This window comes from Oncorhynchus nerka, unplaced genomic scaffold, assembly GCF_034236695.1.
Source record: "Oncorhynchus nerka isolate Pitt River unplaced genomic scaffold, Oner_Uvic_2.0 unplaced_scaffold_1141, whole genome shotgun sequence".
In the NCBI taxonomy this organism is placed as follows: Eukaryota; Metazoa; Chordata; class Actinopteri; order Salmoniformes; family Salmonidae; genus Oncorhynchus; species Oncorhynchus nerka.
Genome location: NW_027040185.1, coordinates 1 through 70,781, shown reverse-complemented (window position 1 = coordinate 70,781; position 70,781 = coordinate 1). Strand labels below are relative to the sequence as shown.

Sequence of the window (70,781 nt, the reverse complement as noted above, 5' to 3'; positions counted from 1 at the left end):
GCATTGTGTCCCGCCACCCACCACCCGCCAACCCCTCTTTTACGCTACTGCTACCCTCTGTTTATCATATATGCATAGTCACTTTAACCATACCTACAAGTACATACTACCTCAATTAGATAGACTAACCGGTGCCTGTATATAGCCTCAATACTGTTATAGCCTCACCACTGTTTTTTTCACTGTCTTTTTACTGTTGTACTTATCTATTGTTCAACTAATACCTATTTTTTTATAAAAAATTGCACTGTTGGTTAGGGCCTGTAAGTAAGCATTTCACTGCAAGGCCTGTTGTATTCAGTGCATGTGACAAATAAACTTTGATTAGATTTGATATTGGCCATATATCTTACCCCCTCAGACCTTATTGCTTAAGTAAGCTGTACCTCAACCAATGACGGGCTCAACACAAAAACAACCCAGATGACGTAAAATACAGTCTGAGCTACAATATATCTGAACATTATTTTTCAAATTATTTACACGTTTGTAGATAACTGACTTTAAAGCTTAAAAAAAGATTGTTTTTATGAAGATTTTTATTTATTTATATAAATCATAAAGCAATTTGACAACCCTGTTTGTAGGCTTTCAAATTTGATCAAACTGAACCGTTAATCTTTTTCAGTGATGAAAACATGTCTCATGGTATGGTGGGGTATGCAAAATGGGTCAACTTTGAGCACCTCTATCTCCTGAATGTGTTGGTATTCAGGTCCAAAAGGTTACTTCCGGACCACTTCCACCATGGACAAACATGTATGGAAGGTTCAAATCAAAAGGGGTGCAGTGAGAAAGTGATTCAAATCATATGGAACCTCTTTATGACCTTTTCCAAAGCCCTGCTGTTCAAACCCCAGCCTCCCGCTATGCGGTAAAATCCCCTCCGAAAGAAATATCAGGTGGGCTGGAGTCTAGGCCTAAAACACTTTGGAACACCTGTCACCGGAGTGTGTGACACGAGTTGGGCGCGCGCCCCGGGAGGCAGTCAACACATAGTGCGCGACCCCGCCGTGTGGCGCCCAGTCCCGGTGTCTGTCTCCGTGGCTATTCAAACACACCTGGACGCGCATCTGGCCACAAGCACCTGCGTGCCGATAAGACGTCAACCTCGATTCCGCTGTTTGCACACCGGTGTCGGTTGAATGCGCTTCCTCATTGAACAACAACTTTACAATTTATTCTGATGTGCGGTTGGAGGTGAGGTGAATTTGTATTCAGATTTTTTTTTAAATCAAGAGACCTGTAAGCCAAAAAGGTGTTCGCGTTAATCAAAACACGCTCACTCGGGACGAGGGAGAAAAAGACACCGCGCTGATATACGATGCGACCCTTGTCGACTAGGCCTACACCAGCACATCAAACACACAATAATTAACTCGGCTAATAAATAAATCTGTCGATCCGTGGGGGAATTATGCGTGCAGCCTATGCCTTAGTCGGCAACAACTCACAGAGGGAGCGGCGGCTTGGGGATGCCAACTTCCGAATATCCAAAAATAGTGGTTGTAGAAGAGATCATCAACCTTTGCCCAAAGTCTGGAATTGAAATGTCTTAAGTATTTCCCGTAATCAGATCACAAAGTTGAAATTCAAGTCGTTTCCATTTGTTTCCTAAAGTCTCTAATTTCATCAAATATTCCTGCTGTCTTAAAGGTTTTATTAAGAGCAGCCTAGATTCAAGGAATTACAATCCTTGCAAAGAGTACATTTATTTGGAAAATTAGAAGCCATGCCTGTATCCAAAGCTCACTGAAAACGCGCATTTGAGCCATGAATGTAAAATGTTAAATCAAAGAATTGGCGTTATGGGCAATTAGCCTTATTACGTCTTCAGACTTTAAATACGATATTAGTAAGTTGTCATGATTGCCGATACAATCATATTGCTAAAAAAGTGATTTTAAGGCTAGATAATAGGCTAGAATGATTGACGACAAAAATGGATGTAACACCATTGGATACCTTCCTGCATCTTACCTTGTATGAAGATGCTGAGCAGTATTCCGAGGAACAACATCTCCGTTATGGGGCGGGAAGAGGCACGGGGACACGGAAAGGGAGATGGAATTTGGACTTCGTGCGTTTGCTCCGCCACGGCTCTATTCGCCCGCACACGACCCGCGTCACTCCGCTCAACGTTACATCCAGCGGGAGTCACGCTCCACGGTTCTGGGTACGTGTTGCTGGTGTATAGTCCTGTATAACGATTAATTCCTTAGATTACACTGGTTGAGAAAACAGCTAACATAGTTTGACTGTCACCACCGCCAAAGTGCGCAGCGTGTAGCGCGTGCACCGATTGACTGAACACAATTAACCAAGACTCCCAAATACAGCTGTGGAACATCAGGTTACTCTGCATCCATAGATAGTGTCAAAATTAGAGAATATTTTTCTAATGCCATTTCTCTCTCCGCAGTGGCACTAGAGGAGCCCGTCTACATGCTGCCGGACACGTCGGGAGACCATGAGGATGACAGATGCAGTGCAGTTGGGTTATTAACCGGCGGTCCCTCCTCCTCGCGCTCGTCCGTTCACTGTGCGACAGTGGGTTAAATGCCATACACAGCTGCGTCCTGATGATTGGCTCCGAAGAAGAAGTTCTCAGATGCGACGACGGGGGGACATATAGTAAGGGGTGTACCAGGCTATATTAAGTCTGGACATATTCGAGTATCCTCATAGTTTCAAACTAAATAGGATTTCATGGACGTTCGTATTTCATGTAGCCTACCATATTACAACAGCCATGTCTGAATGCAGGTCCCCTTATCCTCGGACTAATGACATGATGCCCTTTGTAAATATTGACCTTCGGACTTTCCTGTCAACACCTCTCACTGTTGTGAAAGATATTGGCTAGTGCACAGGCTATGCTACCATGGCCCCAGATCTGTCTGTGGCTTGCCAACTAAAATGCTTATTGTCAAGCCAAACACTCCCTTTATATTGACTGACAAACTTTTTCATTCGGTATATTCTGTTGCTGCCATGCAATGCCATTCTATCTATTTTACAGTCTATTCTGTTCTGTTGTATTCTATTGAGGGGGTGAGTGTTGAAGTGGATGTGTAGCCTAATGTGCAAGTGGAGAAGAGGCTCAGGGAGGTTTATGGCCGGGCAGCCATAAATAATCATGACAGAAGCGATGAGAGGAGGATCATGAGTCTTTAAATTATTCACGCAATTTCATAATTGGCAAACTCACTGGCTTGAGAACTGTGTAGTTTACGAGCTGGAATCTGCATGCTAATGAAGCCAACCTGTCAGGATGTCACTGATTATAAGACAATGGAACAAGAAAACAATTGGGGTGCTTATGAAAAACATTAGCCTACTGTGTTAGGCCTACTGGTTTCTTGTACAACGATGTTCAGAATATTCAACTTTAGACCGATGAGAGAGAGAGAGAAACACACCCTATATGACTTCTGCTGTTGCTGGTATTCGCAATCCGGTATTCACTGCTTGTTTGCTATTTTCAACATCAAATTGCCAACAGCAATCATCGGTGGGGTCATTTTAATGATGACACACACAGACATCCACATGTTATGGTCTTGTCCGGTCAAATAAATGACAGGCCTTTGTGTTGTCACCCCAGAGGTCGTATAACCCTACAGCCTGCTGGGTAATCACCAGGACCAATCCATTCAGCTAATCAGGGAAGAGATCCTGGACAATACTATGACAACACTGTGACAACACAATGTAACAGCTTCACCACCATCTGGCTGGAACTACTGTTCCACCTTCCTTCTCTCTCTCTTCTCAACTACCTCTCTCCCTCTCTCTATTCTCTCTTCGACCACCCTTACCAAGGTTTCCAAACAGCTTCTCCCAAACGCAACCTTCTCTGTCTTCCCCGGTTCTCTCTCACACTAGTCCTGCTAAAACTGCTGTCTACTACAATAATATCATACTGTACACTAATACCATTATCCTAAATCAGACCAGATTTATAGACTTATCTTTTCATTCATGTGTACTATGCCTGTGCATCAACATCCATTTGAAAAGGGGGAGAGACATGACCCACTGGGACAAACGTCAATTCAACGTCTATTCCATGTTGGTTCAATGTAATTTCGTTGAAATGACGTGGAAACAACGTTGATTCAACCAGTTTGTGCCCAGTGGGGAGGAGAGTAGGGTGAATATCCACACAGGCATATAATACCCAGATATTGTTACAAAATCTCACAAACAATTTCACACGCAATTTCTCTCACTCTCTCTCCCGTTTTATATTATTTTTAGTTCCACTTGATATGGCAAATGACAAAACAATCAAAGGCAGTGAGACGGTAGTTTAACAGCTCACAGCACCAGGAAGACAAAACAAACAAGACATTCAGTGAAATCTACACGATACAGGGGGAAGTGGATACTGAAGGCATTCATCTGAAATGTGTCTTCCTCTCTGTGATTGATTGATACATTGTATTTGACCGTTTAAAACGTGACAGGGATCCTATAGACTTATTTCCATTGTGGTCCCCAAATTCCACGGTGCAAAAAAAAGTGAAACTTACATAGATGCAGACACATTACAGAGATGCAGACACATTACAGAGACGCAGACACATTACAGAGATGCAGACACATTACAGAGATGCAGACACATTACAGAGATGCAGACACATTACAGAGATGCAGACACATTACAGAGATGCAGACACATTACAGAGACGCAGACACATTACAGAGATACATTACAGAGACACATTACAGAGACGCAGACACATTACAGAGACACATTACAGAGACGCAGACACATTACAGCGACACATTACAGAGACACATTACAGAGACGCATTACAGAGACGCATTACAGAGACGCATTACAGAGACGCATTACAGAGACACATTACAGAGACACATTACAGAGACGCATTACAGAGACGCATTACAGAGACACATTACAGAGACACATTACAGAGACACATTACAGAGACACATTACAGAGACACATTACAGAGACGCAGACACATTACAGAGATGCAGACACATTACAGAGATAAAGACACATTACAGAGACACATTACAGAGACACATTACAGAGATGCAGACACATTACAGAGATGCAGACACATTACAGAGATGCAGACACATTACAGAGACACATTACAGAGACGCAGACACATTACAGAGACACATTACAGAGATGCAGACACATTACAGAGACACATTACAGAGATGCAGACACATTACAGAGATGCAGACACATTACAGAGACGCAGACATATTACAGAGATGCAGACACATTACAGAGATGCAGACACATTACAGAGACGCAGACACATTACAGAGATGCAGACACATTACAGAGACACATTACAGAGATGCAGACACATTACAGAGATGCAGACACATTACAGAGATGCAGACACATTACAGAGACACATTACAGAGACACATTACAGAGACGCAGACACATTACAGAGATGCAGACACATTACAGAGATGCAGACACATTACAGAGACACATTACAGAGATGCAGACACATTACAGAGACACATTACAGAAATGCAGACACATTACAGAGATGCAGACACATTACAGAGACACATTACAGAGATGCAGACACATTACAGAGACACATTACAGAGATGCAGACACATTACAGAGATGCAGACACATTACAGAGACACATTACAGAGATACAGACACATTACAGAGACACATTACAGAGATGCAGACTCATTACAGAGACACATTACAGAGACACATTACAGAGATGCAGACACATTACAGAGACGCAGACACATTACAGAGATGCAGACACATTACAGAGATGCAGACACGTTACATAGATACAGACGTAGATTACATAGATTTCTATTGCTCGATCATTAGCCAGCTATTTACATTCATGAGGTTATTGTCGGCATGGCTTTGAGTTGCTGTGGTAGTTTGTTCCATTCAACTTCGCCGGTGTACACTGAGTATACCAAACATTTGGAACACCTTTCTGATATTGCCCTCAGAACAGCCTCAATTTGTTGGAGCATGGACTCCACAAAGTGTCGAAAGCGTTCCATTGGGATGCTGGCCCATGTTGACTCCAATGCTTCCCATAGTTGTACACTGAGTATACAAAACATTAAGGACACCTGCTCTTTCCATGACATAGACTGACCAGGTGAATCCAGGTGAAAGCTACGATCCCTTATTGATGTCACTTGTTAAATCCACTTCAATCAGTGTAGATGGAGGGGGTAGACTAAAGAAGGATTTTTAAGCCTTGAGACAACTGAGACATGGATTGTGTATGTATGCCAGTCAGAGGGTGAATGGGCAAGACAAAAGATTTAAGTGCCTTTGAATGGGGTATGGTAGTAGGTGCCAGGAGCACTGAAACGCTGCTAGTGTAACAGTTCAACTTTAGACCGTCCCCTCCCCCATACCCGGGCGTGAACCAGGGACCCTCTGCACACATCAACAACAGTCACCCACGAAGCATCGTTACCCATCGCTCCACAAAAGCCGCGGCCCTTGCGAAACAAGGGGAAACAGTACTTCAAGGTCTCAGAGCAAGTGACGTCACCGATTGAAACACTATATAGCGCGCACCACCACTAACTAGCTAGCTGTTTCACATCCGTTACACTAGGGTTTTCATGCGTAACTATTCCTATGCGTATCAAGAATGGTCCACTACCCACTTGACATAACTGTGGGAAGCATTGGAGTCAACATAGGCCAGCATCTCTGTGGAATGCTTTCAACACCTTGTCGAGTCCATGCCCCAACGAATTGAGGCTGTTCTGAAGGCAAAAAAATCATTAACCTGTCTCCTCACCCTTCACCCTTCATTGAAGTGGATTTAACAGGTGATATTAATATGGGATCATAGCTTCCACCTGGATTCACCTGGTCAGTCTATGTAATGGAAAAAGCAGGTGTTCCTAATGTTTTTTACACTCAGTGTATAAAAAGGTGTTCTTACCAGATAGACTCTTAACTTTAAAATGTACAATTTCAGAGTCTCTGGTTCTGGTGTTGTATCAGTGGACATCTCTAAATAAAATAAATAAATAAAAGTAAATAATTCAATAGGTACCTTGGGGCTGAGTCAATAATAATGGACCAAACCAAGTTGAATTAACTTACCCTTTTCTCTGCAGAATTTGCGACCTCCAGATGAGTACGAGGGGAGAGTTTCTCACCAGCTTGTTTTGGCTGGTTTGCAGCCTATTCTTTCAATGTTTGGGGCTGCTGGTAAACCATGATGTGCACACATAATCAAAGTTACACTGAACTAGCGCACCTGTCATTCTTTAGGGTCCGCATAGAGCAGGCCGATTTCATATTGTCAATGTACATTTTAGTCATTTAGCTGACACTTATCCAGAGTGACTTACAGTTAGTGCATTCATCTTAAGATAGCTAAGAGGGACAACCACATATCACAGTCGTAGTAAGTAAGTATTTTTCCTCAAAAAAGTATATATTTTTTGGTGTGTGTGGGGGGGGGGGTGAGAAGGGTTGCGAGGGGAGGTGTTGTGGGATTATTTAAGATACTCGTTGAAGACGTTGGGTTTCAGGTGTTTTCGGAAGATGGTTGTTTATAGCTCTATCACTTTCTACGTGCCGAAGAAAATGAAACAAAATGAATGAAAGCATAAACAAAACAAAATATAGTTATATCACCTTAATCATCTAATTGGACTGTATTCTATCTACGTCCATGGTCTTGGCAAAATGACCCTATCATGGCATTGTCTAATGTCCTATCTAGGGCTTTCCTAATTTGCGGGTGTTGCTTAGGGCACTATCCTAAATTGATAACTACATGATAAGTCTACAGCTGTACTGCATTAGTTTTGGGCAGTCTACAGGGATGACCTATGGACTTCTGAGAAGAAAACTAGTGAGTGCTGTAGCTGTAGAGTTAAAGGCCTCAAAATAAATGTTAAACTTCACTAAGGCTGATATTTTGCTCGGACCCTTAAGTGATACTAGCAAAAATCCTAATTGGATGTTCCGTTGCGCATGTGCGTTTATGCTTACGCAAGCGCACATGTCAAGGGAAGGAAACCAAATGTCCTGGCAGATTAATGAGTCTGACGTAGTCAGGTAATTTGCAGGTCAATGCCTGGAGGTCAGTCAGAATCGGTGTCGAGGGAGTCTGTAGTGGTTTTACTACTAGTCACTGTCTTCCACTATTGTAGTGGCGGTAGGTATGAAGAAGTCTACTTCATAGCCATGTTATCCACGGAGGAGCTAACCTCATTACGGAAGTACTCTTAAGTATTAGACCAGTCATACGTGGTGTGATCATGGTTCATGACTTCTAATAACTTTTCTCCTGAACGGAGGGTTCTATTTATTAGTGGCATGTGTTAACCATTGGAAGAGTGCAATGGAGATTCCCTTCCCCGTGTTGCACTCTGAGTGACTCCTATGTCACTATTATCAATAGCAATTAACTTGTGAGGTTACTATAATCCTCTTACTGAGTGTTGCTGGACTGACTGTGGTATTGGTACTGGTACTCAAGGGGTCCAGTTGTCCTACCGATTTATTCTGAAATGTTATCCTACAGGAATACACGATGAGAGCATTTGACTAGTTGTCTTGTAGTGACTACAACACATGGCAAGGAATGATTATTGTTGCCATTTGCTTTGGAGGTGGACTTCCTTTACGACCAGTGTGGTACACCTCAGTACTATCTTAGATGTGTTCTAAGATAATCCCCGTCTGGGGGCCTGTCTGCTCCTCACTGTTCTCAAAGGGGATTTTACGACTAGATTTGATTTATGCTCTGGTGGCCTCGTACGGTGTTGTCCATAGTCTCAACCCCCCCACCGGCCTCGATAAGGCTCATCATGGGTCTGGGCTACTATTCCCCCCCTTTGTGTCTCGGGACCCCCCCCACCAGCGGGTGGTGTTGGTATCCGAGGCGCAAACGAAAAGTTCGGACCCTATGTACGAGTTGTCAGTGGCCACATTATTATGAGAATGGCTGTAACCTTTCAACCAAATCTCCTGGTGTTTGTGCTTCAACACCCTCAGTGGCTGTCGAGGTCTGTCAGTCACCACCTCGTCCGCGTGTGGCAACCTCTTCAGTACCTGCAAACTGAGACGAGGATATCGGTCTGTGATATCGCAAAGTGTTTCACCAGTGGGAGTCATCGAGTCAGTTGCTGGACTGACGCCATTAGTGTCATTGTAAGGGTTGACAGTCCCCCACAAAGCAGATGGTGTATCATCGGAAGCGGAGTATACTCTGCGCATCAATGTTTTTCTTGCTGAGACGGCCGCAGTGCCTGCGGAGGTGTACGAAGGGCAAGAGAAGTTCATCTCAACTACCGTATTGCACGACTGCAAGGAGGAGGGAAGTTGCTCATTCACAGAGATAGCTGGCTCGAAATCATGACAAGAATGGTCAATCAGATTGGCTGATGGAATGTGTCGAGATATCGTAATATCTCCTTGGATCGGATTCTGCACCAAGAGGTTTCTAAACGTCTTTCTCCCAAGGGTTGCTTTCGACAGATACCCCTCGTGAATGACTGCATTGCAGCTAGCATTAGAGGAAGATAGTGTGGTCAGTGGAGAAGGCACTGTGGCCTGTGACCATACCTGGTTGGTTTTCCAATGGGAGTAACCGATCCATCAAGTCTGCTCCAAGTAGCAGGGGTACAGTTGAGGCTGGTAACATACACAGGGTGGACGAGCGATACGTCCTTGAAGTGTAGTTTCAGCATGACTCTCAATGTGAGAGGCAAGGTAGTCTGAGTGACCCCTCAAAGTGTAGTGTCGCATCGTTCCACTTTTAACCAACGTTTAGTTGGCTTCAAAGCTCTTTAGAGATCATTGAACAATGTTTGAGAGATGAGTGATATTGTCGCACCCTAATCAATTAGCACATGACAAGTTAAGCAGTCCTCCAGGACTGCCGGTATGGTCGTTTCAATTCGTGTTTAGTGGACATATTCTCCACAAAGTGGAGTGATCGTTCGCAATGACAGTAGGGGCGGCAGGGTAGCCTAGTGGTTAGAGCGTTGGACTAGTAACCGAAAGGTTGCAAGTTCGAATCCCCGAGCTGACAAGGCACAAATCTGTCGTTCTGCCCCTGAACAGGCAGTTTTTAAAAATATTTTTTTTTATTTCACCTTTATTTAACCAGGTAGGCTAGTTGAGAACAGGTTCTCATTTGCAACTGCGGCCTGGCCAAGATAAAGCATAGCAGTGTGAACAGACAACACAGAGTTACACATGGAGTAAACAATTAACAAGTCAATAACACAGTAGAGAAAAAAGGGGGAGTCTATATACAATGTGTGCAAAAGGCATGAGGAGGTAGGCGAATAATTACAATATTGCAGATTAACACTGGAGTGATAAATGATCAGATGATCATGTACAGGTAGAGATATTGGTGTGCAAAAGAGCAGAAAAGTAAATAAATAAAAACTGTGGGGATGAGGTAGGTGAAAATGGGTGGGCTATTTACCAATAGATTATGTACAGCTGCAGCGATCGGTTAGCTGCTCAGATAGCTGATGTTTGAAGTTGGTGAGGGAGATGAAAGTCTCCAACTTCAGCGATTTTTGCAATTCGTTCCAGTCACAGGCAGCAGAGTACTGGAACGAAAGGCGGCCGAATGAGGTGTTGGCTTTAGGGATGATCAATGAGATACACCTGCTGGAGCGCGTGCTACGGATGGGTGTTGCCATCGTGACCAGTGAGCTGAGATAAGGCGGAGCTTTGCCTAGCATGGCCTTGTAGACGACCTGGAGCCAGTGGATCTGGCGTCGAATATGTAGCGAGGGCCAGCCGACTAGAGCATACAAGTCGCAGTGGTGGGTAGTATAAGGTGCTTTAGTGACAAAACGGATGGCACTGTGATAAACTGCATCCAGTTTGCTGAGAAGAGTGTTGGAAGCAATTTTGTTGATGACATCGCCGAAGTCGAGGATCGGTAGGATAGTCAGTTTTACTAGGGTAAGCTTGGCAGCGTGAGTGAAGGAGGCTTTGTTGCGGAATAGAAAGCCGACTCTTGATTTGATTTTCGATTGGAGATGTTTGATATGGGTCTGGAAGGAGAGTTTGCAGTCTAGCCAGACACCTAGGTACTTATAGGTGTCCACATATTCAAGGTCGGAACCATCCAGTGTGGTGATGCTAGTCGGGCAAGCGGGTGCAGGCAGTTAACCCACTGTTCCTAGGCCGTCATTGAAAATAAGAATTTGTTCTTACTGACTTGCCTAGTAAAATAAAGGTAAAAAAAAAAAAAGGACGTGATGTGTCATTTCTGTTCAGCAGATCGACTTTTCAGATTTTGAGTGGGCTTGGCTTTAACGAAGCAAATGACCTTTTTCTTCGCAACCTTCGTATCAGAGTCTATAGACAAAGCCTGTGGGCTTGTGTCTTGATCAACAAGCGGGCCCTGGATAGGGTCTCGAGTGAGAGCGGGAGAGATTTTAATTTTAACGTCCTTGCTATGGGTGTTAATTCCTGCAGACCTGGTGTCCGGTAATTCCTTGTCTAGTCCTTGTGACTTATCTTTTACCCTTTTCTCAAATGTTTCTCGCTTTAGTTCTTCACGTAGTGGAACTTCTGGAGAACATTGGTCTACGTTTTGATCATCCTTCAACCCTTTCTTACCCTTGTGCTCTGACACTTTGTGTGGGTTGGATGCAGGAACGTAGCGAACAGGTCGATTGTAGCGGTAGTCGTTTTTATGGCGACGTACTTTTATTAAGTTATTTCGACCATGGTGGTTATTGGATTTGTGGTTTTGTGGTAGAAACTGTTGTTATGCGTCATCTCTCAACGCTCCAATACCTGATAATGCACCCTCTAACTGGAGTGAGTGCTCCTGGTCAAACTTCAAAACCGAGTGGTAGGACACTTAGCGTTGCAAGCTTTTGATGCCTCAAAAGCTGTGCTTGCAAGCTCTCTGAGTTGTAAGATAGGCAAGCCAACGTGGGCTGCAGGGCCCAAGTAGGTAATGAGGGTGGGATACATGTTTGACAGAAACATTTGTTTAAATGGTAACCGGTCTTCCATTCTTGTTTCAGTGAGTAGGCCAAAGTAAGCTGAACGAAGCCTATGATAGTAAGCTTGTGGGTGTTCGTTCCGAGCTTGTTTGACCATGTTAGCCAGTGAGCTACCGTGTTTGCTAGTCGCAGAACCACTGAATTCTAATTTCAAAGCTGTGACAAGTTTAGCGTAGTCATTTAGCACGTGTTGCTGTTGTAGACGAATGAACCTTGTCACGTGTCTATTTGACGTTCGCTTTAACAGGTAAACCCTGTCAGAACCCGTAGCGTTCAGGTAGCCACCCACCGCGTCCTCTATGTCAGCTAGGAACGTCTCAGTATCGTTTGGCTGACCTGGAACGGGGTCAAAGGTGGGGAAATTCTTGATGAGTTTGTCAAGGTATTCCGTGTCAAGCGGACGGAGAGGGTTGGCTTCATCCTGTGGGGAAAGTGGGGCCGAAAGGCCAAGAGGAGAAGCCAAGCTTAGGCTTTGTTGGCCAAGAGGCGCCATATTACTCAGTGTCGAATGGCCAAGAGGAGAAGACTGAGGGACACTTGATGGAGACAATGTCTGAAACCTATTGTCTTCACTCCTTTGAGTACAGGGCTGCGGTTGCTTGGATGGGTAGTCACGCTGAAGAGCGTGACCATTCTGGATTTCCTCCAGATGGTACCTAAGGGTGGTATTCTGCTGCATTGCAGAGTCCACTTGAGCGCTTAGAGTACTGATTTTGGACATGTGAGTGTCGCACTTGCTCCTTTCGGTCTCAAACTTATCTGTCATGGTTTGCAGATAGAGGTCTTGAGTATGGAGCGAGAGATTCTGTGATGAGATTTCTTCCGCTTGCTTAGAAATCAAGATTTCCATCTTTATCACCTGAGTTCTCTCATCATTAATTTGGTCAGCGACTTCAATGAGTTCTGCTGATTTGTCATCCAACTTAGTCATTGTGTTCCCTGATTGATCGTCTTTGGTCTACAGCAGGGGTGTCAAAGTCAAATGGACGGAGGGCCAAATAAAAAAATCAGCTACAAGACGAGGGCCGGACTGTTCGAATGTTCATTGAAAAATTTTTAAATGACGCATATAGTCTAGTGAACCTAATTGAACCTACTGAAAACCTAACAAATATATTACAATATGATCAGATAAATAAAGCAATATTTTCTTATGGCTCTGTCAGTAATCTTTCATTTTCAACAGACACAAAAGACAAATTTCCTTTATATAAATATCCCCATAACATGAACATTAAATGAAAGAAACCGGTATTCAAGGCACCATCAGTAGACTATATTTTCTATTTTAGCAAAAGTGGGCTAAATTTACTTCAAAGAAAAAACAATAATAGCAATTTTCTATCATCCACTCAACTGAAATATTTTTAAAATATAATTGGATTGAAATACAAAAAAATAAAGTGCAAAAATCTATTAATCAAAAACAACACTTTGTTTAAGGAGAAGTAACATGCAGTGAAAACAAATATTAAATTTTAACTTTTAAACTTGAACTGAGTAAAAACTCTAAATATGTGATTGCACAGTAATGTTCACTTGTTTGAGGTTGAGGGTGATACTTGGTGGTGTCCCATCTTTTCCACAAGTTCATCAATGTTCGGGTAAGGCTCTGAGCTGAAGAAATCCTCAGAATTGAGTGGAGGTGTTCAGCAGTAAGTCGACTTCTGTGTGATGTTTTGTTCAGGTTCATCAAAGAAAACAGTTGTTCACACAGGTATGTGCTGCCAAACATAGACAACGTTTGAGCAGCCTGGATGCGCAGCTGGGGCATTGTGCCGGGAGGAAACGGGCGAACTCCGCAGCACCCACTGCCGCATATTTTGCCCTCAGTGCATCATTGCATTGGAGGTCAATCAACTCCATTTGGAGGTTTGGTGGTGAGCTTTCCACGTCAACAGCAAATGGGTTACCGAGCAGTTCCAACCTGCTTTTTGTGCTTCAAAGTCAGCAAATCGGCGTCGAAAGTCAGCGGCAAGCATACCTATTTTATCAGCCAACTGTGTGCTCGGGAACGCACTGGTAGAGAGCTTCTCTTTCATGGTCTGGCAGCTGGGAAAGTGGCTCAAATTTTCTTTCCGCATCTGCGTCTCCCACAGAGTCAGTTTGGTTTTAAATGCCTTCACTGTACTGTACATATCAGAGATGACACGATCCCGACCCTGCAGCTGCAAGTTTATTGCATTCAGATGACTCGTAATGTCACACAGAAAAGCCATTTCACACAGAAACATTTCGTCTCGGAGTTGTGTTGTGTCTTTCCCTTTGCTGTCCAAGAACAGACAAATCTCCTCACGAAGCTCGAAACATCTTTGAAGCACCTTTCCCTGGCTTAGCCATCGCACCTCTGTGTGATAAGGCAAATCACCATGCTCCGTTTCTAACTCCGTCAGAAATGCCTTGAACTGGCGGTGATTCAAACCTTTGGCTCTGATAAAGTTAACTGTGCGCGTGATGATGCTCATTACATGCTCCATTTTCAAGGCTTTACCGCACAACGCTTCCTGGTGTATGATACAATGATAAGCTGTCAGCTCACCTGTCGCGTTTTCCTCTTGCATCTTTTCCCGTATCTTCGCCACCAGTCCGCTCCTGTGTCCACACATCGCAGGTGCTCCGTCGGTTGTCAAACCCACGAGTTTTTCCCAAGGCAGCTCCATCTCATTTACACATCTTGACACCTCTTCATACAAATCATGCCCCGTAGTTGTGCCATGCATAGGACGTAAAGCCAAAAACTCCTCTGTCACGCTTAGGTTGGAGTCCACTCCGCGGATGAAAATTGACAACTGGGCAATGTCAGAAATGTCGGTGCTCTCATCCACAGCCAAGGAATATGCAATAAAATCTTTTCCTTTTTCACAAGCTGCTCTTTTAGATTGATGGACAACTGGTCTACTCTCTCGGCAATGGTGTTTCTGCTCAGACTCACATTTAAAAAGAGTTGCCTTTTTCTGGGCAAACTTCGTCACAAACTTTAATCATGCAGTTTTTGATGAAATCCCCCTCCGTAAATGGCCGGGCTGATTTAGCGATCTCTTCTGCCAAAATAAAACTGGCCTTGACAGCAGCCTGGCCTTGTGATTTGGCTTTTTTGAACAGAGCCTGTCGAGATTTGAGGCCTCGTTTTAATTCCTCTGCCTTTTGTAGCCTTTGTTCCATGTCCATATTCTTGTTTTTGTCCGCGTGTTTCGTTTCATAATGTCGTCTCAGATTATACTCTTTCAGTACCGCCACACTTTCTCCACACAGAAGACACACAGGTTTTCCAGCTACCTTCGTGAACATATACTCCGACTCCCACCTTGTTTGAAACCCCCGGTTCTCAGTATCCACCTTCCGTTTTGCCATTTTTGATGGGTATCTGAAAGTTAATTTTACTGTGATGCTGACGACTGCTGTGCCAATAAATATTGAAATGAAGCAGCCTACTGCTCGGTGCGTCACCTTTGCATTGTGGGAAATGTAGTATTGGTGCGTGTAAAAGATCTGCGGGCTGCCGGCTTGCTGCGGGCCGGTTCTAATAATAAATCAAGATCATCCCAGGGGCCGTAAAAAACCTTCTTGCGGGCCGGATGTGGCCCGCGGGCCTTGACTCTGACATATGTGGTCTACAGGATTTGGAGTCGAACATTGTTACCTTGTGTAAGCGTTCGACAAAACTGCCTGCATGTTATCAAATTGTGCGCTCCTGTTTGTAGATAACTCAAGAGATTTATCTGGTTTGGACTGGACTACATCGTATTTAGTTTTGGCTAAACCGAGTTGTTCCTGGAGACAACGATTTTGTTGGAGAGTTTGTGCTCGTTCATCATCATATGCAATTACTTTTAATTGTTCAGATTTCAAACGCAGTTCCTCGACTAGCAGAATGTTTTCATTTCATGCTTTTGTCAATAGTTGCTCAGTTCTCTCTACCTGTCCCCTCATGTTAGCCATGTCTGGCACATGCTTCAGCTGTGCACTGTGGTATTGGACTGATGCCACATTTTTATGGCGATACATAAGTGCAAAAGTGCGGAGAACCGTCACAAAGCCTGTGTTTGATGGTTGATTTTGGAGAGCGTTCGCAATTTCGCCTGTTTTTTCGCTAATGGCATAATTAGGGTTGGTATCGCTGCTGAGGTCAGAGATCAATCCTTTTATTGGTGGAGGTTCACTAATTAGCGGAGGAGTGGTGACCACCTTTGATAGCTTGCACATTATTAGAAATATTTAGAGGAAAAATGTTCCTATTTCTTTTTCAAAGTTTGGGTTTGTAATTCATTGGGAGCTGCAAAGACAAGTTTAATCTATTAATAGATGTTGAAGAACTATCAGAACCGTACCAGTAATGTGGAAGTTGGACGTGAATTAATTTGCAAAAGCAAATTTAATTTATTAATCAATGCCAATGATTAATCCTATCTGGGTAGGCTATCTGGGTATTACACTTTAATTAACCTGAGATGTTGCTTCACCCAGGTTAATATGAGAAGTTTAAAAGTGTCTCATTTGATTGGAAGAACATTAAGTTATGTTCAACAATTGAACTTATTAAATTGAATGAGACGATAATCCATGCAATCTCCATTGATTGGATCTCATAAGTGTAAAAAGTAGATCAAATGTTGGGAACATTCACCACTATGGTACACTTCACCCGAAGGCCGAAGCCACATGGGATTCCCGCTGGGGCGGGACTTCTGTCCGTACTGGATTACTGAATGGTTTAGCAAAAAATCAGATTTTATTGATTGATCAATTTAATGATAAATCTGACCTGTATAGGCTATTTGGGAATTAAACTTTATTTAACCTGAGAAGTTGCTTCATCTAGGTTAGTTTGGAAAAAGTTTACAATGTCTTATTTAGAAAACTCATCAATTTGGATATTATTTAAAAGATCCATTTAAGAATGTAAATCTGGCAATTTCACTTATTAGTTCAATTGGATAAGACATTGATATCCGTCTGTATATCATAAGTAATGACTTGAGTGTGACCTGAATAATTCTTCATGAAAGAATATACTAGGGCCCACTTCAGCGGTCACAGATTGTACCCGCTGAAATCACAAAAGGGCGGGACTTCCGTTCCGCGAGGCGGAGTAATTTCAATGTGGCACAAGAAACAAAATGGCGAATGTTCCCTTTGTTAGCTTTAGCATCTTGTGCAAGCTAACCCTACTTTGTACCTGCAAAATGCAACAGACAGGATTCCCTTAACAAGGGAAAGGTTTTACTTATAACGTATTATGTTCAAACCCTTTTTGCCGTTATTTGACAATGTTTTAACCGAAACTCGCGGCAAACAATGAAAAGCACCGTGGTCTCCTCCCGTGGAAACGCGACAGAGATAATTATCGCTGGTCAAGCTAATATCTCCTGAATTTCAATCGGCTGGCTCTTTGTCCTTTCTCGAGAAATTAATAATGAGTGAGCCTACACACGTCTGAAATGCGCGAGGCAGAAATAGCCCTGCTTTTGGCCAAACGCTCTATTTCTCAGATTTCTATAATTGGCTTTATCAGCCCTCATACAGAAATGTATTCGCTTACGTTACCCACTGACTACGTCAGAACACAACACGGAGGCATTTCTCCAGAGCACACACACGCACCAATAATTCCTGTCTTTAACTCCCATAATGTGTATGATAAACTTGGTATATTATGTAAACCTTACCCACAGGCCAATGTCATGACACCGGTCTGTAGGTTTGGACGTCAGAGGAGTCGAGTGTTAGTTTCTTGAGGAGGGGAGCACCTAGGGGCCCTTTTGAAGTCAGTGGGATGCGTTGATGAGGGAATTGACGAATGGGAGAAGGTCTCCAGCTGATGGGGTCGAGCGGGCAAGTTGTCGGCGGCTGGACCTCACTAGTCACAGCATTTCAACTGGAGAGAGGGGGAAAAGAGGTCAAGGCATAGGGTAGTTCTGTGTGAAAGGGAGGGTTGAAGAGGCAGAATCAGGAGAAAGGAGGGCGAAGGATATAGCAGAAAAGAGAGATGATAGGATGGAAGAGGATAGAGTAGTAGAAGAGAGAGAGCGAAGATTGCAACGGCGCGTGACCAACTGTGTAGGGGCTGAGTGCTTAAGGTTGGAGGAAGGGGGGACAGAAAAAGAAACAAAGTAGTGATCAGAGACCTGGAGGGGGGTTGAAGTGAGATTATTAGGTGAACATCCTCTAGTAAAGATGAGGTCAAGTGATTTGTAACAGTATTTTTATTGGAATTTCACAATTTTCACCCATATTAAGAGATACAACAACAGAGACAAAGCACACAAAAGAACAGCACTCACTTACACACACATATATATATATATATATACATACATACATACATACATACATACATACATACATACATACATACATACATACATACATACATACATACATACACATACACACACATATGCATATACACATATATACGCGTACGCACACACATACACACACATACATACATACCACACACACCAACACATACGTACACCATTTTCCTCTTCCCGCTCGGTGCTTCTCTCACCCCATCCCCATCATTGCGTCTCTCAATACATACATTTTAAACAAACTTACGAACAGAAATTAAACAAAAAAGCTCAGTTTAAACCAAGAGGTTAGGTTCCACACATGGAACGTACAGTGTAGTTCTGAAATACATAGATCCCCGCCATTCTAAGAGAATCCTTGCAGCATAATAGCTGATACCTCAGGTTCTAGGTAATTTAGATAAGGTTCCCATACTTTGTAGAACTGATCTGTTTTAGAATGCAATGTACATGTCAGATATTCCAGAGGCACCCATTCAAATAGTATTTTATGCCAATCTTTAATAGAAGAAATCTTATCACTAATCCACTGTAAAATGATGTTTTTCCTCACTGTGAAGGTAAGGATGTTGTAAAGCCTCCTTTTACCCACAGAAGTAACATGCCTACTAGGGAGACCTAACAGTAAAGAAACTGGGTCAAATTCTAGATCAACCCCTAGGATCTTTTCAATTTCTTGCAGAACACCAGACCAGTATCTTTGTATTTTGGTACATGACCATAAACAATGTGTTAGGGTGCCTATATCAGTTTTGCATTTAAGACACTGAGGGGAAGAGGAAGTGGGGCTAAAAGCATGTCTGCGATTTGAGGATATATGCAATCTGTGTATTATTCTTCATTTCAAGTGCTTTGTGAGTGGGAGGTGACTGGGAAAGGGTGAGGGCAAAAGAGGCAAGGAGGGGAAAGAGAGTTGCAAAGGAATCGAAGGCAGACGTCGGGAGGTTGAAGTTGCAAAGTACGAAGAGCGGTGAGCCACCGTCAGGAAATGAGCTTATCAATGTGTCAAGTAATTGAGGAACTCTCGAAGGGAACCTGGTGGGAAATAGATGACAATAATGTTACGCTTGAGTGGAGAAGTAAAAGTGAAAGCATGGAATTCAAATGAGGAGATGGACAGGTGCGAGAGGGAGAAAAGAGAACATTTCCACTTAGGAGAAATGAGTAGCCCTGTGCCACCACTGTGACGACCAGATGCTCTCAGACTATGAGAGAAAACATAGTTCGATGAAGAGAGAGCATCTGGAGTTGTAGTACCATGTGTCCATAGAAAGAGAAGTGGGCTAAGAATGCTCCCCTGCGGGACCCCACAGCTAATCCCCTTTGCACAAGAAAGTTTTCCATTAAATCCACCATTTGGTCTCTACCTGTTAAATGGGACTCAACCCAGTTAATTGTCCTGCTGTTAAAACCAAGGGCTTTTTACTTGTAGAGAATCTGCATTCTGCAGATCCAGCATTACCATTCCACAGAAATGTCCCCTTTCTCCTGATGAAGTCCGTTAAAACAATAGACGTGTCAGTGGAAAGTCATGCTATTAGCACATTCATAAAGACCTATAGACGTGTTGGTTGTTTTGCAACAAAACCGACACTTGCGGAAAACAGACGGGGTTGGCTTAGATTGTTGACAACATGTAAACTATATTTAGTCTCCAATGTTGATAAAAAACATAAATAAATGTGTACAATGAGGACTTCTTGTCTCTCAAATAGATCGTTACAGTTGTTGGCTGTTCCACACTCTCCGCAGCCGATGTGAGTAAGACCTTTAAACAGGTCAACATTCACAAGGCCGCAGGGCCAGATGGATTACCAGGACTTGTACTCCGAGCATGCGCTGACCAACTGGCAAGTGTCTTCTCTTCACTGACATTTTCAACCTCTCACTGTTTGATTCTGTAATACCAACATGTTTCAAGCAAGACCACCATAGTCCCTGTGCCCAAGAACACTAAGGTAACCTGCCTAAATGACTACCGAGCCGTAGCACTCACGTCTGTAGCCATGAAGTGCTTTGAAAGGTTGGTCATGGCTCACATCAACACCATTTTCCCAGAAACCCTAAACCCACTCCAATTTGCATACCGCCTCAACAGATCCACAGATGATGCAATCTCTATTGCAGCCACACCTGGACAAAAGGAACACCTATGTGAGAATGCTATTCATTGACTACAGCTCAGCGTTCAACACAATAGTGCCCTCAAAGCTCATCACTAAGCTAAGGACCCTGGGACTAAACACCTCCCTCTGCAACTGGATCCTGGACTTCCTGACGAGCCGCCCCCAGGTGGTAAGGGTAGGTAACACACATCCGCCACGCTGATCCTCAACAAGGGGGCCCCTCAGGGGTGCGTGCTCAGTACCCTCCTGTACTCCCTGTTCACTCATGACTGCACGGCCAGGCATGACTTCAACACCATCATTAAGTTTGCCGATGACACAAAAGTGGTAGGCCTGACCACCAACAATGACAAGACAGCCTATAGGGAGGACAGAAACCTGACCATGTGGTGCAAGGACAACAACCTCTCCCTCAACGCGATGAAGACAAAGCAGATGATTGTGGACTACAGGAAAAGGAGGACCGAGCATGCCCCCCTTTCTCATCGATGAGGCTGTAGTGGAGCAGGTTGAGAGCTTCAAGTTCCTTGGCGTCCAAAATGAACTTTTATTTCCCCTCCTCGGCCGCTAAGACGATGGACGTCGTCATAACGATGTAACCCTAACCCAAATTAACTTGGTCCAAGCACACCAAGACAATAGTGAAGAGAGCATTCCCCCTCAGGAGACTGAAAAGATTTGGCATTGGTCCTCAGAAGGTTCTACAGCTGCACCATCGAGAGCATCCTGACGGGTTGCATCACTACCTGGTATGGCAACTGCTTGGCCTCCGACCGCAAGGCACTACAGAGGGTAGTGCGTACGGCCCAGTACATCACCGGGGCCAAGCTTCCTGCCATCTAGGACCTTTATACCAGGCGGAGGAAGGCCCTAAAAATTGTGAAAGACTCCAGCCACCCTGGTCATAGACTGTTCTCTCTGCTACCGCATGGCAAGCGGTACCGGAGTGCCAAGTCTAGGTCCAAGAGGCTTCTAAACAGCTTCTACCCCCTGGGTAGCTGGGTAGCCATTTGATTAGATGTTCAGGAGTCTTATGTTCAGGAGTCTTACATCTAATCAAATGGCATTCCAGACTATTTGCATTGCCTCCCCCCCTCTACGCTGCTGCTACTCTCTGTTTTTATCTATGCATAGTCACATTAACTCTACCTACATGTACATATTACCTCAATTACCGCAACTAACTGGTGGCCCCGCACATTGACTCTGTACCGTTACCCCCCAGTGATGCCAACTTAGCAATTTTGTTGCTAGATTTAGCAACTTTTCAGACTGCCCTGGCAAAAAAAAATTCCAGACAGCACCTAGCAACAAATTTAGCTACTTTAATTTTTTTATTTTGAACTTTTAGCAACTTTTGAAAAGTGACCTAAACGCTAAAATTCACACATTTTCCCTCTAAAATTATACAAAAACGATGTTCTTTGTCACACACTCAGTCACAACACACGTGCCTGGCTGCAAAAGTGCATTGTGTGTGACGTCAGCAGCAGGCGCTCAGCTCGTGCACAGGCAGCAGCAGGCCAGCAGCAATTTCAGTAAATTGCAAATCATTGTTGGCTGACTGCAGCAGCAGTAGTACGGATTCGACGAGCCAAACCCACTGAATATAGTTGGTCACGAATGTTTGATCTTGAACAAAACTTACAACATCAATCAACATGTCTCAATCAAAATTGTACAGCCAGAAGTACAGAAAGGATTGGGAGTCTGTACCTGAACAAATGTCAAAACATATTTTTTGCTGAGATGGCCAGTCAATTTGAGTAACGTTATTATGTATTCTACGCAATGACGCAGTTTTACGTTATCACGCAATGACATCACAACGTCATTTAGCAACTTTTAGCAACAAATCAACCTGCCTCTAGCAACTTACCCTAACAATTTGTTGGCACCACTGGTACCCCCTGTATATAGCCTCACTATTGTAATTTTACTGATGCTCTTTAATTATTTGTTACTTTTTTGTGTGTTTTCTTAAAACTGCATTGTTGGTTAAGGGCTTGTAAGTAAGCATTTCATTGTACGTTTGTATTCGGCTTGTGACAAATAAGATTTGAGCCATATTAACATTAACATGAAATCAGTCAAAACACATCATCAAAACAAGACATGGTGTCAAGAACAAGATGAAACTAGATGAAATGAGTCACTTACGATTCCCCAGAGGGCAGTTTCATTGTTGGTAGCTATCTAACCATACAGAATCACAACAACTCACAGACTTCTACCCCATTGAAGCCTGCACAGTGTTCTCGTGATGTTGTCAGCAAACCCATACACATTATAGATTCCCTCAAACGTCAATGACACCATATACAGACTTACTCTGAAATAGATTTGTTCTTATCCTCATCCGTCTACACACAATACCCCATAATGACCAGCAAAAACCAGTCTTTAGAAATGTTTTCAACTGTATAAAAACACGGAAATATCACATTTACATAAGTATTCAGACTCTTTACTCAGTACTTTGTTGAAGCACCTTTAGCTGCCATAACAGCCTTGAGTATTTTTGGGTATGACGATACAAGCTTGGCACACCTTTATTTGGTGATTTTCTCCTACCTAGCTTTCCGATTTGGTCCTGCCGTACATACCTACACATACACTACGGTCACAAGACGCAGGCCTCCTTGCTGTCCCTAGAATTTCTAAGTAAACAACTGGAGTCAGGGCTTTCTCCTATAGAGCTCCATTTTTAGGGAATGGTCTGCCTATCCATGTGAGAGACGCAGACTCGGTCTCGACCTTCAAGTCTTAATTGAAGACTCATCTCTTCAGTAGGTCCTATGATTGAGTGTAGTCTGGCCCAGGAGTGTGAATGTAAACGGAAAGGCTCTAGAGCAACGAACCACCCTTGCACTGTCTGCCTGGCCGGTTCCCCTCTCTCCACTGGGATTCTCTGCCTCAAACCCTATTACAGGGTCTGAGTCACTGGCTTTCTGGTGCTCTTCCATGCCATCACTGGCTTTCTGGTGCTCTTCCATGCCATCACTGGCTTCCTGGTGCTCTTCCATGCCATCACTGGCTTTCTGGTGCTCTTCCATGCCAGGGTGCGAGGGGTGCGTCACTTGAGTCACTGATGTGATCTTCCTGTCCGGGTTGGCGACCCCTACTGGGTTCGTGCCGTGGGGGAGATCTTCGTGGGCTATACTCGGCCTTGTCTCAAGATAGTAAGTTGGTGGTTGAAGATATCCCTCTAAAGGTGTGGAGGCTGTGCTTTGGCAAAGTGGCTGGTGTTATATCCTGCCTGTTTGGCCCTGTCTGGGGGTATCGTCGGACGGGTCCACAGTGTCTCCCGACCCCTCCTGTCTCGGTCTCCTGTATTTATGCTGCAATAGTTTGTGTCCGTGGGCTAGGGTCAGTCTGTTATATCTGGAGTATTTCTCCTGTTCTATCCGGTGTCCTGTGTGAATTTAAGTATTCTCTCTCTCCTCTCTCTCTCGGAGGACCTGAACCCTAGGATCATGCCTCAGGACTACCTGGCCTGATGACCCCTCGCTGTTCCCAGTCCACCTGGCCATGCTGCTGCTCCAGTTTCAACTGTTCTGCCTGCGGCTATGGAACCCTGACCTGTTCACCGGACGTGCTACCTTGCCCCAGACCTGCTGTTTTCAACTCTCTAGAGACAGCAGGAGCGGTAGAGATACTCTTAATGATCGGCTATGAAAAGCCAACTGACATTTACTCCTGAGGTGCTGACTTGCTGCACCCTCGACAACTACTGTGATTATTATTATTTGACCATGCTGGTCATCTATGAACATTTGAACATCTTGGCCATGTTCTGTTATAATCTCCACCCGGCACAGCCAGAAGAGGACTGGCCACCCCTCATAGCCTGGTTCCTCGCTAGGTTTCGTCCTAGGTTTCGTCCATTCTAGGGAGTTTTTCCTAGCCACCGTGCTTCTACACGTGCATTGCTTGCTGTTGGAGGTTTTAGGCTGGGTTTCTGTACAGACTTTGTGACATCAGCTGATGTAAGAAGGGCTTTATAAATAGATTTGATTGATTTCTCCCATTATTCTCTACAGATCCTCTCAAGCTCTATCCGTTTGGATGGGAAGCAACGCTGCACAGCTATTTTCAGGTATCTCCAGAGATGTTTGATCGGGTTCAAGTCTGGGATCTGGCTAGGCCACTCAAGAACATTCAGAGACTTGTCCCAAAGCCACTCCTGCATTGTCTTAGCTGTGTGCTTACGGTCATTGAACTGTTGTCCCAGTCTGAGGTCCTGAGTGCTCTTGAGCAGGTTTACATAAAGGATCGCTCTGTACTTTGCTCCGTTCATCTTTCCCTCGATCCCGACTAGTCTTCCAGTCCCTGCTGCTGAAAAACATCCCCACAGCATGATGCTACCACCACCATGCTTCACCGTGGGGATGGTGCCAGGTTTCCTCCAGATGTGACCCTTGGCATTCAGGCCAAATCTTGGTCTTTATCAGACCAGAGAATCTTGTTTCTCATGGTCTGAGAGTCCTTTAGGTGCCTTTTGGCATACTCCAAGCAGGCTGTCATGTGCCTTTTCCTGAGGAGTGGCTTCCATCTGGCCACTCTACCATAAAGGCCTGATTGGTGGAGTGCTGCAGAGACAGTTGTCCTTGTGGATGGTTCTCCCATCTCCACAGAGGAACTCCATCGGGTTCTTGGTCACCTCCCTGACTAAGGCCTTTCTCTCCCAATTGCTCAGTTTGGCCGGGCGGAGAAAGAGTTTTGGTGGTTCCAAACCGCTTTCATTTTTAGAATGATGGAAGCCAATGTGTTCTTGGGGACCTTCAATGCTGCAGACATTTGTTAGTACCCTTCCCCAGATCTGTGCCTCAATACAATCCTGTTTCGAAGCTCTGCAGTACCTTGTATAGACAGGTGTGTGCTTTTCTAAATCATGTCCAATCAATTAAATTTACCACAGGTGAACTCCAATCAAGTTGTAGAAACATCTCAAGGATGATAAATGGAAACAGGATGCACATGAACTCAATTTCGAGTCTCGTACCAAAGGGCCTGAATACTTATGTAAATAAGGTATTTCTGTTTTTTATTTGTAATAAATGTACAAAAATTGCTAAAAACATATTTTCGCTTTGTCATTATGGGGTATTGTGTGTAGATTGATGAGGGAAAAAATTATATAATCCATTTTAGAATAAGGCTGAAACATAACAAAATGTGGAAAAAGTTGGCACTGAAGGCACTGTTCACAACGACACATTCATGTGCACCCACAAACACGCACAGACACAGACACACATCCAATGATGCCAGCAGCATACCACCCTGCATCCCCACTGCTGGCTTGTCCTGGCTAAATTCCCCAATCTGGCCCTCATACCATCATGGTCACCTAATCATCCCCAGCTTCCAATTGGCTCATTCATCCCCCCTCCTCTCCCCATATCCATTTCCCTGGTCGTTGCTGTAAATGAGAATGTGTTCCCAGTCAACTTCCTTGGTGAAATAAATAAACATACAAATGTATGCAAAAAGTTTCCATGTAGGTTTAATTGAAAATCTCCTTTATATTACAGTCACACTGGGATGGTCAGGTCAAATTTAAGCTCAGTTCTACTGCCTCAACACACGCTGCTCCACACACTTCCTTATTAAACATCTGCTGGTGGGCTGTGTTTTAATGTTGTCACAGTACATAGACACGTCTCTCCTGGTGAGTGACTGCTCGGCTCCACGCGTATCACTATCAGGAGCATCAGGGGGCGGGGGTTGGGAGGTATGAGGGAGGGAGAAAAAGGAGAGCAAACACATCCCTTTGAGAAAGAGCCTCCAGAGCTAATATTGACCAACACGCTCAACTACACACAGCAATACAAATTAGCTACAGTACTGACCCCCGCACAAAGGACACATGTTATCACCTGGTTGAATTAGGCCCGTCTGCCACTGATCAGCCGTGCCCAGACACACATCTACTGGGAGGGAGAGAGAGAGAGAGGGAGGGAGACCGAGAGATTTTTCACAACTGGGAAAGATGGAAACCTAGTCAGTTACACAACTGAATGCATTCAACTGAAATGTGTCTTCCGCATTTCACCCAGCCCCACTTAATAAGAGAGGTGCGGGGGTTGCCTTAAATCGACATCCACGTCATCAGAGCCCGGGGAGCAGTTGTTGTCGGGGGTTAATTGCCTTGCACAAGGGCAGAATGGCAGATTTTTCCACCAGGGATTCGAACCAGCAGCGCTTTGCTTACTGGCTCAACTGAGCGACATACACACACGCGCACACACACACACACACACCATAAAAAAACATGACAGAACACAGTAAATCCTACTTTTAAATATAATTGAATCTAGTAATCTGGCTCTATACACAGGTACCATAAAAACAACACATTTTATTGACCAACAAGTGGCTTCTTTTTCACAGTATCTATAGTTATTTTCAAGAAAGACCAACTCCAAAACATACTGCATAAATAAAATGCTGATACATATTCTGAATGCTGCTGAGGTCACCGTTTGAAAAATACATGAACAAAGTCCTGAGTAAGAAAAAGCCCTGCTAGCCCTCAGCAATTCAGAAGCCAACATCAAGGTCCTTCTCATAACCAAGCAAATACACTGAGTGTACAAAATATTAGGAACACATTTCGCTCTCGGAACAGCCTCACTTCGTCAGTGCAAGGACTCTACAAGGTGTTGAAAGCGTTCCACATGGATGCTGACCCATGTTGATTCCAATGCTTCCCACAGTTGTGTCAAGTTGGCTGGATGTCCTTTGGGATGGTAGACCATTCTTGATGGTCGGGAAACTGTTGAGCGTGAAAATACCCAGCCGCGTTGCAGCTCTTGACAAACTCGTGTTCCGGGCTCCTAAGACCATACCCGGTTTAATGCACTTCAATATTTGTTCTTGCTCGTTCACCCTCTGAATGGCACAAACATCCACGTCTCAACTGTCTCAAGGTTTAAAAACCCTTCTTTAAACGGTCTCCTCCCCTTCATCTACACTGATTGAAGTGGATTTAACAAGTGACCTCAATAAGGGATCATAGATTTCAGCTGGATTCACCTGGGCAGTTTATGTCATGGAAAGAGTAGGTGTTGCTAAAGTTTTCTACACAGTGTACGATGCTGATGTCAAAACTCACACACTCAGATTATTAAAGTCTGTTTCAAAGTCTTGAAGACTTGTTGGGAGTTGTGTAACGGCAGATGCAGGGTGAAAGGAAACAGATTGACGCTGCCCAGGGCACGCCCTCAGGTTAGACTGGGGAAAGAGATCACTCCCTGTCCCTGATGTTTAGGTGAGAGAGGCGGGGACACAGCTGTGTGTGTGTGTGTGTGTGTGTGTGTGTGTGTGTGTGTGTGTGTGTGTGTGTGTGTGTGTGTGTGTGTGTGAGAGAGAGCATCCCAAGGCCCTACGGCTCAGAATCTGCTGTCGCTATGCAGCTGACACTTCTTAGCAACAGAGTGACACAGTCTCAGAGACTAATTTGACTCTGACAGGAGTAGATATTCTGGAACCTTCACCTCTACTTCAAATGTACCTCCTAGTTTTTCAAATTAAGAGATACAAAAGCTGAAAATTACCCAAAGGCAGCAGCATAAAATAGCAGAAGCCAACTCAGTTTGAAATATTTTTTTCAATTACGAAGACATTATATTTCTTCACCAACACAGTTGCTCACAACTTCACAGTAATAAAACGGATTTTCAATGGGAAGACTGTCCCCTGTGGCTCCCTGCTACTGTCATGTACCGTATCTGTCTCCTAACCAGGGCCAATATGGCAGGCAGCAGTTATGCTACCAATCATGTAACAACTTGCAGCACGAAATAATCTAGTTGGCTTTGTGTAGACTAATAAACACATTTACGCGTGACACAGTGCCGTGTAACCACTCAGTGGCCCTGTGCTGTTGTGTGTAATGGGGGTGTGTGTTCCTTTGCCGCACGTCAACACTTTATATTGCACAGTCACTCACCCAATCATGGAAAGGCACACAGACACGCACAGGATGGTGTAGAGAGAAGGGAGGAAACCTTCAAACAAGCACACAGGGGGAAACCCATTCATCTATATCCACCTCAGCATCAAGTCCAGAAGCCATGGTCAATAAAAATGTTCAGGACCTTGATGTAAATCTCATTAGCTTGAAGCAGGGCTCTTATCTGGCCAGTCTAGATACAGTAATTCACTTTGTTTCATAGAGACACTTCAGATAAAGCACTCTACTGGGAACAGTCTAAGAGGAAACAGTGTGTCCCTCTCTTTCTCTCCAACTTTCCATCTCTCCTTTTTTTTGGCAGAGGGAAATTAACAAGCTGCTCCGAAAGCCATTATCAGAAATCCATAAAAGTCATCCGAAGGTGCAGTGCACCCCTGCAAAGACATGGCCAAACTACTCCACAGTAGTCTCCAACCACGGTTTATCCACCACCCCCTCTGTGTTGTTTTGGACCCAGACAGACAGCCCCTGCTATCACACATTGGATCACAGAGCAAGCAAGTTCAAAGCCAATTCTTATTCCCCTCAGACTCAAATGAACACATCTAATTACCAACGGTAACACACACACACACACACCAGCACCACAACACAGACCACCCACCCGACCCAACCACCCTCACACGGTTGGTCTTTAAAACATGTTTTACAGGATGTATGTGTTACACACACAGAGAGAGAGATAGAGAGATAGCAGACCTTGATATGCAGATGTGAGGGAGAATGGCTAGCAGCGGGAATGACACACTCCTTTAATGACAGACTCAGACACAGAGACATCTGTAGTGATGCCTGGCTACGTCACACTACAAAGCAAAACATCACCAAACAGTCAAGCAATTCTAACCCTGTGTCCCCATCAAACCACATCCAGCCGCATATACACTACAAAATCCCATACACCCTAACTTCAGGTAACCCCATTACATGCCATACAGGTGAGTACCAACACAACTGTGGGGGGGAAACACCATTGCGCACATGCAACTGGTGTGAAATAGCTAGCTAGTTAGCGTCACTCGCTCTGAGACCTTGGAGTAGTTGTTTCCCTTGCTCTGCAGGGGCGGTGTGTGCAGAGGGACCCTGGGTCGAGGGACGGAAGCAATACTGTTATATTGGTGCCGTGACCTGGTTCACTCAGTTGGGCTCTGCCCAGCAGCTGGGGTTGCTATAGAGATGGTCAAAGGGGGGTGGTGAGTGTAACCGGTGTGAAATGGCTAGCTAGTTAGCGTCACTCGCTCTGAGACCTTGGAGTAGTTGTTTCCCTTGCTTTGCAAAGACCATGACTTCTGTGGAGCGATAGGTACCGATGCTTCATGGGTGACTGTTGTCGATTTGTGTAGAGGGTCCCTGGTTTGAGCCCTGGTTGAGGGATGGATACAATACTGTTACACACAACCCAGAAACACTGGCAGCGCACAGACTATGTGTTTGAGGATGTGCTGAGAAACTCAAGATCCTATTGAGAGTTTGATGATGATGACTAGAAGCCTACTTACAACAGACCTGGTGAGATGCTGACATCTTGTGAGAGAAAAGTGTAGTTGCATCCCTTCAAATAGGGGACCACCGTCATCCTTGTAGAATCCTGTTTCCCTTTATTCATTTTTTCATTCAAAGATTAAAATGATACAGCTCTGAAATAACACAGGCTGAAGGATGCACTTGTTAGAAATTCACATAGGACTGCCTCTCTGGGACCCGGTGCAGTTAAAATACTTGAGGTTTCTTCTCCGGATGATTTTCAACATTTGTCTTGCTGCAAATGGCATTTCCGTCACCACAAATGTATTGTTAGTCGCCCTGGCCTTCAAACGTGAGCAACTTTACAACCTTTTGCCTCCTCCCCCGACAACATCAGCGATGTAATCGCTTTTTACCTGATGGCACGGTATTTCTCCGTTGTACTTCACTAATCAATAGGAAATGGGAATCTGCAATTGAAGGCTAACGTTACTTTTTCGAGAGTTGGGATGATGGAGGACCGCTCAAGTCAGGTAAACTAAAATGACTTATACCGTTATTGTTTTTATGCATTGTTTATTGACATAACATCCACGTGTTTCTGATGCAGTTTCTCACTGGTTTTGCCGGCATTCGCGTAATATGATGCACGCACACACTGGACAATGGTGTGCAATGCCTTTTGCGTGTGACAGTTTCTTTTTTCACCGAAAACAAGTGCACATACACTTCAACATCCTTAACTTACTTATGTGTCAGCATCACCCAAAGTGTCTCTGTTTATATTATGAAGGGCGCAAAATGTTTGAAACTTTTTTTTCTCCGAGGCCTGTTTGCAAAAGCAGCTAATTGGCTGGTGTTTTGGCTAGTCTATTGCAAGACCCATATGTCTGTCATCAAATAGTGATGACATTGTGTTTTTTTTCTCGGTGAGCCGGCAGGACAATTAGGCTCCCAAACCGCTCTTCGTTCAAAACTCTTAAATTGAACTAGAACCATGATTTTTAGAACCAATCTCCAATGATCAGAGTATACACCGCGTTCTGTTATCATCTCGTTTATATTTGAAATGCTCGCACCTCACCGTCAATCATCCCGTCCCCTCTCCCTATTTCTGCAGCCGTTTACGAAGCGCTGGCCATCATTGTGAAGTGGCAGGCCCCTGCGTTCTGCTGGGCTGTGGAGGGGGGGGCGCTCCCATGGTGCACACAGCTCCTGTTTCCCCCATGTCTAAGGTGCCTCCTGTGGACGCAGCAGCTCTGCTCCAGGGTGTGTGTGAGGTGTACGGGCAGGGTAAGCTCCTCAACGACCTGCAGTACCGCCACATGGGGCCTGACGGGTTCCTGAGCTATACAGGAGGCTCGCAGAGCTACAGCCCAGCAGGTCCTCAGCGCAGGGCCGGATATCACCCAGAGCCGCTACTGTACTTCACGTTTTGTTTTAATTGTGAAAATACTTGTCTTGCACTCTTTTAAATGTAGTAAATCGTGAGTAGATGCGTGATTTTACTTTTGCCTGTTTTCTAAATTTGAATAAAAATATTTGTAATAAATGTCAGTTGTTTGGCTGTCTAATATGGAGTTTGGGGTGGTAGGTATTATACATCTGAAATATCCCACATGGATTCCAAAATGTACATTTGAGGCCTTTTCACAAGGACTGGATGTAACCCTTGTAGTATTAGGGAATGCTGGTGGTGGTTGGGAGCATCCTGGAGGCAGCAACAGACTAGGGTTACATCCGTCAACAATGAACACTCAACAGCTCGATAGTTCAGCTGAACAAATGTACATTTAGTAAGCATTTACATACGGCATCTTTTCAGGATGCTGCAAACCACTTAACAGCATTCCCTTTTAGTAAAACACAGGAAGAATTCACAGGGGGTAAATGTCCTATATTGTTTTGGGAATATCCAACACTTGTGGACCATGCAGCATTTATTGCAGGCCAATGTTTTTACTATTGTAATTTGACAGTTTCTCGTAGGTTTTCTAAAACACGACAGACCACATTCAATTGTAACCTGCTGTTGAATACACCGGTTGTAAATCAATCTCTTAAGGTGGAGGTAAATATCAGTTTATTGGTATGCTGATAAGACAGGCATTTTAATGTTTCCTATATAGGCAGATTAACCTTTAGGGCTAAGACTAATACAGTGACTATTGAAATGTTACCCATGTCATACTATTGTCTTATATACATTATCAAAGCTCCTCGTCCTTGAGGGTACGCAGGTGTCTGGGTAGTCTGCATGAAACCACTGCCTTTTGAGACCACTAATATGCAAAGCCTGGACAAATGAAACTATTGGGAAATCTTCTGCAGTTGAGACGTGATGTCTTGGTGGGCATGTTGAGGGCTTTGTGTGGTCAGCGGTGAGACCTGTGGTAAACAACTTCTTGAGCCAATCGGATGATGAGGCGGGGTGTTGTCAGGCAAAACCACGACTTAGACGTCAGAGGTCCTTCTCTTGATTTCCTCCACTAGTTTGGCTCTGGACACGTCAATCTGAGAAAAAAACAAAAACGTGGTGTTTTATTCAAGAGTGTGTGTGTGTTTAACTGACAGAGATGCTGTGTGTGTATGAGAATCTCACCTCCTCTCGGCTGTGGACCGTTCGGAGCTTCACCACCCCGTCCTTGAGCTCCTGCTCACCCAGGATCGCCACCAGGGGGATCCCAGAGTCCTCACAGTGCTGCAGCTGGCTCAGCAGCTTGGGGTTCTTCTTATACATCACCTCTGCCTGACAACACACACAGTTATATAAAGGTTCCTCTTATGAATAGCCACAGCTCACACTCAGCCGTTTCACCAGTGGAAATCAACTCTACACACGCACCATCTCTGACTCACCGTGTCAATCTCAAATCGAACACACACACACACACACACACACACACACCTTGATCCCAGCGTTCCACAGTTCAGCGGTCAGTCGGAGTCTCTCCTCCAGAAGGTTTTTCTGTGCCGAGGCCACCATGACTTGAGTCTCTGTGGTTCGCACCTTCTCCGCCGATGCCTGGGGGAGCCAGACCCCAACATACCAGTCAGCCACACAGAGTTTGTCTCTGACACATTCATGAACAGACCAGCCTGTGGGGAGAGCTGGCTGTTGACAATGCCCCGTCCCCCTTCCTTACCTCAGCCTTCTGCTCCATGATGGAGAAGACCCTCTCGATGCCGATGCTGACCCCCACACACGGCACCTTCCTGCCCTTGGGGTCGAACATGCCCACCAGGCCATCGTAGCGCCCACCGCCCGCCACGCTGCCCACGCTCACACCTTCCTCAGCCTTCTCGCCCTCCCCGTTCTGGGCTGCCGCCACTGGGACCGGGCCGGTCTGGGTCAGAATGGCCTCATAAATCACACCTGTGTAGTAGTCCAACCCACGGGCCAGACTCAGGTCAAACACCACCTGGGAGAGGGGGAAGAGAGAAGGGAGGGAGAGGACAGATTAAAAGGAGACAGTAGGAAGGAACACGAGGCGAGGGATTTGGAAAAAAGGACTGCATCCTCAGACTTATTTCAGCTGATCATATCATGACATTATCTATCTAACCCCTGACCCCCCAAAAAACAATTACTGTTCATTGAGAACTAAATGCCTCTACGGAGTAGGCTGTTGATGGACAGATTTCTATAGACGCATTACCTGTCATATCACCTTGGTCACCAGATAACCTGTCACCTCTGACCCCTCACCTTGTCTGTAACCTGGAAGAGCTGCAGGTAGCTGAAGAGCTGCTTCATGTCTGTGAGGCCGGCACACGCCTGCTTGCTCTGTGACATCTTAGCATCCTGCAGCAGGCGCTCAGCTAGGTCCATCCCCCCTGGAATACACACCAATCACAAACAGGGTCAGACCAGGGGAAAGGTCAAAGGTCAGTCTGTGTGTGTGTGACCTGTCCTCACCCTGCAAGCTGACATACTGTCCGATCTGATCGGCTGCTTCCTCAGACAGACCCTTCTCCTTCACCATTTCACTCCTCACATCCTCCCAAGACATCTGGGGTGTGGGGTGAAGACAGAACACAAAGGTGGGAGAGAAAAGCAGGGAGCAGCATAGAAAAGGTGGAGAGAAAAAATCCTTTATTTACTTGGTTTGCATATTAAACCATTGTTCATGTTTACCATTCCATTTCCTTAACCACATAAGGGTTGGGTGCAGTGGGTTTACCTTGTCCAGTTTGTCCACTGTGGAGCAGATGGTGCGGAACTTGTCATCCGGAACTCCACACACTGCAAACATCCCATCTAGAATACGTCTGTCGTTCACCTGCACAGAGAGGATATTACGGCGGGGAGGGGAGTTAGGACGAGTCTGGCCATACATACAGACCTTCCATGTATTCCTTGCCTCATATCGCGTCACAAGATGTTTTACCACAGGTGCTGTGTGTCTCTGACCTACCTTGATGCGGAAGTCACCCAGCTCCAGCTCACTCAGGATCTCGTGGACGATCTTCAGGCACTCAGCGTCTGGGATCATGGGGTCGTACTGGCCTGCAATGTCAAAATCCTGGGAGGCAGAGAAACACACACTTAGCAAGAAAATGGGTCATGCGTATCCACAAACATCTGGATGTAGCAGAAAGCAAAAATGATTCCAGTGTTATGGCTGATATGAACGGTCGAACCAGGGTTCGCTCTGACGCTTACACACTGATAGAACTCCCTGTAGCGGCCGCGGGTCATGGCGGGGTTGTCACGGCGATAGACCTTGGCAATGTGGTAGCGCTTGATGTTGGTGACCTTGTTCATGGCGAGGTAACGGGCGAAAGGCACCTGGGAGGGGGTGGGGTCAAGGACTAGTAGACACCCGATTGGCTCCTAACCTTGTTCAAATCCACCAGTTGGTTTGCTTTCGAGGCATGACCATGAAAAACATAGGGAATTACCTGACCAGCTTGCAGGCTAGCCCACTTAGCAATGTACGCATCAGGACTAATATAAGGATACAGTGAGATCGTATCTAAGGGACAGCAGCTCTCCTCCTTGGTCCTTCAGGTCGTAGATGAGCTTAGAATCCTCACCATACTTTCCTGTCAACGTTTCCTACAAATGGTCAAATAAGCACAAAATCCAGATTTATTACAAATCCACCGGCTAGTTTACAACGTTCTACTCATTGTCAACAGTGTGTCTCTCTCTCTCTCTCTCTGTCTGTCTGTGCCTCCCACACACCTTCAGCTCAAAGACGGGTGTGTCGATGTTCTCGGCTCCGTGGCGTTTAAAACAGCCGATGATGGTGTTGAAGACTTTCTCTCTGATGGCCATCTGCTTAGGGTTATAGTCCCTGGTTCCCTGAGAGAGATGGAGGGAGAGAAAGAGTGCATAAGCAAGACATCACCTGCTGATTTGGATTTTCAATAAAAGACTAGTAGTAAACATGTTATGCAGCAAGTTCTCTTCATGATCACCCGCTGCCTGTGAGGTGCACTCTCCATGGTGGCAGTATTTACCTTTGCGGTCTTGAGCGTGAATTGGTGTCTGCCTTCATCTCCTCCAAGCTGAACCTTCAGCTCTAGCAGTTTGGCCACTTCCTCATCAATCTAGGAAAGAAAGACACAAACACAGTTCAATGTTCCTCAGAACCTTGGAACAGAGCCTCCCCCATCCCACCCTCCAGAGTCAGGGTCCTACCTGAGACACAGTCATCCCAGAGAGGGTACGTAGAAAGCGGGCACAAAATCCAGACCGACAGCCCACCAACCCCGCATAAAGACGCAGGGACGCCATACCCAGGTTAATCATCCCAGCAGGGGAAAGCAAAACAAAATCAAACGAAAAACAAAAACAACCAAAATGGCCGTTCAGGAGTGCCGCATCAGAGCAGCAATACAGTCCAATGGCAAAGTCCACCAAGCCATGTTGTCCAATAACCACAGTCCGTGAATGCCAGGTGACGGCAGGGTTATCCAATCCAAACGCAGTGTTATCCAGGAATATCCAGTCGGAGTGTTTGGATTCCAAATGGTGACGTGTGAGGTAGAGGAAGTAGATGACGGACGGAGATGAAGGTATGACCCCAGCAGGGTTGTTGGCATCGAGCAGGAAGAACAGGAGAAAAGTGGTGAGCAACCCTATCACTAGGGAGACGGGCGGGCATGACGCATCATCACAACATGGAGGACAAAACATGAGGCAGGGGTCAATCAAACCAACCTATCACAGCCAAGAATCAAACCAACCAAGTAAATGAAAACGCATATAGATCATCTCTATCCTCACCTGTGTAGTTAGTTAAAGGTGGGGAGAGACGGTCGGAGAAGCTCAACATTCAGCCATTAAAAGGAACCATGAATTTACACAATGAATGACCAGCCCATGCACAGTGACAACTATCCTAAGGGGATTGCATCAGTTTGGATTGATAACTAGCTGTATAATTTGAAGCACTATTATTAACTAACGTGCAGAAGAAAAATAGCATTCATGATTTACTTTGTAATAGCCATGAAATTCCACTTCTAATTGAACTGACTAGATAATTAATCTAGTCAGTTAACAGACTGTGACCCGGCAAGGCCCGTATTTTGGCATGAGTAGCCAGCTAACGCTAGCTTCGTTCATAACATATGTAGCACGCGTGTCTGTTCATCCCATCCCAGTCCCGCTGTACGTACAACATTTTGGAACATCGTCGTGCTAGGCGTTGAATTACTGACCTGTTCTTTGCTTGCTTTTTCTGCCTTTAGTTTCCGCACGACTTCTCCTTGTGTTTTAATCGCCTCTTGTATCTGTGCTTTGTCGGCCATGGTGTTGCATCTAATGCCAGAGACTAGACGACTATGCTAACGCTTCCTCAAAGACCGGAAGCCGAGAACCCGAGGAAATACGTCCACGTACCGCACGGTGGTAGTAGATTTACATTGGTAGCAGATTTACATTTAACAGAGCGCCGTGAGATGTACATGCCAGATACAGTGTAATAATCGTGTTTAGCAGCAAGACATGGAATGAACAAAGGTTCCGCACAACAGAAAGTTGCAAGTAGTTTCACACTTCTACACTATCAACTTTATTTTTGACCAAATTTGATATCTCAGTATGTATAGGGTGAATTTATACGTTGATCTCAGTAGGGGATGTAGCTCAGTGGTAGAGCGCATGCTTTGCATGTATGAGGCCCCGGGTTCAATCCCCGGCATCTCCACTCCTTTTGATCAAGATCGGTTTTCTGGCAACTATTTTACAATCAAATAACAATGCCTATCTCATCAACAAAAATAAGAATATGTAGAGAATAAGAAGAGCTTTAGTTTTTTTATGATTTGATGACCACCATGCCCCCAATTTGTTGATGCATTAATTTTGGGGATTTTGTAGAATCATTTCGCTGTATTATTTCTCAGTGACCCAAGTCAAGACAAGAAAAAATATAAATGGCATTGACTTAGCGTAATAACATAATTAATTTATTAAGTGAAAGAGGATTTGTGAATAAATGTCAACAGACATTCTGACGCTGAATAGGCAGCTTTCTGCAGTGCTCACTGAGAATGCTTTGATGTGAAACTTGATATATTTTATTGTTTATAATGTCTCTCTGAAGGCATGAACATGCCTGCTAGTGGTTAGGTTACGCTTGTAGTTTGTCGGTAATAGTATACCCCAATTTAGCCTAACACACACAAACACACACACACATTTCAAGTTTTAATGTCACATGCACAAGTACAGTGAAATGTCTTTCTTGCAAGATCTAACCAAACTACAGTAATCGATAACAATGTAGAAGTAAAAATAACAAGGTATAAAACACAGGAGATATCAAATTAAGAAATGAGAAGTACACGATTAAGTAAGTAAGCATACTATATACAGCTTATAGGGAGGAGGTCAGAGACCTAGCCGTGTGGTGCCAGGACAACAACCTCTCCCTCAACGTGATCAAGACAAAGGAGATGATTGTGGACTACAGGAAAAGGAGGCCCCATTCTCATCAACGGGGCTGCAGTGGAGCAGGTTGAGAGCTTCAAGTTCCCTGGTGTCCACATCACCAACAAACTAACATAGTCCAAGCACACCATGACAGTCGTGAAGCGGAAACGACAAAACCTATTCCCCCTCAGGAGACTGAAAAGATTGGGCATGGGTCCTCAGATCCTCAAAAGGTTCTACAGCTGCACCATCGAGAGCATCCTGACTGGTTGCATCACTGCCTGGTATGGCAACTGCTCGGCCTCCGACCGCAAGGCACTACAGAGGGTAGTGCGAACAGCCCAGTACATCACTGGGGCCAAGCTTCCTGCCATCCAGGACCTCTATACCAGGCGGTGTCAGAGGAAGGCCCTAAAAATTGTCAAAGACTCCAGCCACACTAGTCATAGACTGTTCTCTCAGCTACCGCTTGTACCGGACTGCCAAGTCTAGGTCCAAGAGGCTTTTACCCAGCCTATTTGCACCCCCCCCCCCCTCTCTCTTATTCTTATCCGTATTTTTTGAAACTGCACTGTCGGTTAGGGGCTCGTGAGTAAGCATTTCACTGTGAGGTGTTGTATTCGGCGCATGTGACAAATACAATTTGATTTGATTTGATGATTTGATATACAGGGTCAGTTCCAGTAGGGGAGAGTGAGGTATGTTGTCACACTTTTCACGCTGTCTAACATTTACTGGGCACAATACATCACAATGGTATAAATGTCATACCAAATGAAAGAAGGAAGTCCTGGGCACATATGTTGTATTCATTACATCTTCATATCTTATTTCAGTACCGGAGTTGTAGACCGTTAAATAGAGAGAGTGCACTTGTGACAATTTGCCCCATCAGTGGATACATTTTCACACTACTGGACGTCGGGTAAGTTGTCACATTGGATTATCAAGAAATAAGAACACAAATCATTAATTGTGAATATTGATTTTAATTTCAAATTCAAAACCAAATTCAACTTCATCAAAGAACTCAAAATAAAAACAATCATGCCTAGAGAATCTGGCAAATCATGCCTTTCAATCAAAACAATAATATCTGGCAGAGCACACGTTAATTAAGTGGCACGGCCACTTTACTATGAACTTTGAAATCGAACATTCTCTGGCGTGCACATAGATCCACGGTTATTGTTGGAATCGGAATGTAAATGTAATGCTGCAGATAACTTGCTTAAATGTTTAAAGTCTTAACAAAACAGATGTGGTGTTTAAACACACTAATGCACTAACACACAGTTTTGTAACAGCCTATACGACACACATCCGTATCTGACTAATCAGACTCATCTTCAGAGTCACAGTGCTGGCACACATAAATTGCCTGGCCTGAGGTGCAAGCATCATGGGCCCATTTGTTGCCTCTCACACACTTCACTCAAGTCTCCTTTGGAAGGATTTGAAAATGGCTTCACACAGACGAGGCAGAAGCAATCCTCTTCATCTGATGATGACTCTTCTACCATTTCTCTTTTTTTAGCTGCCTTCTTGTTCTTTGCAGATCCAGACTTTGACTCCCCCCTTGCTTCCCTTTCTTTGGAAACAGCTTTTTGCTAAATTGTGCCTTATTCTTTTCCCTTTCTAGTGCCTGCTTCACTGGTGTGTCAGAATTGTTTGGCGCCGTTTTCTTCCTTTGCAAGCTGGTTTTCGGGGGCCAGCTTTTGGATTTGGCCGGATGTCCTCTGGAGTTGGTAGTGTGCTGTCAGCAATGGCATTGTTGGGCAAGGGTGAGCTGGTGCTAGCATAAGAACTGGGCAGGTCTGTGTCTGAGCTCATGCTAGGCAGGGCTGGAATGGTGCTGAGGCCTGGCAGGTTTGTGCTGCGGCCTGGCAGGACTGAAATGGTGCTGGGGCCTGGTGGTTGGTGCTGGGGCCTGGTAGGGCTGGAATAGTGCTGGGGCCTGGCAGGACTGGAATGTTGCTGGGGCCTGGCAGGGCAGGGTTGGTGCTGGGGCCTGGCAGGGCAGGGTTGGTGCTGGGGCCTGGTAGGGCTGGAATAGTGCTGGGGCCTGGCAGGACTGGAATGTTGCTGGGGCCTGGTAGGGCTGGAATAGTGCTGGGGCCTGGCAGGGCAGGTTTGGTGCTGGGGCCTGGCAGGGCAGGGTTGGTGCTGGGGCCTGGCAGGGCAGGGTTGGTGCTGGGGCCTGGTAGGGCTGGAATAGTGCTGGGGCCTGGCAGGACTGGAATGTTGCTGGGGCCTGGCAGGGCAGGGTTGGTGCTGGGGCCTGGCAGGGCAGGGTTGGTGCTGGGTGTGTGTGTGTGTGTGTGTGTGTGTGTGTGTGTGTGTGTGTGTGTGTGTGTGTGTGTGTGTGTGTGTGTGTGTGTGTGTGTGTGTGTGTGTGTGTGTGTGTGTGTGTGTTGGAGTATCAGTGTGCATAGTGTGTAGGGTCCTGTGAGTGTTCATTGAGGAAGTGCAGAAATAAGAATAAAATGCAAAGGTCACCTCAGATTGTCCATGTAGTCATTTTGTTAGCTATTAAGCAGTATTATGGCTTGGGGATAGAAGCTGTTCAGGAGCCTGTTGGTGTCAGACTTGATGCACTGGTACCTCTTGTCGTGCAGAGAGAACGGTCTATGGCTTGGGTGGTTGGAGTTTTTAACACACACACACACAGCAGTCAACTCTAGCATCTAGCAGTCAACTCTAGAATTTAAACTCTAGCATCTAGCAGTCAACTCTAGCATTTCAACTCTAGCATCTAGCAATCAACTCTAGCATCTAGTAGTCAATTCTAGCATCTAGTAGTCAACTCTAGCATCTAGCAGTCAACTCGAGCATCTAGCAGTCAACTCGAGCATCTAGCAGTCAGCTCGAGCATCTAGCAGTCCACTCGAGCATCTAGCAGTCAACTCTAGCATCTAGCAGTCAACTCTAGCATTTCAACTCTAGCATCTAGCAGTCAACTCTAGCATTTCAACTCTAGCATCTAGCAATCAACTCTAGCATCTAGTAGTCAATTCTAGCATCTAGTAGTCAACTCTAGCATCTAGCAGTCAGCTCGAGCATCTAGCAGTCAACTCGAGCATCTAGCAGTCAACTCGAGCATCTAGCAGTCAACTCTAGCATTTCAACTCTAGCATATGCAGTCAACTCTAGCATTTCAACTCTAGCATCTAGCATTTCAACTCTAGCATCTAGCATTTCAACTCTAGCAGTCGTCTGTGCAACATCAGAGGTTTATGCTTCCCTAACTAGACATCTAGTTAACAGGGGAAAGATAGAGGCACAATAGGGACACTGTGGACTACAAAAAATTTACAAAGACTCCAGTCACCCTAGTCATAGACTGTTCTCTCTGCTACCGCACAGCAAGCGGTACCGCAGTGCCAAGTCTTTGGTTCAAAAGGCTCCTTAACAGCTTCTACCCCCAAGCCATAAGACGGCTGAACAATTAATCAAATGGCCACCCGGTCTATTTACATTCACGGTAAGGTGAATGTATTGTACCTGTTGTATTCGGAGCATGTGACAAATACAATTTGATTCGATTTGAATACCCAGCTAACAGCAGGCCTACAGTCACAGTATGGCTCTGCATTCTCCTCCAAGCGATGTTCCTTATGGAGTTGGCCTCACTTGATGTCAGTTACTGTAAGTCTAATGCCAGTTGTCCTAGAGAGGATGCCAGTCTGTTTCAGCACTGAAATGCCTGTCATATTAGTTTTAGTTTAACTAAAGATTATCTACAGTGAAAAATGTAAAATAATCATATAGTGTCATTTGATGATCTGGTCATTTCAACGATCTGGTCATTTCAACAACCTTCCCAACCCGGTTCTTGTCATTCGAGCAGACTGGCATCAGGCAATGAACACCCTTCCCACTGGGCACACTGGTTGAATCAGCATGGTTTCCATGTCATTTCAGTGAAATGATGTTGAACCAACGTGGAATAGACGTTGAACGGATGCCTGTGCCCAGTGGGTTCCTTCTAGGAGTATGTGACAGGACAATTAACCCAGTAAGAACTGTCCTTAATGTCGCAGAGTGTAAAAAAAAAACAGGACATCTGAAAGATGTCAGTTGTGAGGTATGCCACATGCTGAGTGAACGACAAAGACCCCATGCAATGTAGAGTTCCTAAAAAAAGTGCCTCAGTTGCCTGGGGAACCACAAGTTCAGCCCCACAATTGGGGCATTCGCAGATTCCCAGACACACAAGCCCATTCACATATTCAAGCTAATTCCCCATTCCCTGTTTCAGGAGTACAAAATACAGCCTCCATGCGTTAACCATCTCCCCCTCCAGCACATCACCTTTGACCCTGCCCAACCACCACATACATTCATGTGGGTTGGCCCCGTCGTCAAGACAACAGGGGAAACTATTTCCTATTTTCTCCACCTAGTTGGCAGCCAACTACAGATTCAAGGAATTCGAATATAGTCAATGGTGTTAAACCACAGTTGCGAACAGGGTTTTGATGTCCCAATACCTTGGCATTGAGTCTATGAACTGACATATAAAACAACAATTGACACATCAATCCGTTTGTTTCAATGTAAGCTATTATATAAAGTATTTGCTACAAGGATGTATTGCAAAATAAAATGGCAATATACTGGGAAAGATGGGTTAATCTGTGGACATTGGAGGTTTGGAGTTAAAATCAGAATGAATGGTGGATTGGCTGCTGTGGGTGAAAATCCAGCACTTGAAGAAAGAGGAAATGAGGAATATATGTACAAGTATTTAACTACAGGTACCGTAGATGTGAATAGAGTGAAATAGCTGTAAGTAGCAGTAGAAGTTTACTCCAAATTAGGGTAGGCATTCTAGGGAAGGGTGAAAAAGCCTAGAAAAAAGGAAAAATATCACAGAAAAATGGGGTCAGTTGGCAAAGTTGTGATGAGTTGAGGTTCAGAGTGAGGGCTTTAAATGAGCGAAGTGGTGGTGCTAATATTGCCATTAGGTATTTTATCCCCTTTTGTCTCTGCTTTGACAGGTCCTGGTTAAAGATTAGGGGCAGATCAGGGGATCAAGTTTTCTTGTAAAAACAGGGAGTCCTAACGTCCTTTTTCAATCAAACCTTTCACCCCCGAGGGAGAGAGAGAATGGAGGAGGAGAAAGAGGGGTGCATCTATACTGATGCATCTGGAAAAGCATCTGTTCTCTCTCTCTCTCTCTCTCTCTCCTTTCTCTCTCTCTCTCTGTCGATATAAAGTTTCAACAGGTGGTGTTATAGTTATCCTGCATTGTCGCTCAAATCTGCTTATGTTTGTCTCTGTATCTCTCTCTGTCTCCTCTGTTTGGAGTGGCAGATAGCCTAGAGGTTAGAGCATTGGGCCAGTAACTGAAGGGTTGCTGAATCAAATTCCTGAGCCGACAATGTAAAAATCTGTCGTCCTACCCCTGAACAACGCAGTTAACCCACTGTTCCCCAGTAGGCTGTCATTGTAAATAATCATTTGTTTTTAACTGACTTGCCTAGTTGAAAAAAAAAATGGTAATTGGCTTTATTAGTCGGTATTATTTCCAGAAGGAGGTCAGTAGGATAGAATAATACCCCTGCAGATAGAGAGTGGGAGCGAGAGAGAAATAGAGAGACAGTTAGCGAGCGAGATCTGTTCAAATCTTTCTTACATTTTTTTAATCCTTTCGTTAAGAGGATTTAATCAAAATCTTACTAACCCCACTTCCTTACTACACACAGTCAACCGTAGACACACACACACAGAGACACAAACAAACACACTATATGTGCTGTCTCACTCTCACTAATTCCACAGAGAGAATCTTTAGTTACACATAAAATGTATTTTTATACGCCGTGCCAAACACAATTCTGAGCCTAATTGTTTTATTTAAAAATGTGTTATAGTTTACATACAGTATACAGATATATACTGTGTATAAATATACATATATACTGTGTATAAATATTACAATTAATTTGGAGTTGGAAAGGATTGATAGCCATTATGTGTGGTTTGAGTGACACACACACACAGATTTGTTTTAGTGGTAGTATTGAGGAGACTATTGTGAGAGCTCAGCAACATGGGGGGGTGGGGGTATAGTGTTTGAGGGAGTGAAGGCGGAGTGAGTGGGTTAGCGGTTGGGAAAGGGACACATCTGTTCAGAGTGAGTGAGAGAAGAGAGCGAGAGAGAGAGAGTTCGAAGTCAGGGACGAAGGGTAAGGTAAGCATTGGATAAACTGCACCTTTTATCAATTTTTGTCTAACTGTCGATCATGAGAATCAACTTGTGTGAGTATGCACTATTTTTGAGTGTGTGTGTGGACGGTCTAAAGTTATACTGTTACATATGCAGTAAAAAGGAATGTTGCACTTTTTTCCAGTATTGGTGTACAGATGCATTGTAGTAGCTATTAAACATAAGATATTTTTCATTTGCAGTATGCTTTTTAGCTAATGTGTTTCTTTGCCATATTGTCTGACAGAGGGTGTTAGAACCATTTGTGCGTGATGAGTGCTTTAGAACGCCAACATGCACTGAACCAGATAGAGGGCCCAAGTCAAGAGTGCGTGTTTGGAACCCAGCATAATTAAAGAATCCCTTCATTAACACCCGCTGGCACTTTCATTACTCAACCACCACATGCCACCCTTCACCCATCTTACTGTACACCTCCCTCCCTTTCTTTCTTTCTTTCTTTCTTTCTTTCTTTCTTTCTGTAGCCTACCTCCTCTCTTAAGCGTCTCTCTCTCCTAGTCTCCCCTTTACTCTCTCCTTTTATCCTTGAAAGGGAGACGGGGGCACCACTTGTCTTTTATTTCCCCCCTTTCTCCTTCTATCTGTCCCTTGAGAAAAGGACTGAACCCCCATTCCACTTGAATCCCATTACTTTACAACTGTCCTCCATGATCCCTCTATCCTTTCATCCATCCTTCCATCCCTCCCTTTTTGTCCCTCCCCCCCTTCTTTAACTAAATGACACCCGCTAATTTAATTAAACCACCGCATCCTTCTCAGCCCCCCTTACTCCCACCTCCATCCCACACACACTTTCCCTCTTTGAAATGAAATCTTATTGTACACACCCTTCCATATCCTCCCTTATTTACTTTATGCAAATGTTCTTCAATCTCGTGATTAGATATTTCTTGGTTCATCTCCTATTGAACATGCCTACATGTCCTGTCCATCTTCATCGACATTTTCATTCATCATTATTGTCAGGTATGAATATAATATTGTATCTCTGCATTATATACATATTATTTCAAATGTCTCAATGAGAAAGAGGTAGATTTACTCACTTTTATGCCGAGTAAAAACGAGGGTATACAGTAGAGGCGTCAGTTGGGTCGCCATACTCTAGCTAGCTGAAGACCAAAAATGTAAAGAGTAAAGTAATCATTCCAAACCGGGCTAAAATTCAACAGCTGTTTAGGGTATTCCAAGGCTGGATTTAGGACCATGTGGAGCGTCGCTGCCAGTTTGCGCCCCTTTCTCTCACTTTTAGAAAGCAGAGACCGTGCCAGCTTGCTTTGCCAGTCCGCGGTTTAGGCAGTAGGCCGATTGCTTTGAATTTAATGTCGGCATTTGAACTCGGCCGTGTAAACCTTGTTGTAATCTGATAGCCAGGGGTTAATTTTATTGGGAATTGGGAGGTGAGGGAGCCCTCCTTTTTGGTGACCTTTCGCAACCAAAAGCTATTTTATTGCTATTAAAATGCTGTGATATCTTTGGGCCTAATTGATATTTAGATTAATTTTCCCAGTAGGCTAGTGCAATGTTTGGTATGAAAAACCCCCACAACTGAACAACTTGCTATTTAGAGCATTTCCCCAAAACACATGTCCTGTTTTTAGCTTCAAAGACAATAACAATTGTAGGATATAAAACATGTACATTGTCATACAGTGGCAGAATGATAATTGAGATCATGCAAATCAATAATGATTTAGTTGTAGGCCTACTTCTTCATCATCCTCTGCCTGCATCCTTAATCCCTACCTGTAGCCCACCTGCCTCTGGTATAATGCATGTCCACCTCTCACTCTATCAGTCTTGCTTGTCCATCTTGCTCAATTACAATCACATATTCTTACAGATCAATCTTGCTAGTTTAACGTCATTAAATAGTGCTAAGTTATTTAGTGTGGATGTAGTTTAAAAATATATATTTTTATAATAACCACCCAGATAGTGCAATTACTGCGTAGGCAACATAATAATATCAGACAGAGTCAAGCTGGCCCATGGAAAGATGCTGCCCCGTTGGCTACTATGTTGCAATCAATATTCTCGGAGCTGCCTTGTTGATAGAGAATGTTTCAATATTCTCCGAGACGCCTTGTTAATACAATGTCAAAATATTCGCAGAATGTTTCCCTCCTCTGGTGAATAATGTAAATAAAAAATGAGCTGGGCGCACACATGAGGAACATTTCTGAATGCAGCGCAACGAGACAATGTTGGTGGGAGGGGCACGAGACAATGACACTGTCATGGTACACTCTATCCCTATGCGCTGTTCCGCAAGGGTGGCTTCATATAGTTTATGACGAGCTGACGTGGTCAGCACATGTGGATTGCCAATTTACAATTGATCCTACCATTTCTAAAGATCTGCGTGCCAGTTGTGAATTTCATATTTTTATTAACTTTTAATCGGGGAAGCCCAATTGAGACCAGGGTCTCCTTTTCAATATATACGCACTGTAGGCCACCTAACTGTGACCAAAACATTTCTAACGGCCCCACAAACTAAATAATTATATACACTATACATACAAAAGTATATGGACACCCCTTCAAATTAGTGGATTCGGCTATTTCAGCCACACCCGTTGCTGACAGGTGTATAAAATCAAGCACACCGCCATGCAATCTCCATAGACAAACATTGACAGTAGAACGGTTTTACTGAAGAGCTCAGTGACTTTCAACGTGGCACTGTCATAGGATGCTACCTTTCCAACAAGTCAGTTTGTCAAATTTTGACCCTGCTAGAGCTGCCCTTGTCAACTGTAAGTGCTGTTATCGTGAAGTGGAAATGTCTAGGAGCAACAATTGCTCAGCCGCGAAGTGGTAGGCCACACAAGCTCACAGAACCGCAGAGTGCTGAAGCCCGTAAAAATCGTCTGTCCTCAGTTGCAAAACACTCACTACCAAGTTCCAAACTGCCTCTGGAAGCAACGTCAGCACATAACGGAGCTTCATAAAATGTGTTTCCATGGCCGAGCAGCCGCACACAAACCTAAGAAAACCATGCACAATGCCAAGCGTTGGCTGGAGTGGTGTAAAGCTCACCGCCATTGGACTCTGGAGCAGTGGAAACGCGTTCTCTGGAGTGATGAGTGATGACACTTCACCATTTAGCAGTCCGACGGACAAATCTGGGTTTGGCGGATGCCAGGAAAACACTTTCTGTCCAAATGCAGACTGCCAACTGTAAAGTTTGGTGGATGAGGAATAATGGTCTGGAGCTGTTTTTCATGGTTCGGGCTAGGCCCCTTAGTTCCAGTGAAGGGAAATCTTAACACCACATCATACAATTACATTTAGACAATTCTGTGCTTCCAACTTTGTGGTAACAGTTTGGGAAGGCCCTTTCTGTTTCAGCATGACAATGCCCCTGTGCACAAAGCGAGATCCATACAGAAATGGTTTGTCAAGATTGGTGTGGAAGAACTTGACTGGCCTGCACAGAGCCCTGACCTCAACCCAATCGAACATCTTTGGGATGAATTGGAACGATGACTGAGAGCCAGGCCTACTCGCCCAACATCAGTGCCCGACCTCACTAATGCTCTTATGGCTGAATGGAAGCGAGTCCCCGCAGCAATGTTCCAACATCTACTGGAAAGCCTTCCCAGAAGAGTAGAGGCTGTTTTAGCCGCAAAGGGGGGACCAACTCCATATTAATGCCCACGAGCAGGAGCAGGGTCCACATACTTTTTTTTTATCATGTAGTGTATATTGATATATATACTGTATATATATATCTTGAACCAACACATATATCATTTTTGGGGGGAGTGGGGGTCAAGGAGGGCGATTATTTAAGATTTAAAAATATATATATATATTTCACCTTTATTTAACTAGGTAGGCTAGTTGAGAACAAGTTCTCATTTACAACTGCGACCTGGCCAAGATAAAGGAAAGCAGTGCGACAAACAACAACACAGAGTTACACATGGAATAAACAAAAATACAGTCAATAACACAATAGAGAAATAAAGTATATATACAGTGTGTGCAAATGAGGTAAGATAAGAGATGTAAGGCAATATATAGGCCATAGTGGCAAAATAATTACAATTTAGCAATGAATCACTTGAGTGATAGATGTGCAGAAGATGAATGTACAACAGTGATACTGGGGTGCAAAGGAGCAACAAAAAAAAACAGTATTGGGAGGAGGTAGTTGGATGGGCTATTTACAGATGGGCTATGTACAGGTGCAGTGATCGGTAAGCTGCTGTGATAGCTGGTGTTTAAAGTTAGTGAGGGAGATTTGGGTCTCCGGCTTCAGTGATTTTTGCAATTTGTTCCAGTCATTGGCAGCAGAGAACTGTAAGGAAAGGCGGCCAAAGGAGGAATTGGCATTGGGGGTGACCAGTGAAATATACCTGCTGGAGCGAGTGCTATGGGTGGGTGCTGCTATGGTGACCAGTGAGCTGAGATAAGGCGGGGCTTTACCTAGCAAAGACTTATAGATTACCTGGAGTCAGTGGGTTTGGCGACGAATATGAAGCGAGGGCCAGCCAACGAGAGCGTACAGGTCGCAGTGGTGGGTAGTATATGGGGCTTTGGTGACAAAACGGATGGCACTGTGATAGACTGCATCCAATTTGCTGAGTAGAGTGTTGGAGGCTATTTTGTAAATGACATCGCCGAAGTCGAGGATTGGCAGGATAGTCAGTTTTACGAGGGTATGTTCTGCAGCATGAGTGAAGGATGCTTTGTTGCAAAAACTCTTTGAAGAGGTATGGTTTCCGGTGTTTTCAGAAGATTGGCAGGGACTCTGCTGTCCTAGCTTCAGGGGGAAGCTGGTTCCACCATTGGGGTGCCAGGATCGAGGAAAGCTTGGACTGGCCTGAGCGGGAGCTGCTCTCCCGTAGGGGTGAGAGGACCAAGAGACCAGAGGTAGTAGAACGGACCGCTCGGGTTGGGGTGTAGGGTTTGAGCATAGCTTGAAGGTAGGCAGGGGCAGTTCTTCTTGCATGTTTGAAATATTTGTGCCATATGGTGCAAAGCCAAGCTTCGTAGTCATTTAAAGCCTTTAACATAAACTGTGTCAATGTTTTCTTTGGCAACAATAGCATAAAACCAACAATCTAAACCAGTGGTTTCTCCCTCCCATTCCCAGAGCGTTTGACTGGTTTCACGAGCAGTGGCAAAAAGTTCTGAGAGGTCCTGTCACGGCTTACCTTCACTCTTCACCGTCAACCCGACCATAAAGGACGGATGACACCTCATAGACCTTGACCAGTTGCATGGCTGAACTGACCGGAGGCGATAAATGTTCACTCCAACTTTGTTTCCCCGAGTTTGATTGGAACATGTGAACGCCAGCAGGATGAAGGCAGCGGCGTGGGGTTTTCTCCTCCTGTACGTGTGCGAGCGCATGCAAACTGTGTCCGTGGCCGGGGTCCAAGGCTCAGCAGTTGCCCCAACGGACACAACAGCTTCCACATGCTCTGCTCCTGTTACCCCCACGGACGACGAGACCACTGGACTGGTGGTGAGGGACAATGCAGAGGCGTATAGGTCTTTAACAAGGACGTTTTTATTATTCATGCAGAATTCATTATTTATTTCAGCAAGTTGTTATTTACGATGGCCTAGTGAAAATAGTCAAAGTGAGTAGAGAAAATAGGGAATAACAATCCACTAGCAAAGGTAATATATCACATGCCTCGATCTGGTTTTGACTCATTTAGAGCTGCCTTGATGAGCAAAGTTAACTGGGCTCACGTGCATATGGTCATGGACCTTCACAGGATTGGTCTATTGAGTTAGACGCTTTATGTAGACACTTTGAAGAGCTGTCGAGTCAACCCCTGCTTTTTACTTATCTGATTTCCACTTAACCTGTGATTTCTCTTTACCCACTCAAAACCACCACCTCTGCTGCTCATGATGTTGTCACATTGTCACAATGAACCCACAACTCTGTAGTTTACAACTGAGTCCTAACTACATGATGCTTCTCAAATCAATATTTCGGTGTCTTGTCCCAGGATTGGCTGACGAGGTATGGCTACCTCCCCCCTTCGGACTCCTCCACTGGACAGCTACAAGTCTGGACAGCTGTCACTCATGCTGTTAGCGCCATGCAAAGGTTTGCAGGCCTAGAGGAGACAGGAGTTGCAGGTGAGAAAATAAAAAAGAGGGTTGGGGTTGGAGAAATTATGGTGATTGTATCCATCATCTCTCTCTCTCTCTCTCTCTCAGATAAGCAGACGCTGGCTCTGATGCGAGCCCCGCGATGTTCACTGCCAGACAAAGGAGAGGAGCCCAAACCACTGGCCAATCAGCTCCAGGAGGGGCAGGGCCTGAGGAGAAAGAGGGCTGTGACAACATGGACAAGAAGGAACATCAACTGGAGGTTCCTTAGACTTCTTCTCATCATCCCTCATCAACTTATCCCTCAATTGTCATCCCAACAGCTCTCTCATCCTCCCTAGTAATGCTTCTCTCATTTTCTCTCTCTCTCTCTCTCTCTCTCCCTACCTCGCTCTCTTTCTTTCTCTCAAATAAATGTCCCTAGGTTGCGTTCATACCCCACCTCTTCCTCCCTCTCCCGCGAGACGATTCGCTCTCTAGTGTTCTACGCCCTGAGGGTGTGGGCGGAGCCAACCCCGCTGGAGTTCCACGAGGTCAGTCTCTTTCCCAAGACGTTCCTTTTTGTGATAGTTGAATACAAAGATTACCCCTCTTGCACTCTCTTTCTCCCCCCCCCCCCCCCTCTAACCTCACTGCCTGTTTCTCCCGTTGCCAGGTGGGAGGCCCAGAAGGGGCGGATCTGCAGGTGGACTTCCTCCACGGTTTCCATGGTGACGGCTACCCATTCGATGGTGCAGGAGGAGCTGTTGGCCACGCCTTCTTCCCTTCTGACCTCGCCAGAGCGGGCGGTGTACACCTAGATGCCGAGGAGGAGTGGGTGTTCCGCCAGCCAGGTGAGTGACAGCCAGAAGACCCAGAGACAGAAAAAAGAGCCACTGGGGGTTCAAGAGCCCAATACCAAACCAAACACTAGCCCTTATCCCTAGGAACTTCCTGTAGATCTGAACGTTTAAAGCAAGTATTTGCATTACTGTGATAGTTCTGTGCAGCCCTCTGGTAAGTTAGGTAGAATTTATGGTCAACTCTCCACTGTTTAATCATCCTGAGGTTTACAATAGTAAGGGGTTCAATTTGGAAAATATTATTGACACACATTTTTGGAATATTATGTACACAGACAAGACACTACTAACATTCCCCTAAACTGAAACTCTACACCTCCCCACCTCCATCGCCCCTCCCCAGCCTCTGAGGGAACGGACTTGTTCACCGTGCTGGTGCATGAATTTGGCCACGCCCTGGGTTTGTCCCACTCGTCTGCCAGGCGCTCTGTGATGAGACCTTACTACCAGGGCCCCGTAGGAGACCCTCTAAACTACCGCCTGGGCCCCAACGACCTGGAGCTCATCACCAGGCTCTACGGTCAGTCTGTGTGTTTGTGTTTATTATCACTTGTCCACTTCATGTGGGTGTGTGTCCTCCTGTTGTTGTACTGAGTTCTGAAAGGAAGGTGTTTTGACAGGTAATAGAAATCAACTCATGGTCACAGACGTTCCTCGGTTGGTTCCTGAACCTCAGCTACAGCATCGCGATGGACACCGACACCGACACAGGTACTTCACACTACAGACACAGGTACTGACAGGTTAACAAAAGTGGATAAGGGGCAGCCATTCAACCAATAACTATCTCTTCTGTCTCTGCATCTCTCCTTCCCTCTCATCCTCTCTGTTGCTCTCTCCTTCTCTTTCAGCCATTCTGTAGACCGCTGCAACACTAGCTTTGATGCAGTGGCCAAGATTAGGGGAGAGACATTCTTCTTTAAAGGTGAGAGTGGTGTAGGTAGTCTCCCTATTGGTTGGACTATTTCCCCTAGCCTCCGGTTTTAAACACCGGCATGATCGCCCCCTGGTGGATGTACCCACAACTGCAGGACTTTGTATTGAATTCCTCTCTGTCTCACTTCACCTCACATCTCTTTATCTGTATCTGTCCTTCTCCCAATACTCCCCTGACTATCCTGCCTTATTCCTCTCTATTCCCCCCGCCCCCCTCTCTGGCAGGGCTGAGTATTTGGAGGGTCAGTACTGGGGGGCTGGTGTCGGGCCGGGGGGCCTCGGTGAGGAGGCTGTGGGGGGGTCTGCCCCCTAACCTGCCCCCCCTGCAGGCTGTGTTGGAGAGACACTCAGACCATGCCATCATATTCATCACTGGTAGGTAACCTCTGACTCCAGTCACCCCACACACTACAATGTTGGAAAATGCTGTGAAATTGTGAAAACTATAATGAGACCATTTTCATAGTAAGAGCTGTTTGAAAAAAACACCTGAAATTTCTGCCTGTTTTGATGGGATGGAGTTTTGGCCTGCCTGGTGACATCTTTATGTGGTAAATTAGTTAATAGACCAATAAGAAAGACAGTTCCAAACCTCTCTACCAATAAAGACCCCATTTTCAGTTTTACCCTCCCCTCTACCAGACAGTCGAAGCAAAATTCTTGCTTGAGAAATTGCTTTTTGCTATGAATCCCATTTTAATTTAAAACAATCACAGTAATTGTTACCCAGAAATGATTTGATATTGAGAAAAAAAAACACTGCATTGGACCTTTAACAACAGAGGAGAATTATTGCTGTTCAACGGACTAAACTATGCTCTTGATTCTAGTTTCTCATCATATACTCTATGTGAATCCATTATAAACCAGACACAACCTTGAGGACACTCTTCATTGCCTCTTTCCATTTTGTTTTGTAGAGTCCCAGTTTTGGCTGTTCAATGACCTCTCTCTCCAGGAGGGCTACCCCCGCCCCCTCTCAGCTCTGAGGAAATGGGGAGAGACAGAAGGAAAGGGAGGAGGAGAGGAAGAAGAGGTGGAGCAGGGCCTGATGTGGGATCCAAAGGAAGGACCCGTGTGGGGGGAGATTGGAGAGGGGGAAGCAGGAGGAGGAGAGGAAGAGGAGAGTAACACCTGGGCTGACCTTATCAGAGGAGGAGTGAATGGGATTACCGCTGAGAGAGACGGTGAGTGTGCGAGGAAGAAATAGAGGGAGAAAGAGAGAGTGTATGAGAGAGAAAGTGAGTGAGAGATGAACGAGGAGAACAGACTGAGATTCTATGAGAGTGACGCTATGAAAGATTATATGTGTGAGAGACACCACACGTAATGTACAATACATGTGTGAGTCTGTTTATATCAACAGACATTAAGCCCCCTCCTATACCACTTCCTCAGGCTCCGTTTACCTCTTCAAAGGAGATTCCTATTGGAAGTTCCCTTACCCAGGCTCTGCCCCGGAGGCAGGATATCCCCGATCCCTGGCCACCGATTGGTTGGACTGCCCTCACCCCTCCGCACCTGTCCTAGACGACCTATCGCTCTCTCTGCCTCCCCCTACTGGACGGCAGGAGCTCCGCGAGAGGGGGAGAGAAGAGAGGGGAGGCCAGAGGAAGGGCCTGGACAGACACAGAGACATAGACAGAGAGGGACTGGAGAACTGGCCATGCTCTTGCTTGAATGGAGCAACAGGAGGCAGCACGAGTGTGACATCGTTCATAAGTGCCCTGCTATTGACTCTCTTCCCACTGATAACCGTGTGATGTTGGGCTATGTCCCAATATTCTACGATGGCCTCCCCCCTCTCAACCCCGTCTGACCCCTGGTTACGTCCCAATACTCTACGATGGCCTCCCACCTCTCACCCCCTTCTATCGCATGGCTACGTCCCATAACTACAATGGCCTCCTCCTCTCACCCCATTCTTGGCAAGCCAGAGGTTGTGGCTGCCGTTGTCAATGGTGCTAGGCCCTTTCTCACCTTCCTCTATGACAAAGTTTTCCATTCACCCTTGCAATCCATTCCACATACCTACACTTAGGGCTGTGGTATAGGGGTTACGGGTTAGGGGAAGTTGGGAATTTTGGACACAACGAAGAAGTCCCTCCACACTAAAGGAGGAATGTTTGTCCTGGACATTTGGATATTTCAGCAGAATCTGTCTCTGTCTATCTGTGAAATGTATCCCTTTGCACCTTGTTGTATAGCCAAAGCTCAATGATTGTGTAATTATGGCCAATTTCAAAAAATGTTATCTAACGAAATAAAATAAAATAAAACATTGTCTTCAGTGTGCAGATGTCTAATGTATATTTGATACTAAAAGCAATAAGAGTAAGTCAATGTTTGGTTTATAGTTCACCGTCAAAACATGTCTCTTGGGGTGTTGCCCTATAGAGCCCCTGACCAAACCAAACAAATTATAAATAATTGATAGTTGTAGAGGTCCAATGGTTTAATCATGATGTCACTGCACCCTAGAGTTCAACCACATGTAAATTGACCTTGGGGATCAGTAGGAGCCTTGGCCCCACAGGCTGATTTGGGTAATTTCGGTATTGCGTAACATGGGGAGAAACATTCTCTTGAAACACACCAGTCTTCCCTCAGTATACATTGAAGGTGATTCAGCTCATTGACAACCAACGCTTCCTTCTTGCTAAGACTTACTTCTCTGCAGGCTCAGTTTATCTTGATTTACACAATGTGTGTCCTCTACGAGGCCCTGCTCCTTGCTCTGTTGTCTGTGGGAACAGCAGCACAGGCCCCAGAGGATGGTGGACATCTGGTCAAACCGCTCGCACCGGAAGGCCAGCATACTGTGAGTACATCACCTACAGTTGAAGTCGGAAGTTTACATACATCTCAGCCAAATACATTTAAACTCAGTTTTTCACAATTCCTGACATTTAATCCTAGTGAAAATTCCCTGTTTTAGGTCAGTTAGGATCACCACCTTATTTTAAGAATGAAATATCAGAATAATAGTAGAGAGAATGTTTTATTTCAGCTTTTATTTCTTTCATCACATTCCCAGTGGGTCAGAAGTTTACATACACTCAATTAGTATTTGGTAGCATTGCTTTTAAACCTGGGTCAAACGTTTCCGGTAGCCTTCCACAAGCTTCCCACAATAAGTTGGGTGATTTGACTTTGTTGTCCTTATCTGAGGACAGCGCCCCACACCAAAATACTTTTCCTAACCAGCACAGGCGTCACAAAAGTAATAAATAGCGATAAAATAAATCACTTACCTGTAAAGATCTTCCTCTGTTTGCAATCCCAAGGGTCCCAGCTACACAACAAATGGTCGCTTTGTTCGATAAAGTCCTTCTTTATATACCAAAAATATCAGTTTAGTTGGCGGGCTTGATTCAGTAATCCACTCGTTCAACATGCATACAAACAAATCCAAAAAGTTACCAGTAAAGTTTGTCCAAACAAGTCAAATGATGTTTCTAATTAATCCTCAGGTTCTCTAATATCTAAATAAATGATGAAATTTAAGACGGAGAATAGTATGTTCAATAGAGAAGATAAATAACGAAGAGCACGCACCTCATTCACGCGCCAACAAGACAACATTTCTAATGAGAGACACCAAGCCAACAAGCCTGAAACCCTTTCTAAAGACTGTTGACATCTAGTGGAAGCCATATGAACTGCAATCTGGGAGCTGTTTATTTGTATATCCCATAGACAAGCATTGAAATGGACTGTGACCTCAAAAAAACATTTTCCAGGTGGATTTTCTTTGTTTTTTTCCCTACCATATCAGTTCTGTTATACTCACAGACATTATTTTAACAGTTTTAGAAACTTCAGAGTGTTTTCTATCCAATGCTACCCATGCTTATATGCATATCCTAGCTTCTGGGCCTGAGTAACAGGCAGTATACTTTGGGCACGTCATTCCTCCGAACTTCCGAACACTGCCCCCTAGCCCTAAGATGTGTCCTTAAGCCATTTTGCCACAACTTGGGAAGTATGCTTGGGGTCATTGTTCATTTGGAAGACCCATTTGCGACCAGGCTTTAACTACCTGACTGATGTCTTGAGATGTTGCTTCAATATATCCACATAATTTTCCTGCCTCATGATGCCATCAATTTTGTGAAGTGCACCAGTCCCTCCTGCAGCAAAGCACACCCACAACAGGATGCTGCCACCCCTATGCTTCACAGTTGGGATGGTGTTCTTCGGCTTGCAAGCTTCCCCCTTTTTCCTCCAAACATAACAATGGTCGTTATGGGCAAACAGTTCTATTTGTGTTTCATCAGACCAGAGGACATTTCTCCAAAAAGTACGATCTTTGTCCCCATGTGCAGTTGCAAACCGTAGTCTGGCTTTTTGATGGCGGTTTTTGAGCAGTGGCTTCTTCCTTGCTGAGCAGCCTTTCAGGTTGTGTCGATATAGGACTCGTTTTACTGTGGATATAGATACTTTTGCACCTATTTCCAGCATCTTCACAAGGTCCTTTGCTGTTGTTCTGGGATTGATTTGCACTTTTCGCACCAAAGTACATTCATCTCTAGGAGACAAAACAAGTCTCCTTCCTGAGCGGTATGACGGCTGCGTGGTCCCATAGTACATGGTCCTATTTTTTCTGAGGTCTTGGCTGATTTCGTTTGATTTTCCCATGATGTCAAGCAAAGAGGCACTGAGTTTGAAGGTAGGTCTTAAAATACATCCACAGGTACACCTCCAATTGACTCAAATGATGTCAATTAGCCTATTGGAAACTTCTGAAGCCATGAAATCCTTTTTGGAATTTTCCAAGATGTTTAAAGGCACAGTCAACTTAGTGTATGTAAACTTCTGACCCAATGGAATTGTGATACAGTGAATTATTAGTTAAATAATCTGTCTGTAAACAATTTAGTTTTAATGACTCCAACCTCAGTGTATGTTAACTTCCGACTTCAACTGTATATCTATAAAGTGGGCCTAAGCCATAGTGGTGTTGTGGTATGTTAGAAATAGTGATGATTTCCAATTTGTAAACTGAATCTAAAAGGAGTTTAAAAGGCATTTGACTCCAACTTATAGACCCGTGTTTATAGGCAGAATACAACCTCTGCCCTCAGGCACTATGCTCACCACACAAATAGAAATGTATGAAATTTAATGACAGACCAATACATTTCACCACAGATCTTCGGGAAGTGGGTTCTTCATCAAGGGTTTCCTGGACCATGAGATGTTCAATGCGATACTGAGAAAGACCAACAGCTCCTGGATTGAATTCTTTACCAGTTCCCACAACAAGATAGTCTGTCTCCTCCAGGGAGACCTGATGTAAGTTTATAGTAACTCTCTATAGCTTTGTTTCCAATCCCTTGTGTAATGTATTGTTAGACACAGTGGCTATGTGAAGAGACATATAGCTCTCAGATAAGCCTATTAAAAAGTGTAGCTATCTAATGATCATCTCATTTCCTTTGACAATGATGGAAAACTCCTCTGTCAACATCCTATACCAGATTTCAGATAGAAAATAGGCTGTTAAATTACTCCGAGAGTTGCTGTGTGTTTTCTTACATAGAGAATAATGTGACTTCCGCGGGACATTTACTGCAAACCTATCCTCTGTCTCGCCATGCACAGCAGGAGCACCATGGCCGGAGTGCATATCTGATCTCTCTATATCTTTGGTAGGTGTGTGTGCGCACATGTGCTATTGAGACGTCTCGAATGGCCAAATATTACCCAAACATTTACCCAGAAGCTTTTGAAAACCAGGAACCCAAGTCAATCAAGTCATGGAATCAACTAGTTTATTTTCCTCTTTCCAGGGAAGCCCAGGACACTGCCAGAGTCAGAGCTGAAGCATTTCTGGAAAGCAGCAGAATGCCTCCAGTATCCTCCGCCTGCACAGTATTCATTATTTACCCTAACCCTACCCTACTCAACAAAAGGGACACCAGGCAACATTTAGTATTGATTTAGAATGTTGTAATTTAACAGACTAGAATAGATCTCTATTGGCTGAGTCCTTGTGTGTTTAGAACCTTGTTAAAGTTTTCACTAACATCTCCTCTCTTCTCTCTGCAGAATTTGCGCTGAGATAAAAGAGAGCTTGCGAATTGCTGAATCTCAATATATAATATGGTTCACAGTAATATGGCTACTGATGATGAAATGGTTGCATGAATAAAATCATTTGGACTCTAACAAAAAGTTGGTGCTTCCTGACAATCCTTAGACAGACAGACAGACAGACAGACAGACAGACAGACAGACAGACAGACAGACAGACAGACAGACAGACAGACAGACAGACAGACAGACAGACAGACAGACAGACAGACAGACAGTAGTTTGTACACAGTGAGGTTGTTCATTAGAAAATGGGATTCACATTAAGGCCAAACACAAAGCTAAATTTCCATGCATAACCTTGTACTATGGTCCGTTACCAAAAACCAAACACATAGAAGACAGCTGCTCTAGGATTAAATAAACACAAAATGCATTAATCATTATCAAAGCATTTCTGAGTTCCTGAACGCTGTCACGGTACCCATGGTGGAATCCATAGCCCCAGGATCAACTCTATTCAACTTAAAGGGGAATAACGGAACATTTCAAAAATGTGTCTATGTTCCCAAACCTGTCTGACTCGTTGTTGGACTTTCTGTCAAAGTGCATACCTCTCTCATTCAGGGAGAGCGAGGTAGAGCTAGAGCGCGAGCTACAGTATGTCACAGAGTTATCCAGCCCCTCACTCACTGCAGCGCTAGATAGAACTTTGTGGAATAAGGAAATCTATGAAGAATATCAGCATTCTGTCACAGTAGGGGCAGACTGGGACAAGAATTCGGCCTTGGCATTTTATCCACACCAGCCCAGATTACTGCGTGTGCCACCAACAGTGGAGGCTGCTGAGGGGAGAACGGCTCATAATAATAATGGCTGTCGCGGCGCAAATGGAATGGCATCAAACACATGGAAACCATGTGTTTGATGTATTTGATACCATTCCACTGATTCTGCTCCAGTCATTACCACGAGCCTGTTCTCTTTAATTAAAGGTGCCACCAACCTCCTGTGGCCGCCAACTCACCCCATCCCGCACCATGATTGTTTTTTCAATAGAGATGAATTACATACATCTTTATGTGCACTAACTAGGCTAATTCATTTGGGGTTAAACACCTGAGGAAGTGGAAAAACATGAACTAGATCGCTAACTCTAAATCTACTACCCACTGCTAGTAGCCATGTATTCATCCAAGGGTAAATGTAACGTCCTAAAAAAAAAGTGTCAGTTGTAGGCTCCTACCCATGAAACCTATAGGCCTATGCCCTCGCAATGGCCGGTGCGCATATATCACGCACGCCGCGCCATATCTCAAAATAGTTGCTATTAAGCTGAATACTGAGAGTTGAGAAATAAAAATGATAACTACAGAAAGCTCAAGTTTCAAGTTTTATTTATGTACAGGATACACATGGTATACACTGTCTAACGACATGCTTACTTGCAGGTTACTTCTCGACAACGCAACAACAATAAGAAATAATGAAAGATGAGAACATGAACATAAAGTAAATGGCTCAGTAGAATAGAATAAACATTTTAGCATAAGTATAATACAGGAAGGCACAATTTATAGTCCAATATTTACACCCTTATTAGAGAAAGGAGGATTGGAGAGCAAGTTTTTAAATCGTGCAGTATTAGCAATACTAAATACGGGTGTGGTAGCAGCAATTGTGATGTGTGTGTAGCTACAATGTGTGTGTGGGGGGGGGGGGGGGGCGAGTACATGTGAACTACGGTGTGGAGAGTCAGTTCAAGTGGTCAGTAGTCTGATGGCTTGTAGATACCAACAGGTTCAGAAACAGTTTCTATCAGAACTCATGCTCCTATATCATTTGCCCTACTCTCTTCGACAGGGACAAGGGGACGAAGCTTTGAAAGGTGTATTTTTCCCAAATTTGCATGTTTAAATATTATAATTGTTTTTCTTCTCAGGAGCACATTGGGGAGAGAAGAGTGTCTTGCTTATTACAGCAGTAGGCTCCAGTGAAACAGGCACAGGGGCAGGGCACTCACTTTCATTACAAGAATCAAAAAGATAGTACACTTTACTGTTTGACCAAATCATGGTTTTAGCCACCCCAAAAAAATCGGAAGTTTTGAGTGAGGTGACAACACAGAATGTGTTCTTTCAATGTTTATAGTCACCCTTTCAGTTTCTTACAATCCATGATCTTGGCTGTCTAACTGAAGACAGAGTCGGATTGGGTGTCATTGCTGATGTTTGACTTTGAATGTGAGTTTGTGTGACATCAGCTGATTTCGACCCCCTCTCTCTCGCTCTCCTTCCCTCTCTCTCTACCACACCTGCTGTCTCGACCTCTGAATGCTCGACTATGAAAAGCCAACTGACATTTACTCATGAGGCGCTGACCTGTTGCACACTCTACAACCACTGTGATTATTATTTATTATTATTCATCGATGAACGTTTGGACAAGTTGAAGAACGACCTGGCCTTAATGGCCATGTACTCTTATAATCAGCACCCAACACATCCAGAGGAGGACGGGCCACCCCTCATTGCCTGGTTCCTCTCTAGGTTTCTTCCTAGGTTCCTGCCTTTCTAGGGAGTTTTTCCTATCCACCGTGCTTCTACATCTGCATTGCCTGCTGTTTGGGGTTTTAAGCTGGGTTTCTATATAAGCACTTTGTGACATCTGCTGATGTAAAAAGGGCTTTATAAATACATTTGGGGCCAACCGTTGCCCACTGATCAGCTAAAGGCTCATTATAGATTAGAAAAACACAGAAATTGCGCAAAACTCTGAACAGCCACCGGCCATGTCATGTCACTATTTCATTATTTTTCAACCAGCCCATTCAAGTAAAAATGGTCCACCCCATCTGGCATTTGCCAGAATTGCCAGATGGCCAATCCACCTGTGTCACAGCGAAAATACTACATTTGTGAAGTCCAAGCGATTGTGAGATATGGCATATATATATACATACATTTGTGATACATTTGAGTTGTGGGTTCACCATTTACCTGAGATCTCTGCCAAGCAAGGAGGAAAGAGGCTGACCTAATCCTGCCATCCACTTTTATCTTGCCACACTATTGGACATAATTTCACCTGCCCATCAACACTGTCCATCTTCCCTCCCTGACTGTAGGCTACATCCCTCATTGAAAACAAAATCATAAAACAAAAAATGTAAATGTTTAAAAATGTATACATCCCTCGTTGCATGGTGAGATCAGACATTACGGCTAAATATATCCACTAAAATGTGAGGGAAAGACTAGTAAATGCAACATAACGGCCACTTCATTGGATGACACATATGGGCTAAAATATGAATTTATGTAACAAATGTTTCATTAGATTGTAACATGGCTACAGTAGCCAGCTGACAGCGATGTCACGCCCTGATCTGGTTCACCTGTCCTTGTGATTGTCTCCACCCCCTCCAGGTGTCACTTATTATCCCTGGTGTATTTATCCCTGTGTTTCCTGTCTCTCTGTGCCAGTTCGTCTTGTTTGCCAAGTCAACCAGCGTTTTTGTGTTTCAGCGCCTGCTTTTTCCAGTCTCTCTTTTCTCACCCCCCTGGGTTTGACCCTTGCCTGTCCTGACCACTCCACCTGCCCCTGACCTCTCGCCTGCCTATCGTCTTGCGCCGTTTGGACTCTGACCTGGTTTATGAACTCTCGCCTGTACCCGACCTGCCTTTTGCTATAATAAATATCGGAGCTCAACCATCTGTCTGCATTTGGGTCTCGCCTTGTGCCCTTATAAGCGAACATATTCTTGTAAATGAATTTAAGTTGCGGGTACTGATGCACGCATCTATCGAAATGCGATTTATGCTCACTGTCCAAGTTTTCATTGGGGTAGATCAAATATGCTATTATTTCATTTATTATTAGCCTATATTTACATTTTCAAATTGGTAGAATAATGACAATCATTTACCAAATTTGGTTTGCAAGCCAGGGCCAAACTCTCTTTCTCGAGTGAGCAAGAGAATGTGATAATGTAGGATATATATATATATATATTTGAAGTATTCTTATAGTCCGTTTGCATCAAATACCCTACTCCTTGAAAGTCATGTATTGATGAATGATAACGGCAATCAACAGCCATATCATGGGAATAGGCTACGCGAAAGTTTAGAAAGACAGAAGGCTGACACCTGGAATGATTTGATTTGGATGGATGGTTGACATGACAAAGGTAGGTGGATATTTAAGCGATATGGCACGAGGGGGTGTGGTATATGGCCAATATACCATGGCTAAGGGGTAAACTTAGGCACGACGCATCGTGGAGTGCCTGGACACAACCCTTAGCCGTGGTATATTGGCCATATACTACAAACCCCAAAGGTGACTTATTGCTATTATAAACTGGTTACCAACGTATTTAGAGCAGTAAAAATAAATGTATTGTCATACCGTGGTATACGATCTGTAATATATTGCTGCCAGCCAATCAGAATTCAGGGCTCAAAACACACAGTTTATAAGTAAGCAATAAGGCCGGAGGAGGTGTGTTATATGGCCAATATACCACTGCTAAGGACGACACAAGCGACTGGTTTCCAACGTAATTAGAACAGTAAAAATAAATGTTGTCATACCCGTGGTATACGGTCTCATATACCACGGATGTCAGCCAATCAGCATTAAGGGCTCGAACCACCGAGTTTATAATTTCTTATAAAATATGGGTGAAACTTTGCTTCGGTATACAGTTCTCGAGCTCGTTATGTGTGTAGCTTCGCGCATCGGACTCGAGCCAGGGTGGACTCGCGCCAGGTAAAAACCTTAGCCTAATGCGCAATATATTCGAAAATTCAAACAAAATACACCAGCGACATCATTTAGGAGATTAAGGTTGTGAACACAGTTTTGAACATCAGATCGACAATTATATTCTAGTGTATTAGTGTGGCTACGATGCCATCATTAGAGCACAGCGTGATCTGCTTGGTTTCCAGAGCATGGAAAGAGATAAATGAAATAGGCTACTGCCGAGGTCTGATGATGCGTCTGTGACAATAGTAAAAGTCGTGTGTTGTGTTGGGGGATGCGCTCAAGTCTGAGGTAGACAAGTTTGAAACCTTCCGGTGTTTTGTGTTTATGAGGAGCCTCCTCGTGTGTGTTGTTGCATGAGCTGGCTGCTGTCTCCTCTATAAGCAGAGATCTCAGAAAAGGTAAAACTGTGAAACCGCGACCAAATATATCACAAAATGTATTAGCTATGTCTCACAATGGGGTGTTTTTGCTGTGTCAGAATGTTTCTATATTTCGTACATTTGCATTATTCAGCAAAGTTCTATGTGGGGGACCTCGTAACCCTGTGACGCACTGTAGCTCGCTCTCCCTGCGTGAGAGGTGCGCACTTTGACACAGTCCAACAAGTCAGAGGGGTTTAGGAACATAGACACCGTTTAGAAATGTGCCGTTATTCCCCTTTAAAGGCACTACCCTGGTCAAAGGTAGTGCTCTATATAGGGAATAGTGCCATTTCGTACGCAACCCGGATCACCCTGGAACACACTCAGGACAAAGTCAAACCACAGGCTGTAGCTATATTAGAGGGTGGTTCTGTGGCTCCGATAAGGTTCCAGTTTCCACCATGTGTGTTGTGTACTACTACGGTGTGGCTCTGCTGGCAGTGAGCAGGGTGACCGCGGCACCGACGACTGAGCCACCGACTGAGGAGGACTGTGCTAAAATGGTCAAACCACTCCCTGCCGACAAGCTCAACACGGTGGGTGTCAGACCTATACTTTTTTAAAGGAGTGGGAATTGATATTTTCTGATTTGATTGAAGGCATACTGAGAAAGGATGGAAGGGGAAAGATAGAGGTTGTGTCAAAGGGCAGTAGGAGAGATTCATATCCATGCTGACACTGAAGACATGGATGCCAGAGGCTGTAGCATCACCACTAGACTACCCATGACTCTTGCCATCACCTTGATCTTGCATATTGTATATAGTCTTTGGTAACACTTTACTTAAAGCTGGCAGTTATGATGCTGTATTAGTTATTATAAAAATCTATGAGCCGTTATGTGTTTAGATCAGGCTTATAATATGTCATGTCTATGTAGCAAGTTCTCAACTGAAAAAGTGAATGCCAGTGTGATGTATGTTTCCCTACAGGTCTTCGGTGAATGGATTCTCATCGAGGCGTTTTCAGATGATGAAGGTTATGCCGAAAAACTGAAAATGGGAAAAAGCTCCAAGGTGGAACTACGAGCAACATCAAGCGACAAGAGTGTGCTTTTCAAACAGGGAAACATGATGTGAGTGGCTCCTTACTCTACTGCTTTGTCATAGGTTTGATGAACACATCTGGACCACTGACAGTTATGAGACAATCTCTGAATCTAACAGGACATATCCTCTTATCTTTCAGCGATGACACCTGTGTTAATTACTCCATAATGAATATGTCCATTGTAGAGAACACCATACAGCAGTTAAGTAAGTCAGATCCGTACCTTTCCCTTTCAAGTGTTAGTGAAATACTGTACTGTAGCTAAATATGTAGCTATCCCAGACCAGAAGTGGTTAACGGGCTGCTTCAATTCATCCTAAACTAATGGCAGATTATCAAATAGAATGCTGAGTTAGTGTTTTTTTTTTTTTTTTTTTTTACATATAGAGGATAATGGAATTTCCAAGGCACACTTCCTGCAAGCCTGCCCTGACTGTCTCGTCATGCACTTCAGTAACACCATTACCGTAGCAGGAGTGCCCATCCGAATGGTCCGATCTTTCTATATCTTTGGTAAGTGTGTGTGTGCTTTTGAGTAGGTGGTTGTGTAGGTAAAGTGGGAGTGGGGTGTTTGTAGGTGTCTATCTTTGTCAGAATTTACCCGATTGCTGTGTTTAAAAAGCCATTTTATTTTCCCTTTTCCAGGAAAGACTGGCAAACTGCATGAATCAGAGCTGGAGCCAATCAGAAAACAAGCAGAGTGCCTCAAGTTCCCTCAACCTGCACAGTTCATCTATGATGGCGTTGCAGGTACAATGTCTACAGATGAAATAACATCGCAACATTGACATTGTGATCCAAATCTAAATCTTTCTTTCCTTCATTGTCTTCTCTCTGCAGAGTTTTGCCCCGAGACAAAGAAGAATGAGACCAAATAAAACTAAGAGCTGGAATATGGAAAACTGGAGCTATAATCATGTTCACAGGAGATATTGTTAGGAGACATAAAACTGACTGAAATATTTTTCTAGTTTTTATTTTATTTTTTACTATTAATGGTGAAATCTGTGCTGTTATGGGTTGTGTCTCACTCACTCAGACTCAAACATTGGTATAACTATATAACTATAACTTGACACAAAATCTAGCAGAAAATCAGCCTGTTTGTATGAAGCCTGTGTTTCTCAACATCTTTCATTCATAACCTATTGACATGTCTATGTTTTTGTCTGTAGTACCTTGCTATATCAAATCAATTGTGTAGAAAAAGTAACCACACTGGAATAAAAAACACACCGTTCCAAAAATACCCATCAGGTGGGTTTCAAAACACAAGAGTAGGTGAGCAGAGCGGAGCTGCAGCAGAGGAGCGTGTCCAATTTGACTGGAGCGTGGAGCGAGCTGGCCTTCTTTCTGCGTTAGCTACTGTCATCTAGTAGGCTAAATATTTTCATAAAGAAATGATAAAACACACAGGTGAAAAATCAAGGTGATTTACAAAGATGAGGAGGACCAAGGAGCAAGAGGGACTGCGGTCATGTAGTGTCCACAACTACATATTCATTGTGGAATCTGAAAAGACGGGTATCTCGAAAGCATGATGGTGTACTTACTAAGTGCACATGCTAACAGAAAGGAACAATTTGGGTAGCTAAGTCTGTCATTGTAGCAAAGTATTTATAAACTAAAAATCAGATCTCTTAAAACTTTTGTTAATTTTCATTATATTATCTATACAATAGGCCACCATTGACTTTCGCCCAATAGTGTAACGGTTTTCATATGGTGAAGGAGACTCGGACCAAAATGCAGCGTGTAGATTGCGATCCATGTTTTAATAAACAAACGTAACACGAATCTAATACAAAACACTACAAAAACAATAAACGTAAAGAAAACCGAAACAGCCTATACTTGTGTAACCTACATAGACAGGAACAAGGACACTAAGGACAATCACCCACAATACAACCAAAGAATATGGCTGCCTAAATATGGTTCCCAATCAGAGACAACGATAAACACCTGCCTCTGATTGAGAACCACTTCAGACAGCCATAGACTTTCCTAGAACACCCCACTAAGCTACAATCCCACTAACATACACACCAAAACCCCAAGACAAAACACACCACAATACAAAAACTCCATGCCACACCCTGGCCTGACCCAATACATCAATAAAAACACAAAATACTTAGACCAGGGGCCTGTTGCACAAAAGTAGAATTAAGACATCCGGGATAAATTACTCAGCTGAGCTCAATGAAGCCAAAACATGTGCGTCCAGGCTTAATTGGTTGCACAAAGACCAAGCCAGGATGAGCAGACACGGATTCATTAAGCCAGGTGAAACCAATCCTGGATAGGTGCGCGCTCACGGCTCACTCAAATAGACCCCGCCACAGATCACAGATTAACTGATTTACCATGGCAACTAGAGCCGCGTACTTTTCCCCGTCGGAAGCACAAATCCTCATGGAGGCATACGAGGAGGTAAAAGATATAATTAAGAAGAAAGGCAACACCGCCACAGTGATAAAGCAAAGAGAAAAAGCGTGGCAAAGTATTGCAGACCGCCTGAATGCGTAAGTAGTGCACAATTACACACTCACCGCTCCGCTGAAACATCACAATTACAATTCAAATATTTAATTCACATCTCCAAAATGCAGTTGTACTGTAATTATGAAACGTTAAATTTTTAATTGAAATGCACTGCAGATATGAGTGAAATTGTGTAAAGTAACTCCATCACACTGTATAAAGCTATGATACATTTTTTGATATTTTTACTGAAAACAAGACAAAATACCAAGTAATTTTTGCAGTGTGACTCCATTAAATGTGTGTGTGTGTGTAGATTAAACATGAACGGGCCAAAACGGACATGGCAGCAGGTCAAAATCAAATACAAGAACATTCTGCAGAATGGTATGGTCCCTGACTAATATTTAACAAAGCACAAGCATATATTGTACCCAGAAGGTGCCTGCTCACACATTGTCTGTACTGTTTTAGCAGTGAAAAGAATACCCACAGACAAGGCACGGGTGGTGGGTCACCAAAGGCTGACCTTACCCCAGCAGAGGACATGGCCTTGGAGCTAAATAAAGGCAGGCCCGTCTTAGAGGGGATCCCTGGGGGAAAGAGACGAGCATAGGTTCCTCCCAAGATGCCACCCGCTTCATTCAAGGTATGTCCTTCCATCTCTACATGGGATACAACCACATTCATATTGAATCAATTTGGACTGTCTGACTTTGGTTTACCTATTGCCTTGCAGTGCCTGGCAGCACTGTGTTCCTGTTAGAGCCACCAGCACAAGCACCAGACGATGCTGATCCAGTGAGTACTCCATCAAAGGCTTACTGTAGGCCTGGCATGTCTTGTCTACTAGCTTCAATATGAATCCGATTAAATGTGATAGGGTGAAGGCCCCAGTGCAGCAGCAACAGCACATGATGGAGACGATGATGAGGAGGAGACCATCTCTCTGGATTCCAGAAGGCATGAGGTATCATGTTAAGACTGTGAAAGTACTATTTACTCTACAATGGTGAGGAGTCCTCATCAAAATCAAAAATCTAATTTTCTTTTACAGGACCCAGATGCTATACAGTGGGAAAACCAGCCTGGCAACATAGTGCGTATTAATAAAGGACACCACATCCTGCCAAATTCCAGCTGCGCTAATTGTATTGTGTTCACAGAGCTCACAAGCTATCAGAAAGTTGTATGGCAACCACCTCCGGCGCCAAATAGAACTGGCAGACATAGACATTCAGTACAAGAAGAAAAATATGGAAAATCTTGCACTGGAGTCCGAAATAAAAGAGGACAATTAGGAAACTGGACCTTGAAATAAAAAAACTTGAGAGGGAGGTGAGATATGCCTTCAATGTACACTGTATGCTAACTGTAACACAAATGTATTAATCATTATTTTTTTCTTTCCTCCCCCAGCTCCAAGAAGATGACACAGCTCAAAATAAAAATTAGGTATATTCTCGTAAAGTCAAGTGAGCCATGACATATGAGCTCTTGTTGTGAGCACACAGGACGGTGGCATCTTTCTAAGGTTTTTATTTTTTCCCAGCAATCAGTACAACCAAGTCATCGTTATAAGGCATCGCCCTCTTTTGCCCACCCCCAGCACCAGGTGTGGCCACTAGCCTATATGAAGGCCCAAAATTGTGTGTTCCTTTCTGCTCTGACAATGGCATGCCCATTCGTGAGATGTGGTGGATGAAGAAGCACTTGTGCTGAGGAGAGCCTTCAGGCGAGAAGGGTCTTCAGGGACCCGGTTGGACCCACTGGCCTTCCTGATGACCATCTATATGAAAGATACAGGCTTTCTGCAGATGGCATCAGGTATCTATGCAGACTACTGGGTCCCAGGATTAAGCACCGCACTGCGGAGCCATGCACTGAGTGTGGAGCAAATGGTTTGTGTGGCCTTGCGCTTTTTGCTAGTGGAGCCTTCCTGTACTCAGTGGGGATGCAGAACAGCTGAACAAGGCCACAATTTGCTGCACAATAAGGAGTGTGTGTCTGGCTATCAAAGCATTAGCAGATGTCTTCATCTCCTTCCCTGGCCACAGAAGACTCTGTGACATCAAAGAGAGTTCTATAGGATTGCAGGTAGAGGATCTACAAATTACAGGACAACTGTTAACACATAGTAGGATACTCATTACTTTGTGTGACAGGTTTCCCCAATGTCATTGGTGCAGTGGACTGCACACATAAGATAAAAGCCCCCTCAGGTGCCCATGAGGCCGATTTTTGTGAATAGGAAATCCTTTCACAGCATTAATGTTCAGGTGAACATAACTTTTTTGATATTGTCCATTGACGAACACTCTGCATTGCCAGTGATGTGCATTGATTGGTGTAATATTCCTCATCTTATGATTTCAGATGGTCTGCAATGCTGACTGTGTGATCAGCAATGTTGTGGCAAAATGGCCTGGCTCAGTCCATGACTCCAGAATCTTTCGGGCCTCTGAAATCTATCAGTGCCTATCACAAGGTAAGCCACACAACCCCTATTTATAACCATCATGGCTGTGTCAAGAATATCACTGTGTTTATGAGGTAGTAATGATGAGATTTTGTGTTGACAGGTGAATTCTCTGGTGTGTTGCTGGGAGACAGGGGGTATGGCTGCCAGCCTTTTCTCCTGACACCTTTCACAGACCCCAGGAAGCACAGCAGGCCTACAACCATGCCCATGCCAGGACCAGGGCCAGAGTTGAAATGACCTTTGGCCTCCTGAAGGCACGCTTTCACTGCCTTCACAAATTAAGGGTCAGCCCTGTTAGGGCATGTGATATTACTGTGGCTTGTGCTGTCCTCCACAATGTGGCCTGCCTGAGGAAGGAGAGGGCCCCCAGAGTGCCACCAGCCATGGACTGGGACAATCGGCAATCTTCCCTGATGACGACGGTAATCGGCTGCTGAGGGGACCAATATGTGTTGAATTATTTTAGTTAGTATGTGTGCTTTCAATTTTGGTTAAATATGTCCTGCGGTGGCAGAGGAATTTGGGTTTTGGGTTCGTTTTTGACGGGTTTGGCCTCTTATGATGATTGTGCGGTATACTGTGTGTAATACAAGGTTGCAGGGAGGCTACTGCATCCATTCATTTGTCTGTTCAGTTGATGTGTATGGATTTGTCCTGCATTTATTTTAGTGTGCAGACATGCAGGGTGTATTATATACAGACCTTTGAATGTGTATGTATCATTTTGTATAATATGCTTGGATTCTGTGCTTTCCATCTTGTAGAGTCACTGTGACTTCAGTTTCGAAAGGAGCTGATGGTTTACCTGCTTTGTTTTGTCCTTATTCAATAAAGGAACATAATGTTACACATTGTGTTTTTATATTCATATGGAATGTGTATTTGTTTATATGACAGAGTACTAGGGGCCACACTGAAGAAAAGGGATAAAGTCATACATTTATGAGGCTGGTTCTTTCTGCAGAAAAGCTACATATTGTTTTTACAGTTTTGATACTTATGACAATGTGATACTTAATATTCTGGCATCAGCATGCTCTTTGTTTATGAAACCATACTGAAGTACAATTTCAGGAAATGCCCCACATCTGTCAATTTAACAACTGTCCTCCTTTAAAACTGGTTACAATATTATGACTTGTGTTTTTTCCCTCTGTGGCCTAATATTCTATCATTTTATATATAGCCTTATAGTCTATGGGAAACTGTAAATTATCTAATGATAGCAACATCTAAAAATCATTTTTATCCAAAATCATTGAAATTAATGATCACAAACGTTTAAATAATAACAGTGGGTCTAGTTATGTGATAACAATGTATAGTGAGCAGTGAAATAACTATTGGTTTCCATTTGTGGTGACTGCTGACTGACATTAGGGATGAGATTAAATAGATCCTGGAATTTAGTTTGGTCTGGAGCAGGCTAGCTCCTAGAATAAATCTCCATGGGTAATTTATACCATAACATATCCTCCTGCCCCTATCCATCTTTAGTGCAACCGGATTACGGATCAATTGAGCCAGGATCACCAAGATATCCTGGCTTAATCCATATCCTAGTTTTGTGCAACAGGCCCCGGGTCGGAAATCATTAAACAGCGTCGTGTCCGGCCTGGGGCCTG

At 44.3% G+C, this 70,781-nt stretch overlaps 4 protein-coding genes, 2 long non-coding RNA genes and 1 other non-coding gene across 10 annotated transcripts in view; 5 read left to right on the top strand and 2 right to left on the bottom strand.

Moving 5' to 3' along the window:
• Positions 1 to 2,786, bottom strand: part of LOC115129451 (GDNF family receptor alpha-4-like) — a 24,189-nt gene extending 21,403 nt beyond the window's left edge. Inside the window, exon 1 of one of the 2 annotated variants that reach the window (XM_029659807.2) lies at positions 1,981 to 2,786. In XM_029659807.2, the coding sequence (XP_029515667.1) occupies positions 1,981 to 2,020 (40 nt within the window). In that variant the 5' untranslated portion in view covers positions 2,021 to 2,786. The remainder of the gene's footprint in view (positions 1 to 1,980) is intronic. The other variant, XM_029659805.2, reaches the window with a different exon arrangement.
• Positions 2,787 to 31,972: 29,186 nt separating this feature from the next.
• LOC115129450 (histidine--tRNA ligase) lies at positions 31,973 to 36,715 on the bottom strand. 2 transcript variants are annotated; one of them, XM_029659803.2, is made up of 14 exons: positions 36,582 to 36,671; positions 35,557 to 36,002; positions 35,376 to 35,465; positions 35,098 to 35,217; positions 34,873 to 34,968; positions 34,573 to 34,698; positions 34,325 to 34,432; positions 34,091 to 34,189; positions 33,826 to 33,919; positions 33,616 to 33,743; positions 33,053 to 33,328; positions 32,815 to 32,931; positions 32,509 to 32,655; positions 31,973 to 32,420 (listed from the first exon to the last, which is right to left on the bottom strand). In XM_029659803.2, exons 2-14 carry the CDS (start codon positions 35,665 to 35,667, stop codon positions 32,361 to 32,363), a joined length of 1,572 nt encoding a protein of 523 aa, XP_029515663.1. In that variant the 5' UTR covers positions 35,668 to 36,002; positions 36,582 to 36,671; the 3' UTR covers positions 31,973 to 32,360. The 2 variants fall into 2 exon arrangements, with proteins under 2 accessions (XP_029515663.1, XP_029515664.1); XM_029659804.2 differs by lacking the exon at positions 35,557 to 36,002 and having other exon boundaries at positions 36,582 to 36,715.
• Positions 36,716 to 36,997: 282 nt separating this feature from the next.
• Positions 36,998 to 37,069, top strand: trnaa-ugc (transfer RNA alanine (anticodon UGC)). The gene has a single exon. It is a non-coding gene; the product is annotated as a tRNA-Ala (tRNA).
• A 6,851-nt stretch (positions 37,070 to 43,920) lies between these two features.
• LOC115129447 (matrix metalloproteinase-17-like) lies at positions 43,921 to 54,186 on the top strand. The gene is made up of 12 exons (XM_029659796.1): positions 43,921 to 43,996; positions 49,143 to 49,517; positions 50,017 to 50,149; positions 50,231 to 50,384; positions 50,547 to 50,655; positions 50,778 to 50,955; positions 51,308 to 51,484; positions 51,585 to 51,675; positions 51,816 to 51,889; positions 52,126 to 52,275; positions 52,821 to 53,087; positions 53,299 to 54,186. Exons 2-12 carry the CDS (start codon positions 49,353 to 49,355, stop codon positions 53,661 to 53,663), a joined length of 1,863 nt encoding a protein of 620 aa, XP_029515656.1. The 5' UTR covers positions 43,921 to 43,996; positions 49,143 to 49,352; the 3' UTR covers positions 53,664 to 54,186.
• Positions 54,187 to 54,475: 289 nt separating this feature from the next.
• Positions 54,476 to 58,453, top strand: LOC115129458 (uncharacterized). Of its 2 annotated transcripts, none has more exons than XR_003863663.2 (4): positions 54,476 to 54,721; positions 57,055 to 57,198; positions 57,508 to 57,554; positions 57,696 to 58,453. It is a non-coding gene; the product is annotated as an uncharacterized LOC115129458 (long non-coding RNA). The 2 variants fall into 2 exon arrangements; XR_003863664.2 differs by having other exon boundaries at positions 57,446 to 57,554.
• A 4,977-nt stretch (positions 58,454 to 63,430) lies between these two features.
• LOC115129453 (saxitoxin and tetrodotoxin-binding protein 1-like) lies at positions 63,431 to 65,151 on the top strand. Its single transcript, XM_029659809.2, has 6 exons — positions 63,431 to 63,673; positions 64,070 to 64,212; positions 64,326 to 64,393; positions 64,575 to 64,700; positions 64,833 to 64,937; positions 65,028 to 65,151. The coding sequence occupies exons 1-6, from the start codon at positions 63,539 to 63,541 to the stop codon at positions 65,063 to 65,065; spliced, it is 615 nt and encodes a 204-aa protein (XP_029515669.1). The 5' UTR covers positions 63,431 to 63,538; the 3' UTR covers positions 65,066 to 65,151.
• A 3,728-nt stretch (positions 65,152 to 68,879) lies between these two features.
• Positions 68,880 to 69,679, top strand: LOC135570052 (uncharacterized). The gene is made up of 3 exons (XR_010463414.1): positions 68,880 to 68,953; positions 69,051 to 69,162; positions 69,257 to 69,679. It is a non-coding gene; the product is annotated as an uncharacterized LOC135570052 (long non-coding RNA).
• The last annotated feature ends 1,102 nt before the right edge of the window (positions 69,680 to 70,781 follow it).

Excerpts from the sequence above, each read along its gene's own strand:
- LOC115129447 (XM_029659796.1), top strand. The coding sequence starts at position 49,353 with ATGAAGGCAGCGGCGTGGGGTTTTCTCCTCCTGTACGTGTGCGAGCGC. Across the intron at positions 50,385-50,546 it reads AGAAGGAACATCAACTGGAG|GTTGCGTTCATACCCCACCT; the intron begins GTTCCTTAGACT and ends AAATGTCCCTAG. Across the intron at positions 53,088-53,298 it reads GATTACCGCTGAGAGAGACG|GCTCCGTTTACCTCTTCAAA; the intron begins GTGAGTGTGCGA and ends CCACTTCCTCAG.
- LOC115129453 (XM_029659809.2), top strand. The coding sequence starts at position 63,539 with ATGTGTGTTGTGTACTACTACGGTGTGGCTCTGCTGGCAGTGAGCAGG. Across the intron at positions 63,674-64,069 it reads CTGCCGACAAGCTCAACACG|GTCTTCGGTGAATGGATTCT; the intron begins GTGGGTGTCAGA and ends GTTTCCCTACAG. Across the intron at positions 64,394-64,574 it reads GAACACCATACAGCAGTTAA|AGGATAATGGAATTTCCAAG; the intron begins GTAAGTCAGATC and ends TTTTACATATAG.
- LOC115129450 (XM_029659803.2), bottom strand. The coding sequence starts at position 35,667 with ATGATTAACCTGGGTATGGCGTCCCTGCGTCTTTATGCGGGGTTGGTG. Across the intron at positions 34,699-34,872 it reads CCCTTAGATACGATCTCACT|GTGCCTTTCGCCCGTTACCT; the intron begins GTATCCTTATAT and ends ACCCCCTCCCAG. Across the intron at positions 32,932-33,052 it reads TCATGGAGCAGAAGGCTGAG|GCATCGGCGGAGAAGGTGCG; the intron begins GTAAGGAAGGGG and ends TGGCTCCCCCAG.